Source organism: Callorhinchus milii, unplaced genomic scaffold (assembly GCF_018977255.1).
Source record: "Callorhinchus milii isolate IMCB2004 unplaced genomic scaffold, IMCB_Cmil_1.0 Scaffold4, whole genome shotgun sequence".
Lineage (NCBI taxonomy): Eukaryota > Metazoa > Chordata > Chondrichthyes > Chimaeriformes > Callorhinchidae > Callorhinchus > Callorhinchus milii.
The window spans coordinates 65,777,579-65,846,802 of record NW_024704745.1 but is presented as its reverse complement, the minus strand read 5'-3'; the positions used below and the strand labels follow the sequence as shown (position 1 = coordinate 65,846,802).

Sequence of the window (69,224 nt, the reverse complement as noted above, 5' to 3'; positions counted from 1 at the left end):
ATGCTTTACAAATGTAATTTTGTTGTTGTATTTGGGAACCACGCAAAGGACCACTTTTGTAGTCTTGCAAACATACAATAACAACAACAAGATTACATTTGTAAAGCGCCTTTCACGTTGGGAGGACGTCCAAGGCGCTGGACAGTGTCCAGCATTTCAGACCCGAGCTGGGGTTAGGTTGGGAGAAGAGAGGGGAGGGGAAGGGGGGTGGTTGATGGCATGGTCGGAGATGAGGGTCTTGAGACGGGACTTGAAGGAGGCTAAGGAGGAGGCAAAGCAGAGTGACTGGGGGATGGAATTCCAGAGGTTGGGGCTGAAGTCCCTCCCGCCAATGGTGGAGCAGGTGGGTCGGGGGACGTGGAGCAGGCCAGAGCCGGCTGAGCGGAGGGAACGCGCAGGTTGGTAGGGGGTTGGGAGGTCGCAGAGGTAGGGTGGGGCGAGGCCATGGAGGACTTTGTATATGAGGACCAGGATCTTGAATTGGATCTCTGAAGGATAGGGAGCCAATGGAGTCAGGCGAGAGTGGGGGAGATGGGGTCATGGAGTTTGGTGCGGGAGAGGACATGGGCTGCAGAGTTCAGGATCATCTGCAGCCTGTGGAGGGAGGAGTTGGAAGGCCGACAAGCAGGGCTTTTGCATAGTCGAGCCTGGAGGTGATGAAGGCATGAACAAGAGTTTCAGCGGCCTGAGGGGTGAGGTAGTGGTGGAGTTGGGTGATGTTACGGAGGTGAGGGAAGGCAGAGCGGGTCATGACTTGGATGTGGGGAAGAAGACAGTTGAGGGTCGAACAAGACACCTGGGTTCCTGACTGGCTTGGTGAGTTGTATTGTGCAACCATGGAGGTTGATGTGCTGAGGCGCTGGCGCGAGCCAATCAGGAGGGCCTTCAGTTCTGTTCACATTCAACTGTAGGAAATTTGCCCTCATCCAGGACTTGATGTCCGACAGACAGTCTGTCAGGACAGCAGTGGTCCTGGAGTTGAGGGTGGAGGCAGAAAGATAGAGTTGGGTGTCATCCGCATACATGTGGAAGTTGACCCCCATGTCTGCGGATGATGTCACCAAGGGGGAGCATGTAGATATTAAAGAGGAGAGGGCCAAGGACAGAGCCCTGGGGAACGCCAGATGTGACAGTGCGGGGGCTGGAGGAGAAACCGTTAGAAGCAACAAAGTGGAGACAAAGTGGAGACGGTGAGAGAGATAGGAATCGAACCAGACAAGGGCAGATGTGAAGATTGAGTAAAGCAGAGAGACGGCGTATGAAGATGGAGTGGTCTACAGTGTCGAAGGTCGAGGAGGACAAGGAGGCAGAGGGAGCCCTGCTCACAGATGTTCAGAATGTCATTGGTGACTTTGACCAGGGCTGTTTCTGTGCTATGGGCAGCTCGGAAGCCGGATTGGAGGGGTTCAAAGAGGGAATGGCGAAAGAGAAAGGAGCGGAGCTGGGAACTCTTTCCAGGACTTTGGAGAGAAATGGGAGGTTAGAGATAGGGCTAGGTTGCTAAGATAAACTCATAACCAAAAAAGGAAGAAAAACCTGACAAACACATTTTATTTTCTGACAACACATAAAACACTGGAGAACACAATTTCATATTTCACAAATGTTTTGAAAACACTTGCGTGTTTTTTGGTCATTCTTGAAATTCTAAGTTGCTTTTTATCTTCTAAAATGGCCTTTGTGTGCTTGATCTTTTGTTGTCTTTTGCTCTCTATCTGATTTCTCACTCACTTTGCTCATTGGGAGGACGTATGGTATAATCACAGGTATTATTTTGCAATGCATTTTTAAGCAAACGTGAAGGTTAGAAATTTATTACAAATTAGAGTGCACTCATCTCTCAGTACATTGTGTCTAAATCACTCTGAAATTGACCACAATTTGAAATCAAGCGCAATCATCAGCTGCCATTTGCAATGCAGGAGATGAGCTCTGGGGATTTGTGTTAATTATAAGGTATTTATGTACTAGTTGCAGGATGCACAGGGTAAAATGATCTGTTTACCAGTTGTTTAAATACCTCTATGCCCCACTGTCTCTGATCATCTGACAAGCAGAAACTGAATGTTCAGTTTAACAAATAATTAATTCAGAATGAATGTTACCTTTGGGACTGATGTGATTTCAACATTATAATAAATCAAACAGAGACTGACAGTAAATGATGTTTCACTGAATGCAAGATTGCAAGTCATCAAAATCAATAAGCAGGGCTGTGCAAAGCTGATCAATAAGCTGCAAATTGTAGGACTGTATAATACAAACTCTTTGAGAAGCAAATCAGCATATAAAGTACTTGTTGGGAAGGAAAATCAAAAGAGCAAAGTGCCTTTTTCTTTTGAAACTTACAGTGTTTTAAAAACAAGAATTGTTGGAAAGCTGTTATTTTGTGATTGCTCTCTGATCTAGTAACCTGACCACAAAGAAAATCTCAAATACCAGGGCCTGTTCATTTGTGACATATAACAATATTCTTTTGGGTTACATCACCTCTCAATGAGATTGAATATGCATTGCCAAATGTAATATACAGTGCTACCTCTAACGAACCTACTACTCTAACCTACTGACTTTTACACTATGAGGCTCTGCTAAGACTCCAAGTTAGCCAAGACTCACTAAAGATCTTTGATTTGAGGTCTTCTTCAAAACACTTCATAATCCTTGTAACTCACAATCTTTTTGGGAAGAACATTATATAAATGTAAATTTGTATTGTAAGGAGATTTTGGAAGAAGTGCTTAGAATCTAATTAATGCTTTGGAACCTGATTTCTACTTCACCTCTAGCATTGATTCAACAAGAAATCAGCCTGGATCAATAATTCACAGCATCAATAGGATGTAATATACCTTATCTGTTAACCACGATGTATATTAACATATTGTGGTAATAAAAATAAATACCCTAGTAAATATTAACCAGAATTTACATTATACCATGCTGATGACTTGTGGTTTGGCAGATTCATTATTGACTTTATTTGAAACCGATAGTCTTTATTTCTTTCTAAGAAATGCAAATACCAGCCCATTAAACTTGGTTTCTTGTACAAAAACATATTTGGGCATTTTTCTTCTTCAAATTTTCTGTCCTACTCCCTGATTCTTGAAGATGTTGACTGTGCTAGGTTTCCATTGACAATAACTACCCTCGCATACCTCACCCCAGGGGCCATTCTTAATCAGTGAGTCTGGACAACGAATAATAATAATAATCATTGTGTTTGATATAGCACCTTATCAATCATTGAGATCTCGAAGTACCTCACAGAAAATACTATAAAGTGAATTCACTGTATATTTTGTGGACGAAACAAATTTCTATAATTCAGATTGTGGGGGTAAAGCTATCACAGTAGAGTCTAATCTAGTCATCATTCAATGTCTATAGACTTGAAGTTTATAGTTGATGATCTTAGCTGATATTTGCCCTCTCTTGCTAGAAAGTACTGTGGCATCTTAACTATCTTAACTGAGATCAGCTATCTCAACACAAAACAGGGAGGTATTCATGGAATTTTCTTGAAACTGAGCTGGCTCCAAGGAAACATTTTTGACACATGCGGAAACCCATCACCAATTTTAAATGTATCCAAACCAAACTGGGACTTCCATCCATTCACCCACACATAAAAATTCTAATGCATGGGATGGAATGTACACTCTCTTCCTGGAGGGATGCATCCTGTTTACCTAATTCGGAAAAAATATTAGGAGCAGGTTGGCAAGAGACAAGGTTGGGGGGCTCCAGAGTGTCCGTTAGGTACTGCTGGAGTCTAACCTGCTCAAGCTGAATAGCTTGCCATCAAAAGCACTGGTAACGGGGAGCTCCTTCATTTTTTTCCTTCTGCCACTGAAATGCTGTGAAAGGCAAACAATAATAAGTAACAAGTAAAGATTCCTCTGATTTGCTCAAAGCAATCACTGGTGTTTGGGGGGGAAGCTGAGAAGGGAGAAATGGGAACGTGACCGAAAGCACGGTGGCAGCTGCAGAAGTTAAGAAAGCCGAGTAGCAAACTAAGGAACCATAAATTTGAAGAACAGATTGCATTGTGTCATATGAAGGTGTAATATAATACCAATACTCCAATGAATCATAACAGTGATTTAGGAACTACTCCAGCTTTGCTCTTACATTATTTGAACTTTGAAATTTTATTATAGTTTTGTAACTAATTCCAGTGTACAATATATGGACCCACTTCCTCCCACCAACTCCCCTCCCCCAAAAAGCACCCACTCTACCATCTCCCCATCACTGCATCAAGCTGCTTTATAAACGAGTCCAGTGTCCTAGCCTACACCACCTTTTCCTGGCATCCTGTTCCAGTTGTGTAAAGAAAAGCTTCCTGGTATTTGTCCTGAAATTGCCCTTTACAACTCTGTCCTCTTGTTCTACTGTCATGATATATCCTAAACCCCCCCCCCCCCATTGGTTATTCACTCTAGGGCTGTTTACGGGACATCGTTCAGAAAGGCTGAAGGCCTGATCGCCTATGGTGGAGCAGGTAGGGCAGGGGACATGGTGCAGGCCAGTGCCCAATGAGTGGAGGAAGTGGACAATTGATAGCATTTTAGTAGGTCCCAGAGGTAGGGAGGAACAAGACCACGGAGAGCTTTAAACGTGAGGATGAAGATCCTGAACGCGTTCCTTTGGGGGGAACCAGTGAAGCTGGGTGATGATGGGAGTGATTAGGTCACAGAGCTTAGCTCAGGAGAGCTAGAGTTCTGAATAATCTACAGCTTGTGGAGGGAAGTATTGGGAAGTCTGGGGAATATGCGTGCATACTCAAGTCTTTATGTAACAAAAGCATGGATGGGGATCTCGGCAGCCTGAGAGATAGTGGCAGAGGCGGGCAATGTTGCAGAGATGGGGAAAGGCAAAACAGGCACGGATGTGGGGTTTAAGACCGTTGACAGTGCGTCCATGAATAGTGATGCTGTCAGCACTTGAGGTGAGGAGGCACTGACGGGAACCAAGCAGGAGAGCCTACTTCTTGTCGACATTCAACTGGAGAAAATTGGTTCTCATCCGGGACTTCATGCCTGGCAGACAAGCCACTTGGACAGCAGTGGTCCCCCAGTTGAGGGTGGAGGCACAGAGATAGAATTGGGGATTTGTGGTACGCTTTCAATGAAAAAAATATAATTGTATTCAATGTTTTACTGTTCAAGAAAATCAGATGAAAGAGCCTAGTAAAATAACTTATTTAATGTGATGGCTGCCCAGCAAAAATAGGATCTTCAGTGTACTACAAAGTTTAATGTGATTTACTTTGATATTTTACAGAAACACATGAATTTAATAACCTCTGAAGATATTATGTTGTGCAGTTCTTATTTATATGCCCAGAGATAAATTGAACAGCTGTTGAAACTGAATCTGTAACACCATTTAAAAGGGAATTGGATAAATAATGCAGTGGAATGGGATTTGAGGAGAAATTCCAGTGGGGGAGTTTAGCTCTCCTTGTCTTGCTCCAGCAGAAGCCTGTTCAATTCCAAACAGGCTGGTTACATCACACCATTTCTTAAAACAAAATCTACCTTTATTAAAAATAAAAATTAAAGCAGTGGGTTTATGAAGAAATTTCTCTTCATAGATTAGCTCTGTGTGCTCTTGTATAAAAATCTAGCTACAACATTGTCTGTTCTCACTGGTATTTCAGTGATATTGTTTTCCCTTTTCTAGTGTTTTCTGAAAATTACTTCACCAAACTAGTGTAATGTAGCTTTGTTCTAAATTATGACTACTTCAAAATGTCTGTAAAAACATGTATAGTTCTGACTTTAGGTTCCCTGAATATAGAGAAGTGTCTAACACACTGTGTCAGCTGTGCAGTGTACTCAGAACTGTTCTGCCACATACATCACTGCACTTTACCTACATCCTGACACATTTGGCATTCTTTGATCACAAGATCATAAATTTGGTTTGGGTGAAGGAGGCCTTTTGGTCAATCTGCTTTGACAGGTCAGGGCATCATTTCCTGTGATTCAATGCAGCCGGCAAATGCGGTACAATGGAGGATAGGGGAGCAGTGTTACGAATTAGGAGACGATTAATATGACTAGTGCAAAGATATCTAAGTGATTTTGATAGGACACTGAATGGGACTCAGGTGGATGTGTGGAGTAGGTGATTATATAATTTAAAAGGTAAGACTTATGGAATCCTGTAGCTCAGTGGTTAGAGCACTCGCTTTGCAAGCGAGAGACCTGAGTTCAATTCCAGGCAGAGGGCGAAACCTTGGGCAAGTTTCCTTACTCCACACAGAGCCTAATAATAATCCCTCCAAAAACAATAATAAATTGGTCATTTTCAATCCACGACTGTTTGTGGGACATTGCTGTGCGCAATTGGCTGCCGCGTTCGCCCACTAATACACAGTCAATTCACTTTACAGTGTGTTCTGTGAAGCGCTTTGGGACGTCCTCCCGACGTGAAAAGTGCTATATCAAATGCAAGGATTATTATTATTATTATTATTTTACTACAGAAGGTATGGGAGGGAGTAAAGAGCGGTGGAGAGGGTGGAGTATAAATACCGGTATGAACTAGTTGGACCGAATGGCCTGTTTCCGTGCCATACATTCTATGTAAAACACTCTTCTTGAATGGTGCCATGGGATCTTAAACTTCCACTTGAACATGCTGATGGGACCTAGGTTTAATGTTTCTTATAAGTTACACTGAACCAAATGATTGAACAAAACAAATACTATATCTGCATATTAATCACAATTAATATCAGTGATATGATCATTACCAGCAACCTAGATCAGAAACTAGGTAAGAACAATACTCATACACTATTGAGAGTTGTAATAAGAGTGACCAGCTTGGATACATGCAAATAATGAAAATTTAGAAAGTGATATCCACTTCACGTGGAATATGCAAACAAGCTTAGAATTTGGAGTAATCATTCTCACAGGCGGCACTGAGCTGTACAGACAATAAAGATTTAAGTTGGAGCCTATATGTGGTCCGTGTCCTTGGCTGGGGAGAAAACTCAACACATAATTCTGCTCTCCATTGTGCCCAGTGACGCCTGGTAGGAACTGTACTGTCCGGTTTATAACAGAATTGGTCTTAGGAGTAATGTTCTTGTGGTCATACTGCTTGCTAATATTTAGTCTTGCAATAGGTTCACACTTGAACATTAACCCCTGACACAATATTTTAGCATAAACTGTTGCAGAGAAAAATGGACAAGATAAATGGAATTAAATGCCTGCTTCCTTACCAGCTTCAATTTACTGTAGTCAAAGCAAAGCGCTGTTATCAATTTCCATCGATTTTGTTTCCCAAGGAAAGTACAGCTACCCAGACAAGCTGCTTTAAGGAATCAATTTGCTAATTATTTTTAAAAAATAATTAAATAGTGAGCTCAGGAGGAATTTGGTTATACAGTATTAAATTAACATATTCAGAAAATAATTAAAACAAAACATAGTTTCTTCAATTATTCTCTCAAACTGTATCCTTGTGGTGTACACAGACAATTCCACAGGGGAAATCTGGAATAGAGAATTTATTTCAATAATTAGGAAGACCTAGTGTAATAACTAATTTTGAATGCTTTCTAAATTATAGCATCTACATCCCTCCCTTTTCCCCTGTTAAAAATAATAATCCTTGCATTTGATATAGTGCCTTATCACGTCTTCGAGACGTCTCGAAACACTTCACAGAATATACTGAAAAGTGAAGTATTTCATACACCATTTTAAAATAATGCAAACAAAAATACAGTCAATCCACTTTACAGTATATTCCGTGAAGCACTTTGAAATATCTGAACCGCCACGATAAGGCGCTACATCAAATGCAAGGATTATTATTTATTAAGACTCCTACCATCTGGATTTTTTTCAAAGAAAATGATCATATTCCACAAATTAGACTCACTTACGGGGACGAGAGCACGTATAATATTGTCCAAAAAAAAGACGAGTGGGTTTTCCTAGCTCGAATGAATTATCAGTTGAGCTCCTCACTCACTCAGAGGCTGGAGGTGAAGAGCAGAGGGGGGGAAAAAAAATCGCAAATAATAATAATAATAATCCTTGCATTTGATATAGCGCTTTTCACGTCGGGAGGACGTCCCAAAGCGCTTCACAGAACACACTGTAAAGTGAATTGACTGTATATTTGTGGGCGACCGCGGCAGCCGATTGCGCACAGCAATGTCCCACAAACAGTCGTAGATTGAAAATGACCAATTTATTATTGTTTTTGGTTTTGGAGGGATTATTATTAGGCTCTGTGTGGAGTATGGAAACTTGCCCAAGGTTTCGCCCTCTGCCTGGAATTGAACTCAGGTCTGTCACTTGCAAAGCAGTGAGTGAGTGAGTTAGTTAGTTAGTTCCTAGAGAGCGGTCACGTCGTATCGAGAGCATCAAAAGGAGGTGGTTACAGGGGGCGAGTCTCTCGCAGGTTTCTCTGCTCCTGGCTGTTCCCTGGGTCGGGCTGGACATCTGCAGCTTTCACTGAGAGTAAGTGAAGCCCCAGACGGCGCAATGTAGGATGTGCGAGCGGCGGCCACGCCTCGCTCCCACTGGCGGCCATGTTCCGCTGGCCCTGGCCACTGAAACCCACCCGCCCGCACGCCCGCCCGCACGGCAGCTTCATCACTTCACCCGCAGCGAAGACGTGTGAGAGGAGCCACTGTGTTTGGGAGCCTTCCTTCCTCACGTGACCGAAAAGAGGTCAGTTTTTTTAAAAAAAATACACACATTCAAAACAAACGCACAAAGCTGCGTTTTTATCGCAAATATAACTATTTCTTATCCCCCTTTAGTTTTTTTTTAAAAAAAATGTAGATATTTATTTTTTTTAAAAAAAAGCTCGGCTCGAATGCGAGGACTTGCCTTCCTTTGGACCTTCGGCTGATGTTTCTCTCGTCGCTGTGCTGTTGGCAGGGCCTGACAGGGTTATATCAACCCAGGCCGAGCAGGTCCTCGCTGCATTCCTGCACTCACTCACAATAACACTGCTCGTTGATCCCGAGGTGTGTTAGGAACCGTTTCGGGAATAAATCTATGTGACTTCACAGCAAACCAACGTGTCGATGGGATGGGTATTGCGCGCTCAGCGTTAGTTACTGTATTTAGTTGCCAACCGCAAGCAATTGTAATGCAACATCTCGTCTATTTCAGACCTCCTTTAAGAACAGTACAGAATAACAAACCCATTAAGACTCTGAATTGAATAGTCGGCGTTATTTTGTTCGGGATATTATTATTTTTTAAATGCTGACTGGAATGTACAATTCCAGTTTCATATTTCTATTTAATTGGAGGTAAACCGTAAGTGCAGAGTGAACAGAATCTCATTGCTGATTTGTAAAGTTGAAACTACTGTATAACTAATACATACCTTGTAAAAATACTGCTAACATTTTGCTTCACCGTTTTCAAATCGGAGGTAATCATAATCAATATTATCCCCACTTTTAACTGTCAGTTTGTTTAATGGCTGGTTTTCCACATCAAAGAACCGTCACTTTTATAAAACCTGAAACCCCAGAAATCGTAAAACTTCCAACACGTTTCCAGAGAAGAAAACAAACCCTCAGAAAAACACCATGTAATTTGTTTTCAGTGGGTGTAAGGACGATCCATTTTAAGAGCGTGAGTGGGATTTTCATTCTCTTAATTTGTGTGCAAGAACTTTAATCCCAGTACGTGTGTGTGTGTAAATATATATATTAACCGAGTAGCTTAACCTGTGCAACTAAAACAATGACTTAAAAATTAAAAAATATGATAAACATGAAATGTTTGAGATGCAATTTGATGCTTTATGATCCTCTCCCTCTCGCCTTTTCGATTATCAATAGGCGCCAAACTGCAGGCGCTTTGACTTCTCTGATAATCAAACCTGACGAGGAGCCGTTGAGCGGTTAGAAATCCCGCCTCGCGCCCGCGCCGATTGGTTTAAATATAAACCGTTAACGGTCTGCCCAGTGCAGACCAGACGCTCTTCACAGCGGCTCGTGCGGCTGTCAATCACCTTGCACCCGGGGCACGTGGGTCCCACCTCCTCGGCGCCTAGTGGTCGAGCAGGCTGTCAATCGCGGGCGGTGGCTCTCGATTGGCTACCGGAGCTGCCAGTTACTCGTGCAGGGGGCAGGGTGGCGAGGCTGGAGCGAGCGCACGGCTCGTCTGGAGAGAGAGAGAAAAAAAATCAATGGAGCTAGGCTGCAATGTTACCAGTACAAACTGCCTAGATTAATGAGAGTGGGATTGCGAGGTAACATGTAATTAACAAAGCCAAGGTCGGTCGGACACGTTCGTTGCAGTTCTTCATTGCATTTATGTAAGGCGCTTGATTCGTTGCAGAAAGCAAGCGAGGCGGGGGTTTCGAGCGGGGGGTTTTTGTTGGCTCGCCTGAGGACCGTTAAGCCGCAAGAGGAGCGAAATGCCGAAGCCGGTAAGTCAACGACGGGTTTTCAACAACTTGTTGCATTGCAATATGGACTCGAGTTAATGATATTAAGGCGCGCGCGCGCCTGTGTGTGTGTGTGTGTGTGTGCGCGCGCGCGCCCTGTCCAGCAGCTCACGATGGCGGGCGGACTCCTAATAAACTCGGTTGCCAGGAAATATTCTGGTTGTTTCCCAGTATCTACATGTTGGGTTGGGTCGGAGGGAGAGAGGGAGTGCTGTGGAATTCTGTGCTCGCAGCCTGAATTTTATTCCCTGAATTTTATTCCCTGAATTTCATTCCCTGACTTCGTTTCTCCCCTCTCCTGAGTCCAATGTAGTATTGTTAGTAACCATTTAGAAAGAGATGATGATGATAATAATAATACTAATCCTTGCATTGGATATAGCGCCTTATCACGTCGTTGACGCATCTCTAAGCGCTTCACAGAATTTGCAGTAAAGTGAATTGACTATTTTGTAAGTGGAAACTATCAACATGTTTGACTTTTTAAGTGTTTAATAAATCACTGATTTTAATATCTAGATGCCAATGTTTTAAACAGCAGACTGGTTTCAACTTCATATTTCTGCATCTATCTTTTCAAATAACTATCAAGTAGTTTTTAAACTTAAATGCTGCACTTCAGGCTGATTATCACATGTAATTTTAAAAACTAATTGGCTGTACCATTCCAATACCTTACATTTTTTACAGCATCTTCTGAAATACTGTGTGTCCTGTGTTTGTCAGCTACAACATTGAATGCAGATTGTGTTTTAAGAATATATTTTTGTTGAGAAATCTGGAGCAAAGATGAGGGCCAACAAAATTGATCGGAATAAGGAAAATGTATTTATTATATTGCCTTTATCCCAGCTAAATATCAGTTTTCACAAGAAATGTGGCTACCATTTCTGCCACTCTGGTCCAACAAGTGGGTGAATGACCAATTAATGTGGAAGTTAAATTTCTATAGCCACCTAAACCAGATAAAGTTTCTCAATTAATTGATAGCTGCGCCATTGGGCATTGCTGCTCAATAGCTACTGGAAACCAGGCATTGATTTGGAACAGACTCACCTGGGCTGGTGCTGATGTTCGGTGGACTACTTCTTGACGGTCCTGTGGGCCATGGGTTGGTCACCACTGACTTAAACTATCGGCTTGGACGTCAGTTTAATGTCTTATTTGAAAGGCGACAGCAATGAGTTGTAATGTCATTAATTGCTCTCTTACAATGTAACTGCAGCACGACTCCTTTCACTAATATATAAAACAGTTAATCTGTCCTCTAATCCTGGCATGCACATGGCCTGATTATCCTTGGAGGCTCCTTTGAGTTAAGATTGAGTGCATTTGCTATGTTATTTTTTGGGTATGGTTATGGGGGAGAAATGATTCTGTGCATATATAAACTGCTTGTCAGTGCATACATAAACTGCTTGTCAATACTATAGGCTATGTAAAACATAATTAAAAATCAAGAGACCTCAGTGAGTTTTTTTTGAAAAAAGGGGGTCGTGCCTGACAGGTGTCTGAAGCTTACAAAAACATTCGCCATGCTTCAGAATATCCTGACCAGACAGAGCGTTCCATTTGTATATGCTACTGTGTCTGGAATGGATTATGCACTCTCTCCCCAAATTAGTGTTGGGTTGCTGCTGGAGTTTAACCAATTATAACTGCATAGTTTGTCATTAAGACACTGTCTGGTAAACGTGCTGCTTGTCCAGCTTTGACCACCATTGGGCTTTAACTTACAGGGTTAACAGAATGTGATTGGGAAGAATCCCTGCTCTCAGAGACCTCCAAATCCAGCTGATGAGCTAGGTCTTCAGTGCCCTGGAGTACTGCAGACCTGCCTGACTCAGGAACTGGACCATCGAGGCTGCCACAGAGTGTTGACTTGATTGTGAAATCCCATTGCCAAGCTTGGGCTTAATCTCCAAAGAGATACTGATTTCCTTCTTCCCCACTCCTCCCCAGGAACATAGTGGGATAGTTTAAGCAGTTTTTTTTAAAAAAAATCCTTGCACAGCCCTTTACAGACTATCATGACCCAACTGTGCAGCGCCTTGGGACGTCCTCCTGACGTGAAAGGCGCTTTATGAATGGAATCTTGTTGTTGTTGTTGTATCGGTGTGAGATTATAAAAGGGAATGGTTGAAAATTCATGAGAATTTCCAAGTCTAGGTTAAAAGCAGACCATTTCTTTCATGTACAATTGGATACAATTTGTACAATTTACAAAGAATGTACAGCACAGAAGCAGCCCACTCAGCCCAATCAGTCTGTGCCGGTGTTTACACTCCATGCAAACCTTCACCTGTTCCTTACTCTCTCCCATACTCTTCTATTTCCCATTTTCCTCATGTCCAGTTTCCTGTTGAAGGCATCTACACCATCTGATTCAACCATCACTTCAAGCAGCAATCTCACAACCCTCTGCGTGAAGTAGTTCTTCCTAAATTCTCTCTTAGGAATCTCCTAGTTGCTCTTATATTTATGTTCCCTGGTTACAGACTCCTCAACTAGTGGACGCAACTTCTTTATGTTAAGCTTATCAAATCCTTTCATAATTTTAAATACTTCTATTAGGTTCTTCCTTAAACATCTCTTTTCTAGCGATTAAAGACCTACCCTAACTAGTCTGTCTTAAAGCAGTTAACTGCCAGCCTTGAAATGGGAAAATGTTAAGATATTTGGGGTCTGAAGGAGTTGTTTACGCCAAGAGTGTGAAAAAGTAGATCTATGTTCATGATCCCATGGCGCTATTTGAAAAGAGAAGGGAGTTTCTCTCCTAGTTTCCTGGCCAACGATCCCTCAAATAAAATTGGTCATTAACTCATGGCTATTTGAGGGACATAGCTGTGTGCAAACTGGTTGCTGCATTTTGCCCACAAAATAATAGTCACTCCATTTTATAGTCCTGTGAAGCACTTTGTACGTCTTGACGACGTGATAAAGCACTACATCAAATGCAAGGATTAATTAAAGATATACAATAGCTTAGGTGGCTATTTATCGTGGCTGTTTTCCTCATGGATAACAAACCCAGATATATACATCCCTAAATTAACCCTGGTTTAAGTGTATCCATATCGCACTATGGCAATGAGGGGCTAAGAGGTAGCTGAAAATTGAACTGTCAAGCCACAGATGAGATGGGAAGCATCTTCTATGTGCCCAGGCACACAAAAAAGGGAAACTTTCATGAAGTATGAAATGTAATACCACCTCTTTCAATTATTTTTCTGGAACACTTAATCTTTCTGCGAACGTTGGACATGAGATGAACAAATTTGTTGCATAAATTATCGAACAGGCACTTTGTAGGTAGGGCCTTTAATATGTTTCTCTAAATGAGGCTGAGCATCAAATTGCAATTGTTTTGTTTTATGTATTAATGTTTACAATATAGGTTGTTGCACATTGTGGTCTCTGTTAGATGTGTGTGGATTTTGAGCCGTGTTTGCTTGCATACATACAGGGCAGCCCTGTTATAACCTGAATTTGCTTAGAATGGCTGTTTTCCTGGGTGCTGGAGACCAGAGACGATTTATAGGTTGTCAAGTTGCTTTTTTTTCATGCTGCACATGTGCGATTATGTGCAGGAGTCTACACTGACATCACTGTACCACGCAGAAGGTGATGGCAGTGACTTGCCTACCTGAAGGTTAGCCGTTTTTTAACCACATGAACCAGTTAGTTGCTTGGCAACTTTTCTGCATTTGGGTATAATGTAGGACCTGAAACATTACACTTGCATGACCATGTTATAACGGAGTTGTCCTGTCAGTTCCTCAAATGTTGCATCTACAGTAAAAGTTAGATCAAGAACAAAGCTGAATTACGATGGAAGTGGAATGCGTTGTGTGTACATTTCAAGCCTGAATGAGCAAGTCTACTTTGGTCGGACTCCTATTCTTTTAATAAACAATCTTGTCACAAGATTGGTCTGGATGAAGAAGACCCTGAGGCTCATCTGACCCTCCCAGCCGCCATCATGGCACCAAGCTACTTTTTGAATGAACCTGGTGTCCTGACCTCTCCCACCTTGAGTGAGAATGAAGATGATGAAACAAATGTTCACAAAAGGAAGAAAAAATGTATGTGTAGTTCACCTCCTTTGATGAAACTTAATGTAAAGTAATATTCTATGCTTCTAGAGGAAAACCTTTGTGAATATTGCATAAGCTAGCATGCAGTCATGATAATGCAAGTGGAGAAAAAATATTGTTTAAGCAAGGCATCTTGGTGCTTCACCCCTGACTATCTGAAATTTCTTTGTGTTTTATAAAAAGTTAATTTATCTGAATGCCCAGTATCAACCAGAATTCTAGTTTTGTAGAATGGACTCATTTGTAAACCTGCTAATGTGATCTCTGCATATTAGTATCTCTTGATGGCGCTTGTGCATGCTTCAATGCCCAGATGAGTATTTTGTTTTCCATATGCCTTAGCTAAACAAGATGTAAAGATTGTTTTGGTCAGATAATTTCAGTGGTGAGAATGTGGAATTATCTGCCACAAACTAAAGTCAATCGATCCCATTAACATGGCGATTTAAGTACTGTTTAAATCCCCAGACATCATACTCGGTCTGTATGTGCTGTGGTCAGACTGCAAGACCTGTGTTGGGACTTGGAGCTTATTATCTACCGTGCACACGAGTAACGGGAGAGCGCTGCATTGCCTACATACCATCCTTTGGATGAGATGTAAAAATAAGATCCTATCTGCTCCATTCAAGTAGCAGTTATTTATCCCAAAACACTATTCAAAAGAGATTGCCTAACAATCCTCCAAATAAGTTGCTCATTCACTGTGTGGCTGTTTGTGGATCCTTGCTGTTTGCATATTAGCTTCCATATTTGCCAGCAAATATAATACAAATTGCATTTGTATAAGGCCTTTTACATCGAGAGGACATCCCAAGGAAAAATAGTCACTAGCTTAACAGCTATTAGCTGTGAAAGACATTGAAATGTAGCAAATATATTAACTGAGGATTATTTTCAGCAATCTTAAATATTTCCTTTGACAAAAGTGGTCTTGTAAAATTACATTGCTCATGGACCCTGTAATTTCCTTCATTTGTACATCCTTTTGTCAATATTACTTTTTCTTTTCCTGGAGAGTCTTTCCTTTACTTCCTTCAGATAAGAATGGAAGTTTGTCATTTTAGGAAGTATTATGTAGACTTTCTGTCGAACATAGCATTTTGTACTAATCCGCTTTGACTCTGAGCTGCATGTGGTGTGTGGATAAACATTTAGTGTTGTAATGTTCCATGGGTTTTTTCCATGATTAAATTGGGAGTGATGGCCCATTGGAGATTCGTGTTTTATAATTCTGTTTGTTTTCTCAAGTGGCTCTTGAGTGTTCTGACATGCTACAGTAATGTGATTATGCCAGTAGGATTCTTGCAGTTTCAAACCATGATTATTAATTAGTAAACCTTTTGTGTTTGCAATATGAATATACTGTTGAGAGCAGAAGAAGCAGAAAAAACAATCTTGTTCTAGATTTTTGCAGCTAATTGGAGATTTCTGCAGTATGTAAGTGACGAGTGTTAATTATGTACAGTATTGAGCAATTCCAAGTGTGTCAAAATTGCAAAGCTTTATGGATTAATTATTGTAGACAATATTAACTTGTGCTTTTTTTCTTCTTCCCTTTCCCTTACCCAAATGGCTATTCATGTGTGAACCAAGGCTGAATTTCAGCATGCTATTTAATTTCAGGAAGACATCTTAGCTGAGGCTAATCTTGCACTTGTCCAGCAACAATACTTGCAGTTTTGAGCTGAGTCTTTTGTTAGAATCCAGGAGAGGATCCCTGAATTTGCACCCTCCTTTCTCGCATCCAACATGTTAAAGGCAATTGTAGCATCCCTACTGTTGTGGTCTAGTTTGAGGTTAGCTAAACCTTCAGAGTGGACATTGAACTTGAGCCCTTGGTACGTATGGCTGTTACACTGGAGTTGAGATGTATAAAATAAGATAAATTTCTGTATTTACAGAATAAATTTCATCAATATTTTATCCAAAATAGTGCAGTTTCTCATCTTCAAGTGCTTTTGCAATGTTAAGTTTGAAATGTTTATCAATGTAGCTAATTTTAGTACATTGAATGGCAACTAAAACACATAGCTTTTTACAGTATGGTTTTCTCATTTTGAAAAGGTTAGTTTTGGAAAGGAATAAATGTGATCTAACATTAGCATGTTGGGACGTCCTCCCGATGTGAAAGGCGCTACACAAATGCTGTACTGTAACATTAAAAAAAAAGTTTTTAGATTAAGATAAAATTATATTGAGATAACCATCCTTTTTAACATCACCTTAGATTTGTGTAATGGATTCAAAATAACAAAACCAGTTCTAATACAATATCTTATTTATTGCATCATAAATAAGGTTCCCTGATGAGTTACTGGAGAAATACACAGTGTATTTGTGGACTAAGATTGTTTTGATCATAAGAATGTACAGGACTTAAAGACCATTGTGGTGCATATGAAAGTCCAAAAAGCTTATAAAAATAACAATCATACCACTGCTCTTGCCCTTTTCTCACATATCCCTATGCATTCTAGATTAAATCTACTTTGGTAATCTCTTCTATGTATTCAAAACTGCCCTTTGTATGCTTTTGTATGCCTTTCTTCTAAATTTTTATGGTTTTAACATTAAGATTGGGTTTACACCCTTTGGAATGTTTAATGCTTTAATAAGAAGTCCCATGAAAGCTTTCCCTTTGTGTTGACTTACTCACCTTTCCTGGCCTGATCTCTCCATGTAACTTGAATGCTTAATTTCAGCTTTGTCTGTATAGAACAGGTAGAGCTTGCGGATTCCAGTGGATTAAATTGTACTTTGAAGAGATGAGGAGAAGAGTAAGATTTATGTGATGTCACAGCTAAAAAAATTGACCAACCTTCATTAAATTTGTTGCACATTTTATGAGTGTGATCTGATTAGAAAAGATGTATGGTGCCTACCATCCATTTTATAACTTCAACTATTTAATTCCCAGAATGTGCAACAGTTAATTTTTTAATAACCATTCAGCTGTGTATGGCATGCATAACCAGATGCCAATTATGACTTGCTATTGAACATTGTTTAGAAAAATTGCATAGATTGTTGTTTCCTTTTTGGCTCTTACTGGACTGCATTGAATCATTCATGCAAATTTTATGTGGGAGTAATGTATTTAAAGCTATTCGAGTTAGAAAGTTCACTCTTGTCTGCTACTTTTGCTGTTAACTAAGCACAGACGTAGAAGAATCAATATCAAAGGAAATATTGAATTTTACAGAGCCTTAACCACACTAAGCAACGTCCCAGTGCTTTACAGGTGATTGCTGTCAAGTGCAGTGATTAGAATGATAAGTTGATCTGTAGGATGATTGGCCAGGCCGCCAAACAGAGACGGCCTTTTCAGGGATATTTAAAAAGTAATTATGGCCAAGGTTTAACAAATGACCCAGTAGGTTTAACATGTCATCTAAAAGTCTACCTCCTAACAATGCAGCATCTCCCAGTATAACAGTGGAGTGTTATCAAAGACTGGGCAAACAATGAGGGTCTTGAACTGAAACTTTCCAAACTGGTTAGTGTTGCACATCTTGATAAGCAGAACTGGATAAAGCATAGTTGATGGTTGCATTTTTGTCCACCCCTCTCTCCCATTGAAAATCATCCTTGTCTACCGCCCCCCGGCTCCTTCCACAGAGACATCTCTCCTCTCTTTCCTGTCCCTCTGCTCCGAGCGCCTGCTCATAATGGACGATTTCAACCTGCACCTAAACTCCCCTTGCACCACTTCTGCCGACTTCACTGCCCTCCTTCTCCCTAAACCTCACCCTTCATATAAATTCACCTACCCACAACCATGGTCATGCTCTTGACCTCGTTATCACCCATGGCCTTGACATTTCCGACTTCAGCATAGTGGACAAGGCCATCTCAGACCACTTCCTCATCTCCTTCCACATTCTTCTCTCCTCCACCAATCCCTCAGCCATCCACTTCTGCCCTTCGAAAAGGCTACCCCCTGAGACCCTCACAAAGGCCCGCGCATCACCAAACATCCTATCCCTCTGGCCTTTCACCCGCGGAGATCCTGAAGCAGCCGTCCAGTTGCTCCATGATCGCCTCTCCTCCACCTTCAACTCCATCGTCCCCCTGAAATCCAGGACCATCTCCAAACTCACCCTATCCCCCTGGCACAACAACCATCTCCGCCACCTAAAAACCCAAACCTGGCTGCTCGAGCGCAGATGGCTGAAAACTGGCCTGAGAGTCCACCGCCAACTGTGGCTTGAGCATCTCCACACCTACTGCCGTTCTTTGACACGAGTTCTACTCCAACATTATCTTGGAGCCTAAACACAACCCCAAAATCCTTTTTTCCACCACCCATTACCTCCTCTGTGCCCCCCATCAGGCCTCCTCATTCTTCATGCCACGTGCGAGGAGGTCATGGACTTCTTTCATCTAAAATTCACAACATCCACCAGGCAGCCTCATCCACCTGCCTCTTGTCACCCACCACCTCACCCTCTCTGTCCCCCTCACCCTCCCCATCATCTGCTCCTACCACCACCCCATCCTACATTCCTTCCTCCCCATCTCTCCCTCCTCCCTCTCACCCACCATCACCTCCATGAAACCCACCACCTGCTGCCTCGACCCCCTCTCCATCAACTTGCTGGTCACCCAGCTCCCCCTCCTCTGCCCACAACTAATCCCTCTCCTCTGGATCAGTCCCTGCCTCCCTCAAAACTGCTGTCATCACCCCCCTCCTCAAGAAACCTTCCCTAGATTCCTCAAACCCCAGCCACTACCGTCACATTTCTAACCTGCCCTTCCTCGCAAAAGTCGTAGAACGCATTGTTGCCAATCAACTTCGCGCACACCTCCTCCCACTGCCTCTTCGAACCCCTCCAGTCCAGCGTCCGCCCTGCCCACAGTACAGAGACTGTGCTTGTGTAAGTCACAAACGACATTTTCTCTATCTCTGACCAGGGCTCCCTCTGCCTCCTTGTCCTCCTGAACCTCTCCGCGGCATTCGACACAGTCGATCACGCCATCCTCCTCCACCGCCTTTCCTCCGTCATCCACCTCAGTGGGACCGCACTCGCCTGGTTCGAGTCCTACCTCACAAACCGCCAGCAGTACATCTGCACAAACGGCTTCTCCTCCTGCTCTCACCCGGTTACCTGCGGGGTACCCAAGGATCCATCCTTGGCCCCCTCTTTCTGATCTACATACTCCCTCTTGGGGATGTCATCCGCAGAAATGGGGTACATTTCACATGTACGCGGACGACACCCAACTCTATTTTTCCACCTCTCTTTACGACCCCGAGTCCCCTGATGTTTTGTCAGCCTGCCTGTCAGATCTCAGGGGCTGGATAAGCACAAGTTTCCTTCAACTGAACGTTGACAAGACGGAAGCCATACTCTTTGGCTCTTATCAACGTCTAAAATCTCATGGCTCTCACCTCCTCCCCCTAAAACTCTGAACCCGTACGCAACCTAGGCATCAGGTTCGACCCCCAATTATCCTTCCCCACATCCGGTCCCTCACCAACACTGCTTTCTTCCACCTGCTTCGCATCGCCCATCTCCGCCAATACCTCTCTTCGAAAGCCGCTGAAACCCTAGTCCATGCCTTTGTCACCTCTCGTCTGGACTATTCTAACATCCTCCTCGCCGGTCTCCCATCCACTACCATCCATAAAATCCAGATTATTCAAAACTCTGCCACCCACATTCTCACCCGCACCAAACTCCGCTTCCCGATCACCCCAGTCCTTGCCAGACTGCACTGGCTGCCTGTCCCAGGGAGGATTCACTTCAAGATCCTCACCCTTGTATTCAAAACCCTCCATTCCTCTGCACTTCCCAACCTCTCTGACTTCCTCTCTCCCCAAAACAGTGCCCGTTGCCTTCGTTCTTCCAGGTCTGGCCTCCTCCTTGTCCCCCGAGTCCTCCGCTCCACCCTCGGCGGCCGTGCCTTCAGCCACTATTCCCCGAGGCTCTGGAATTCCCTTCCTCACTCCCTTCGTCTTGCCCCCTCTCTTCCTATTTTCAGGTCCCTGCTGAAGACGTTTCTTTTCAACCGCGCCATTGGTCACCTTCCTTCCCCTCCCCACTGGCTCGGCCCCGGGATCCGTGACTGTGAAGCCCTCTGAGTTGCCGTCCTGCGTGGAGGGCGCTATATAAACCCAAGTTGTTGTTGCCTTTTTGTAAATGCTGTTTCCATGTAACCATGGATATGAAAGAGCTAGTAGGAGGCTGTTCAGTTTTTTTTGTCTGTTTATTCCTAGAAGAAGTCATCATTATAATTGTCTGCTCTCTCCACATACCCTCTAATACCTATCCTTTTACATGCACCGATCAACTCTGCTCTAACAGCCACCCCTGCCAAGCATTCCATACCCTTTAGGAGAAGTTCTTCCAAATCTCTCCTTTTACTCCCCTAGGTCATGGGTACAAAGTCAGTGACTTTATTAGTAATTATTTTGTAAGCAAACTGGGCAAAACATTTGCCCACCACAATAATGTCCCACAAACAATCATGACATGAATGACCGATTTAATCAGAAGAAGTGTTGGTTAGAACCCCGGGAGAAACTTTATTTTTTTCGAATAGTGCTTTGGGGTCTTTTATGTCCAGTTAAATAGGCCAAAGGGACCTCATTTCATGTGAAGAACGGCACTATCCAACAATGCAGCACATCTACATCTAATTTCTTCAGATCCCTGCAATATTTCCTTTTATGCAACTGTGCATTATATTTGACCCCACTTTAGATTTTATCTATCAGATTTTATTTTCTTGCTCCTCTTTGTCTCAAGAGCTGATGCAAATATAAGGTACACGTTGCAATAAGAAACCTGAAGATTTTCCCTAACCCAAGTGATTATTTTACTTCCATTTACATGATGGCCATCTTAAAAGGGATTATTGGACCAGCAACATTTGCAAATGTGCATGTAGAGATCAGCACCAGAATAGCTAACTATTGCTAATAATAGCGAATGAGGTGCTGTTGGATTTTGTGGTGGTGTGACCTATAATCCAAGGATTTGCTAGAAATCTATTAGCTACTATGATATTGTAAAAATGTTTCTATGTAATGAAATTTAACGAGGTGACAGATCATTCTAGCTTCATTTTAACACCACCTTTTTCAATTAACAGATATATGAGATTTTGAATTTGTGTCATAGTATAATTATTACAACTACTTATAAACCTTCTCGGGGTGCAGGCAAGAACAAAGAAACCTTGCGGGCATTTTACTAACCTTCTGCAACCATGATATTTCTCTTATGTTTTTGAGGTATTGAGTGACAGAGAATTAAACACACTGACAGCATTATACATGCAAGGTCCCATAGTAAAGTGGTTAGAGCACTCACCTAGCAAGTGACAGGACCTGGGTTTGATTCTCAGGCAAAGCAAAACCTTAGGCAAGTTTCCTTACGCCACCCACCTCTCTTTACTTAGCAGTAAGTTGTTAGTCGATTGCTTTCCAGGGGTAATAATAATTTGGTCACTCAATTCACAACCTTTAAGACACTACTGTGTGCAATTGGCTGCTGTGTTTCGCATACAAAATGGCCAATCCACTTTATAATATATTCTGTAAATCCACTTTACAATATATTTTGAAACGTCTCAATGACACAATAAGGTGTTATATCAAATGCAAGGATTATTATTACTGTTTGAAGAATAATAATCATTTTTGTCCATTTTTGACTATCTGTTGGTTGGTTAATGTGAGTTAGGGTTTATTCAATACTAAACTTAACTGGTAGTAGGATGCTCTGAGCAATGATCATACTGGTGCTGTGCATCTTAGAGCAGCTGATATATCTATGTATATAATATATATATTTTGTATAACAAACTTAGCATTGAACTAGAATTGAAGGTGGCACATTGTTACAAAACAACTCATTACACAACACCATCATGACCTGGAAAGCCCATAAATGGCTCAGCAGTAGCACTCAGAAGGTTGGGGGTTCAAGCCCCACGTCTGAACTAGGAATCCTATTGTCTAAGCTAACCCTCCGATGCAGTGTTGGGGGGGGGGGGGTATTGCTTTGTCGGAGGCACCATCCTTTTGATGAGATATTAAACTGAGTTCCTGTCTTCCTGTTCAGGTGGACACTAAAGATCTCCTGGCGCTATTTGGGAAAGGAATGGCATTTCTTCCGGTGTCCTGGCCAGCAATCCCCCAAATAAAAATTGGTCATTCACTCCATGGCTGTTTGTTAGACATTGCTATGCGTAAACTGGCTACTGTGTTTGCCCACAAAATACATGGTCAATCCAATTTACAGTATATCCTGTGAAGCACTTCCAGATGTCTCGATAATATTAGACACTATCAAATGCAAGGATTAGTATTATAATTGCTTTCAGAAGTTTACAATTTTTAGGTACTGTATTAAATGCAAGGATTAATGAGTGTCAAATGCCTTTTCCTCCTCCAACCTTTCTCACCACCCACAGACTTGGTACACTAGAACCCATTTTAATGCAATTTGTTGTCATGGAAGTTTGCTTATAGGTGTAAATCTGACATCTTATTTGCAACACCCCCCCCCACCCCCCCCCCAAAGAAATCTGTTTACGCACTGGTTCCATTGGCACTTCAAAGCTCTGGAAGCCTAAATGGTCTGCTTCTGGTTATTAGTACGGCATCCTGACTTGAACCCTACCTTATAAATGTAATTTGTTATTGATAGTTTGCTACTTGTGTCACTTCCTTCATGTTGTCTTTGTGCACAATGTGACAACCTGATGACCTAGATGTTGTTAGCAGCTTGGGACGTCTTTCCAAGGCGAAAGGTACTCTATAAATGCAACAATTTGTTGTTGTTATTCACTTTAGAGTCCTAGTGGTGGGAAGGATGAGGAAGAAATGGAGTCCTGTAGCTCAGTGGTTAGAGCACTCGCTTTGCAAGTGAGAGATCTGAGTTCAATTCCAGGCAGAGGGCGAAACCTTGGGCAAGTTTCCTTACTCCACACAGAGCCTAATAATAATCCCTCCAAAAGCCAAAAAAAAAAAGTTGGTCATTTTCAATCTACGACTGTTTGTGGGACATTGCTGTGCGCAATTGGCTGCCGCGTTCGCCCACAAATATACAGTGAATTCACTTTACAATGTGTTCTGTGAAGCGCTTTGGGACGTCCTCCCGACGTGAAAAGCGCTATATCAAATGCAAGGATTATTATTATTAATGGGTGAAAATGTGAACTGCCTTTGAATACAGACTGAAAAATCTTGCTGAGGAATATTGCGATGTGTTCTTAGAAATCTGAATTTTACTGCTTAGCAAATTTGTGACTTGACAATCCGACGAATAGAATGTAGATTTAGTTGTAGGCAACGCACATCTTTAAATGTGAAGCGAGTGCAATTTTAAAGATATTGCATAGCAAGCTGTCTGTTAGCTTGCAACCAGGGACAAGTGGTTTCTAACTGAAAATCAATATTTGCTGTATTGGTACCACATGCTAATCACATCCAACCATAGTTGTACTGCTTTGCTTCTTGTTGGCTCATAATTCATCAACACAAATTGCTTTCTGCCCCTATTACTATGATATTAAAAATGCTCTCTAGATCCTGAATTGGAAGGACAAAATCAAAGTTCACCTCTGCATGGATACATTCTTGCTAATTCACTTTACTAGAATCCTGGTATTTGCAGTAAATTATATTTTGGTTCTATGAAAAACCTGGCTGATGTACCTCTTAATTTCTTGAGTGTTTATCCTATTCCTTTCTGTGGACTATGCTTGAATGACATACTTATGAATGCTGTATTCCCTCTATACAAAAACTTGTCTTTAAGACTTTCTTGTGGTGATCTTCATTTTATGTCTGCTTCTTACTGCCTGCTGATGAGTGGAAATCTGATTCAATCATACTTCTGAGAAATTCTTAGATTTCTTAACACAAATATACAGTCAATTCACTTTACAGCATATTCTGAAGCGCTTTGAGACGTCTAGAAGATGTGAAAAGTGCTATCAACTGCAAGGATTATTATTGTCTTCCCCATTTTAGTAAAAATTGTTAACTTCAAGTAGGTTTATCATTTAGGTAAGGCAGAATAGCAGTAAAAGTGATTGAGGAATAGTAGAAAATTAAAATTGCAAGTGGTTTTCTTAAACCTCAAATGGTTATACTAGTTAAATTTCCAGTATTTAAGTTACAATTAAACACTTATGAGTGAATATATTCAGGAAATTGATTGGAAAAATCTGTATGTTAGGTAAATGTTATTGACTAATAAATATTGTAAAACTGTTAATAATGCTTCTAAGATTCTTAAATTGTTCCAAATATGACATTGCTGTTCATTAACAAAATCATTCTTTCTCCAGTTTGGAAGCGGAGTATTCTTCAGAATACAGAAGGTATCTGGTCTAAGATAAATGCAGTCTTGAATGGTTCAGGCATGCACTCTTTCCTTCTTTTGTCTCACCCCCCCCCCCCCACCTCCATCCGCACCCTTCAAAAACAAATCTGGCAATTGGGGGTTTCAGTAATGGGCATCTTGTATTGAGGTTTCCATGCTGTGCACAATAAAATAATCCTTGCATTTGATATTGCATGCATCATGTTCAAAAAGCCTGCTTCACAGGTAGTTGCTTCGATTGTAGTGTGTTTATGCTAAGCCTAACAGCCAATTTGTACAGCGCAATTCACTGCAAATAGCTGAAGGGAATGGTTTTATCTGGGGATTGTTAGCCAGGATACTAGGAGAAACTCCCCTTTCTTTTCAAATAATTTTGCTAGACCTTTAATACCCACATGAACAATGGCATCCTTCAAATGAGATGGTTTCACATCTCATCTGAAGGATAGTGCCTCTGGCAGTGAATAAAAAGCCCTTGCTCCACACTTTGGCCAATTTCATAGGGGGAGGGGAATTTTTCATCTTCTGCTGCTGTTAGTTCCAATTTATCATTTTTTTGTGTTCTTGGCTATATTAATATTGCTCAACTGCAGGATGTCTAGATAGTAAGTGACCTTAGAGCATAAATATGTCAACCTCTGACACAAAAAAAGCTTCCTGGGGGTAAGGAGGTGGGAAGATTAACTAAAGTAGCCCTCTAGATCCCGACAAGTCTGTATTTTTTTATTTGGGTGGGGGTCCATAAAATTCCAACCCAGCGAGTAACCTCACTTTTGCAGCATGTCGCTGATCACATAAAGTGACGTCAGTGTGCGCGTGTGCAGAAAGCTGGCTGGCTCCATCGCCTCCTGACATCGCTTGAGGCACAAAGCCTGGCAATGGAGCAGGCGAGCTTTCTGCTCACAGGTTTAGAATACTTAACTGTTTGGCCCACACCCTGTCATTCTATCAGTGCACCATGATGAACCATGTTATAATTGAATTCCACTGTATTAACCAAATGTTTGTAGTCTTCTTGCAAGTATTGCTGAGTATATAAATCATTAAAAGTTAGGTTGCAGTAGTAGGATGCTGAGTGTTGAATCCCCCCCCCCCCGATGAATCATGGCTGTTCTTGCATCCTACCTTTTCCTTTTTGTCCTATACATTGTCCTTGCCAAAAAAATAATCAAAGCAAGAGAAGATGCCAGCTGTATCACTCATGATTTAGTTCATGGTAGTATTTGAATCTGATCTATGAACATTTTTTCAAATAAAATGCAATTTTCAGGTTGATGAGGTCCTAAGACTCAACTGCACTTGCAACCAAACTGCCATACAAGGCAGTAACCTATTATTATAGTGTATGACTAATTATAGAATATTTTGGAACGTATGTCACAGCAAGAAACTTCATCTGTCTGCATTTGTACAGTTGGCAAACACTGACTGTTTACAATTACTGTCACTGTTCAGATTTACATCACCATTGATGATGAATCAATTTACTTAACTAAAACTGTACGATGCTCTTACCCCCAAAAGTTGTTCTCAGTTACCAGCCAGATTATTTTCCTAAAATTGATTTTCAGCGCTTCTGACAGCAAATAGAGGGACATTGTGAATGAGCTTCTCTTGTGTTTGCCTAATGGCTGCTCTTGACAAAGGTTAGAACTCGCCCTCCTGTCTGGATGATGTAATAGTTTAAAAAGGACCATTGGAACAAAATGCTGAATCCTGAACTATATAAAGTAAATTAGTTATTGGATCGAAAATGAACTAACAGCACTGTGATTATGAAATCCTTAATATGTGTCAATTTTGAAGTGTTTGACACTATCTTGCTAAATTTGTGCAAGAGTTCGATGGGATATGCATCCAAACTGATCACTGGCAAGTGAACTTTTAGCAAGAGAGATTTGGCTGAAGAATGCCCTTTGACCCTAATTGAGTTAATTTTTCCACAATACCCTTCCTGCCAACCTCCCATTACAGAATCAAGTTTTTTTTTTAATGAATAGTGTCTTTTCCTCTGCTGTTCTTGCCCAGTTATTATTTACCATCAGGGGAAAGAAAAATTTCTGTCCTGAAATTTCCCTTGTCAACTTTAAACCCATGTTTTCTTGATGTTCAAATTAAGGCAACAACAAAATTACGTTTGTATAGTGCCTTTCACATCAGGAGAACATCCCAAGGTGCTGGACAGTCATTGTTTCGGACCCATGCTGGGAATCGGGATTGGGGAGGGTGAAGGGCAGGGGGGAGAAGCAAGGTGATCGAAAGCATGGTCATTTAAGGAGGGTCTTAAAGGAGGCAAGGGAGGGGGTGAGGTGGAGGGCTGAGGGATGGAGTTCCAGAGGGAGGTGGCAGAAGGCCAGAATGGTCGGTTGGGTAAGCTGGAGACGTGAAGTAGGCCGGAACTCGCTGAACGGAGGGAGCAGGCAGAATGGTAGGGAATTAGGAGGTTGCAGGGGAGAAAGGCCACGGAGGGCTTTGAAGGTGAGGACCAGGATCTTGAGCTGTATCCTTTGTGTGATGGGAAGCCAGTGGAATCAGGCGAGGATGAGGGTGATTGGGTCACGGAGCCTGGTGTGGGAGAGGACATGAGATGCAGAGTTCTGGATGATCTGCATCCTATGGAGAGAAGAGTTGGGGAGGCTGACGAGCAAATGTTTGCACAGTCAAGTCTCGATGTTATGAGTGCATGTATGAGGGTTTTGGCGGCCTGCAGTATGAGATAGTGGTGGAGCTGGGCGATAGAGGTGGGAGAAGGCAGAGTGGGTCATGGCACGGATGTGGGGTAGAAAGGATAGTTGAGGATCAAACAAGACATTAAGATTCCAGACCAGCTTTGTAAGGTGGACTGTGCATCCGTGGATGGTGATGCTGTCAGCCGGTCTTGTTGACTTTCAACTGAGGAAAGTTAGCTCTCATCCAGTACTTGATGTCTGACAAACATTCTGTCAGGACAGCAGTGGTCCTGGAGTCCAGGGTGGAGGCAAAGAGGTACAGTTCATCCGCATTCATGTGGAAGTTGACCCAGTGTATGCGTATGATGCCACCAAGAGGAAGCATGCAAACTTTGAAAAGGAGGGGATCAAGGAAAGAGCCCTGAGGAATGCCGCATGAGACCGTTTGTGGAGATGAAGTGGAGGTGGTGTGAGAGGTAAGATCTGAACCATTCAAGGACAGAACTGTAAAGGTTGAGGTGAAAGGATAGGTGGTGGATGAGGATAGAGCAGTCAATGGTGTTGAAGGCAGCAGAGAGATCAAGGAGGCAGAGGGAGCCCTTGTTGCAGATGGACAGAATATCATTCGTTACTTTGATCAGAGCTGTTTCTGTGTTGTGGGCGGCACATGTATTTAGAGGGGAGGGAGAAAGGGGTTTGTGAAGGCAGCAAAAAACAGACAACAGATCTGATCCTATGAAGTCATCCTCCAACTGTACAGTGATTTGATTAAGCTCTACCTGACTTACTGTCTATAGTTCTGTTTTCCACAACATAAAACTATCATCCAGGCCCTGGAGACAGAAAAGGAGAGTAATGTGGCTAATTCCCAGTGATTGAGGACTGAGCCATGAGAACTGGTTAAATTAGCTACCATCTTCAATCTTCGCCTGCATAGAAGGGAATATAAAATGCCTATGTAATTGAGAAAGTTAAATCAAATCTAATTTTAAAGTGTAAAAGTTATTTGTCTAAAATGGTTTGGGGAGAAGTATTTGATCTAAAAATGCTGCTACATGCTTTTGGTCTGATTCTGGCATTAATTTTGGTATATTATGTATAATGATCAAACTCCAAACCATGTTGTGAAATGCCTTGATGGTAACAACAACAACTTGCATTTATATAGGCCCTCCATGCAGGGTAGCGTCTCAGAGCGCTTAACAGTGGCAGAGCCTGACTGAGCCAGGGGAGTGGGGGAAGGTGGTTGTAAGCACGGTCAAAGAGGAAAGATTTCTGGCGGGACATGAAAAAGGTGCGAGTGAGCAAGGCTGAGGGATTGAGGGAGCGTATTCCAGAGTTGAACTGGAGAGTACCCCACACTCTGGGAAAAGTAGTTGTTGGCTGTCATTTTAAAAGGAGCAAAGGAGGTCCAAACAAACTATTGGCACTGCATGGAATAATAATTTGTGTCAACTGGGATACAGGAATGTTCTCTCACTGGGAATACAAAATTGAGTAGACGAGAACAATTATCATTTCAAGTATACAGATCACACAAACTGGAGAGCTAGTCTGATATTCAAAGGCAGAACCTGTATTAACTAAATATTGCTGCTGTTTATCCCTCCCCTCTAAATACAGAATTCTGTTGAACTTTCATCTGGACCATTCAAAACCTATTTTTGCAATATATGTTTTAGAGTCCTGATATAAACACATTTCTGGGAATGTCCTGTGCATTTATTGAGTGTTAGCTGTGGAGTCATGGGGAAAGCTGGTGTATTTGCTCATCTGCAGTTTGAAACTGCATACATATATAATGGATTTTTTTTTGCTCAGCTAGGTTCATGATGCATGCAAAAAGCCATCATCATGCTTAAGAGTATCCAAGCCAAACAAAGTGCCACTTAAACTTTTGTTCCCTATGTAGTATTAATAGGGTTGTCCTGATATAAATGGAGTGTTTTTTATAGTCATTGGGGAGAAATTATTTTCCTTGTTCAGTGAGACTGTGTCCAGAGGGCATCAATTTTATGATGGCTATTAAATGGAGAGATTAGGGAAATTTTTGTTGTTGGGATATGGAATGCTCTACCTGGTGTGGTGGTTGAGGCAGAATCAATGTTAGCTTTCAGAAGGGAACTATATAGATATCTAAAAAGCAGTAAACTGCAGGGATATGGTGAAAAGGCAGGTAAATGGGACTGAAAGGGTTGCTGTTTAAAAGAACCAATATAGACTCAGTGGGCCAAAATGGCTGCCTTCTGAACTGTAAACTTTCATGGTTCTACCTATTGCAATTCCACTTTTGTCTGGAATGGAGAATCACTAACCCCAATGATTGGTCTTTGGTCACCCTCCTACTCCTGCCCTCCACTCCTCCTGATTCAACTATCAGCTCAGATGCAGATCCCTGACTGTCAATGGCCTTGGAACGTCCTCCTGATGTGAAAGGTGCTATACAAATCTAATTTTTTGTTATTGGTCTGCTCCTCCACGTCCTGTTGAGTGAGGATGCAGGCTGGCTGGCCTCTTCAACAATGCATTGAAGTACTGTGGACCTGCCTAGCACAGGAGCCATACTACTGATGCTGTCAAGAGGATCAGCTGTTTAACAATATTCTATTGCTAGGCACATCACCTGCAACCAGGAGATAGTCTAAAATACTTTACCAATTAAGTAACTTTGTACCTTTTGCAAAGGAATGTACAAAAATGTAAAAGTGCAATGACTCAGTCCTAAAACAGCAATGTATTTGCATTCAAGCTGTGCAATGATTTATTTCATATTCCAGATTCACTGAATACCCAGCTGTTACATAAAACTACAAATCTGTTTGATCTATTGATGACATTGGAAAGATTTGCTGGGGCAGCAAGTTTTCATCCAGAAACTTGACATGAAAGATGAACATTTTAAGTGCTTAAATGATTTAGATCTCGGGAATTTACCCTTTTAATCAATCTTAGTGACTTGACATTAAAGAAGTCTTGTCAATGATTATATGGAAGAATTTTTAAGGTGCCTTTTGTGTTGAGGCCATGTTATGTAATCCTATGGGTGGGGGGGTGGGGAAGCTGAGGGAAAGGAGCTGAATTTGCTCCAAGGTCATTTGCTTGGCAGCAAAATATTGCAATCTAGTGAATCCTCTGACTGTTTTGGTAGTCTGATTTGTGAGTTGGACAAGTCTGCAAAGCTCCAGACACTGCTGATGACAGATCAGCCAGCCTGGCTCATCAGGGGGGCATGGAAGGTAAAATTGGGAGAAGGTATTATTCCTACCCTGCACCTGTTAACCCTGCAAACCAAAGCCCTATCGGTAGGACAATCCTAGCAGGACAAGCAGCGGGAATCCTTGGTAGCTCTTGCTCTGAATGACAAATGGTTTTAGCTGCTTAGACTTCAGCAGCATTCTGATACACACTGGGGGTCCCCCAGGCTTTCCTCGCCAAACTGTGCGTATTAAGCTCTGGAATGGGTAAGCAGGGTGCTGCCTCCCGGGAGAGATTGGCATTCCGTTCTACAAGCAGGGAAATTTCCATATGTAAGTGGCAATTATATGTAGAACCCCATCTGGTTTAGATGCTCTTAACCATTAATAGGTTTCCATTTGTGTCAGACACCGGCTGACCCCCCAAAAAGACAATTGTGTAGATGTAGAAATGTTCCAGGACTGACGAGGTGAATGCTTAAAGGAATCTTGACGATGTGATAAGTTGTGTCAAATGCAAGGATTATTGTTCCTACTAGAAGCTGTGGGTTTGGGGATTTATTGTCTAAATTTTGTTTGTGGGTTTGATTGGATTGTAAAGGGAGGGGAGGTGGGGTGGAAGAGAAATTATTTTTTGAGGTGGAGCTCTGCTACAATTTCTCCACCTGGGCTGTATCCCACAGCAGTTTCCTCCACATCATGTTTGGGGAGGGAGAGGGAGCAATATTGCATGAAGCTATTGCTGGTATTGGCATTATAATAATAAGAGGTGGTGCTCAAGTAGTAGCAAGAGTGGTGCCCTGCTGACATTGAGATGCCATTCTTGCTGCCACGTGGATTCCTGTTAGCTGTTCTGTGTGTGCTTGCTGTGCTGCATCATGTTTCATAAGGCTGACTTTACAGATGTGTTGTGGTGTATGTTCATTGACGTTTGGCACCTCCTCAACCTGGGGTTGGAGCAAAGACAGAGAATGAAAACATGAATCTATGCCACTTCCTTAGCTTTCGCCTATTATTTGTTTAAACTTAAGACCTGGTTTCATGCAAACCAAAAAGTGAACAATGAGATATTCTGTAATGGCTTTAATTGAAAATGCATGTGGATGGCAAGAAGATCTTCCCCAAGAAGATGTACAGGTTTACTGACAGACTTGTTTATTAATTGGAACACATCCTGAGACATTAAATCAATACACTGTTCTATTTGTTCACAAATGCATAACACGATCTCTCGCTGCTAGTCACATAGTCAGTCACTTGATGTAGTGCTGTATATTAGAGGATCAAATACTCTTGTGACTCTGAACTAATTAATTTCCAAAATACAATGCTAAATATCATTCTGCACAGCGTTGAATTACAAATATCAAACTTTTGGTGCTGAAAAGCCCTCAAGATTTGCTATAATATCTTGTTTTGTGGTACTCTTTAATACTTACTATTAAGTACTCTACTGAATGCTCATGTTCTGCTTGTATCTGTTCAAATGGAACTGGGTCTAAGCACCCTGGGTGCTGCTGGTGCTGAGAGCCTGTTCTGTTTACATGAAGAGGGTATTCAAATCGCTGGTAACATGGAAATCAACTGCAGTCATCCATCTGCAAAATTTCAATAGTCTTCAGGTGTATTCTGTAATGGGCTGTCAAAGCCCAAACCTCTTTGCTGGGCTCATTACACAGCTCGTCTGTTGTTGGAAATATGATAGTAGTGGGGTTCACCTTGTTATCTGTCACAGAACTGGTTGAAAACCCACCTCAGTTTTTATTAGCTTGTATTTAACTATTGCATTTATTTTATTTCCCTTTTGACAGATCAATGTGCGGGTTACGACCATGGATGCAGAGCTAGAGTTTGCCATCCAGCCAAATACAACTGGCAAGCAGCTCTTTGATCAGGTAAACTTACCTTTTTCATTGCCTGTATGTAGCTCAAACTTCCATGTTCCATAATCTTTAACGTTTAAGAGGATTAAGTGTTTCTTTGGTTGGCATTTCATTAAAGGTAGAAGTTTAAAAGCCCTTAAACAGTTTGCATTTTTTTCCTGAAAATATTTTTTGTTCAGAGAATGAAAGCTATCAGCACTTGAGTTGTGGTTTCCAAAATGTATTTTTTTTGTGAAACAATTTCATTGTATGTGGTGGAATCCCAATTATCTTAAGAAGGTGTTCTGGGCAAGACTTAACTACCTATCGCCTGTCCTTAGTTTTTGGAGCCTATGAATGGTCTGATTAGAATCTATTCAGGTAGTTGAGTTGTTGAGTTTGCTGAATCAAGATTTGTGATTTGAACTTATGCAAATTTGCCCATTGTGTTCAAATTGCATTAAAAATGACCTGTTCCTGTTTTCCAAATGATGTGGTGTTGGAGTCTCTTGAGGGATCTGATTAGAATCTATAATCATCTACTTGAAAAGGGTGAAACTGGCCAACAATATTTGGAGTTGATTTTCCTGAGCATGCAAGTTTTTTTTAATATCAGATACATGATGTTGAAATGCAGTGGAACCCTGGTTTGTATAAAGGCAGTAATTGGAGTATATAAAATCCCATCTGGCCTTTATAATGGGGCATGATGCCAGTCAGCATTTCTGTATTCTCCCACAGCTAAGGGAATACTATAGGCCTTGGGTGAATATTGATGTATTCCCATGTGCTCCCTGTGATTTTAAAAAGTGGCTAACATCCTGGTCGTGTCACCATCATTGATGCATCCTGTGTGCCAGGGAGGTGAAGTGCTGAAGGGGATACATTTTTCGGGGGTAAATGAATGTTTGGATACCCAACTGTTTGATGGGTGAACCAGTGTTTTAACTAAGTGCTTTGTAACTCGGTTCCATTGTATTACAGTAATCTGCTCTAAATTTGGAGTAGTTTAAGGTAATCCTGCAGCATTAACTCTACATTTCATTTCAATAAATTCTACTTGCCCAACTGTCACCCGGCTATCCTAGAATCGTAGAAGTTTACAGCACAGGAGGCCATTCGAACCATCGTGCGTGTGCCTACTCTTTGAAGGAGCTACCAACTAGTCCCTCTCCCCTGCCCCTACCCCATAGTCCTGCAATTTTTTCCTTTTTAAGTACCTATCTAATTCCCTTTTGAAAGTTGTTATCAAATCTGCTTCCACCACCCTTTCAGGCAGTGCATTCTAGACCAAACAACTCTCCTCGACTCCCCTCTGGTTCCTTTGCCAATTATCTTAAATCTGTGCCCTCTGGTTACTGACCCACTTGCCAGAGGAAACTGTTTCTCCCTATCTACTGTATCAAAACCCCTCAATTTTGAACACCTTTATTAAATCTCCCCATAACTTTCTATGCTCCTAGGAGAATATCTCATATGCTTTTTTTAACAGCTTTGTTAACTTGTCCTGCCATCTTCAAAGATTTGTATATGTGAACCTCCAGTTCTCTCTGTTCCTGCTCCCACTTTAAACTTGTACCATTTATCTTATATTGCCTCCTCATTTCAAAATGCATCACTTCACACTTCTCTGCATTAAATTTCGTCTGCCATGTGTCTGTCCATTTCTCCAGGGTGTCTATGTCCTCCTGCAGTCTGCTACTATCCTCTTTTCCATGTTTTGTGTCATCTGCAAACTTTAAAATTTTGTTCTCTATATCCAGGTCCAAGTCATTAATATATATCAAAAAGAGCAGTGGTCAATACCAACCCTTGGGGGACACCACTGTATACCTCCCTCCTGAAAAATGGGCCTTATCACTACCCTCTGCGTTTTGTCTCCCAGCTAATTTTGGGTCCATGCTGCTACTGTTCCCTTAATCCCATAGGGTTAAATTTTGCTAACCAGTCTATTATCAAATGCCTTTTGAAAGTCCATATACACATTAACTGCACTACTTTATCAATTCCTAATTAAGTTTTTCTATTTTCTCAATTTTAAAATCTTTGTCTTCCTTCCTCTAACCAAACATTTTGTTAAACTTTTCATTTGGATTATCATAAAACATTTGAAGTTTACTTCCTTTCCCCTGAACAGCCGCGAGTCTTATAAAGGGTCCGTTATGAGTGCTAAACATCTCTGGGGAGCTAACTTTTGTGAGGCGCTCTACATAAATGCAAGTTGTTATTGTACATAAAATTCTGAGCAGTGGTTTAACAATCTGCTCGTTAGATTATTTTAGGCTAACCTGTTTGTATGAGTAATTGGCTGTCTACTTGACTCAATTGTAGCACACTTCCCTCTGGGTCAGCGGTTGTGGGTTCAATCCCTACAATGCGACTTACATTCTAGATTGACTGACTGTCTCCACTGGATTCCTGGGTGCTGCATTGTCATCTTTCTGAATCAGATGCAAGGCCAACTGGAAATCATCTTCTCCTTTTTCTCCTTCCCCCCCCCCCCCCACAAAAAGAGTTCTACCTTTTCAGTTTGAAGTTAAAGATCTCCTAATACCCTACAGAAAGAAGAGCGTTCCTCCCAGCGTTTGCCCAGTATAGCTGGAAGAAGCTTATTGCGCACTCGTGCTAGTCTTCAATTGCAGGATTGTAACTAACTCTGCATCATACATTGAAGTGGGATTTCATTTTTAAGGCGTTCAATTGTCTTAGTTATGGGACAGTTACCTCTAAGATGCCTGTGGCCACCTTGGTTGCAACCAATGACCAGTACACAGAAAACTTTAAAATGAGTTTTCTGTTAAATGGCTTCTAGTTTTCAATATGTACAATTTGGGCTCAAAACCTTCAAAGTCTGTTAGCAGAGCAACTATGCATGGTTTCTCTACTTTAGGTGTTGTGCCATCTCCCTTTTCTTAATCAGTAATAAGCTGTCTAGCATGTTTGTTGCCAACTCCTCAGCCTCTGACTTTCAATAACTGCATTTGATAGTCAGATTCAGTCATGTTACATATTGTGGTTGATAGAATAGGAACCGAAAAAGTAAAATATGCTGGAAAGAACATCTAGTAACCCCAAAGATTCAAAATCAGCATATGCTTTTCTTGTCTTGAAATCAAAGCTGAGCTGGCTATAGTTTCTTTTTTGTTTTTTTTAGTGATTGAAATATTTTTAATATTTTAAAATTGATGCTTAATATTTTTTTCTCTTTTTAGGTTGTAAAGACTGTGGGCCTACGAGAGGTATGGTTTTTTGGCCTGCAGTACATTGATAGCAAGGGATATACCACGTGGCTGAAGTTGAACAAAAAGGTAAAAGTTGTTAATAATAGGATGGAGAAAATATGCAGATTAAACGATTGGGGCAGCTGGCTTCTTTAATTTCAAGTTTGGATCATATCCCTGAGCTGTTCTTCAAAACTGCTTGCACTTCAGGGAATTTCATCTGTTCTCAGCTGGACCCCAAATAGAGCACCACACAACAACTTGGGGGTCCATTTCAGAGTTAAGAAACCTTGGCCAACCAGACTTGCCATGCAGAAACATGCCATAGCTCCATTGATAATGCAACTCTTTTGGTAGTGTTTGGATATGAACTGTTGCCACTCTGGCACAAGGGGAAAATGAGGTATGGATATCAATATATGCAATGTTTATGATGAAAATTAGAATAGTGACTTACAACGTATTAGGCGATACAAGTCTGAGGGATAGGCTGGGAAGGTTGCAGAGATTGGAGCCGCAGGAGAGAGGACTTTGACAGAAGTATGACTTCCATCTTGTCAACGTTCAACTGCAGAAAGTTTGCACTCATCCAGGCCTTGATGTCTAACAAGTAAGCTTGGGTGGTCGGGGTTGGTAGTTTGAGGAGGTGCAGAGGTAGGGTGGGACAAGACCGTGGAGGAAATTAAAAGTGACAACGAGGATCTTGAACTCTGTCCGCCGGGAGATGGGTTACCAATGATATCTTAAAAGGAGTGCATGGTATGGGGAAATGGCACTGAAAGGATTGTTATTTAAAAGAACCAACACCAACATGATGGTCTGAATGGCTGCTCTCTGTGCTGTCAATTTCTATGGTTCTACTATAGGTCATTTTTGTGGGAGCCTATGCAGTTGAAGGTGCAATTTAAGCATGTTTTGTGGAACAAACACGAATGCAGTGCTGAATTGACCTCTGGGTGAAATGTCCATTGCAAGCTGAGAATCTGCAGAAGACTAGAGCTTAATTTACTAACACTCTATTTAACTAATTAGGAATCTGCTAATTAAGAATCTGCTGAATGAGAACAGAATAATAGTAAAAGTTGCTAATGTATGTCAGATTCTGTGTTAAAAATCATCACTCCTATCCTTAATAATAAAAAAATCCTCCCTGGACCCATCCCTGCTCTCAAATTACTGCCCCATCTCCAACCTCCCTTTCCAAGGTCCTGGAATGAGTCATTGCCTCCCAGCTTCACTCCTTTCTCTTCCGCCACTTCCTTCACAATTCCCCCCCCACCACCCAAATTGGGTTTCCGTGCTGCCCACAGCACAGAAATAGCTTTGGTCAAAGTGACAAGTGACATTTTGTCCATCTGTGACCAGGGCTCCCTCTGCTTCCTTGACCTTGACCTTTCTGCTGCCTTTGATACCATTGACCACTTTATCCTCCTCCTCCTCTCACCTCACCCTTCATGATTCTGTCCTTGGTTGATTCAGATCCTATCTCTCACATCGTCTCCACTTCATCTCCACAAACGGTTTCTCCTCTAGCCCCCGCACCGTCTCATGCAGTGTTCCTCAGGGCTCTGACCTTGGTTTCCCCCCCCCCCCTCCTCAATGTCCATATGCTCCCCTCTTGGTGACATCATCCGCAGACATGGGGTCAACTTCCACATGTGTGCGGGTGACACCCAACTCCATCTCTCTGCACCCCTCCACCCCGATCCCACCCCCAGCTTGGGTCCGAAACACTGATTGTCCAGCGCCTTGAGATGTCCTCCCGACATGAAAGATGCTATACAGATGTAATTTGATTGTTTAAAACAAACAATTTTATCAAAATCAAAGCCAAATTTGAGGCAGTTTGATTCCTATTTATGATAATAAAATATCACACATTAGGTTCTCCGCAACAAAGTGCACATTTCCAGCCATAGTGAAACTTGTTGGGCACAGGGACACGCACACAAATTGAGCCATGGTGAAATGCACAGACACACACACACACACACACAAACATATACACACACACTGATCTGGTTTGACACACTGACACACAGACACATACTCACACACATTGAACCATGCTGACGCACACAAACACATAGACATACACAGACTGAGCCAGTTTAACACACACACGCACTGAACTAGGCTGACACACTCAGACATACCCAGACACACACTCAGACACACACCCACACATACACTGAGCCAGGCTGACACACAGACACAGTGACACCTCTATATAGTCTGATATTAAAAGTGAAAACCTGTATATAGACAAACACACAATCACTACACTTTACACACACGTAGAGACAGATACATGCTGGGTTGAAACACACATGCTGGGCTGAAACTCACACCCAAACACGCACTCAGACATAAACCCACACACGCATTGAGCCGGGCTGACACACACAAACACACAGAGACACAGACATACACACTGAGATGGGCTGACAAACACAGACAGATACAGACACATATACAAACAAAGACTTGCACACACAGACACGGGTGGAGTCCTGTAGCTCAGTGGTTAGAGTATTCGCTTTGCATGCAAGAGACCTGGGTTCAATTCCCAGCAGGGTGAAGCCTTGGGCAGGTTTCCTTACTCCACATGCTTGATAATAATCCCTCAAGGAAAAAATAAATAAATTGGTCACTTCAAACCACGACTGTTTATGGGACACTGCTGTGCTCAATTGGCTGCCGCATTTTGCCCGCACAAAAAAAATAGTCAATTCACTTTATAGTCTATTGTGTGAAGTACTTTGAAGCGTCTAGAAGACGTGAAAAGCTCTGTATCAAATGCAAGGATTATTATTGTTGTGAGTAAATCTATAATTTAGGCTCCTACATTTTCACTGTTCTACTTTTAAAACTAAAATGACAAGTTTTATTTTAAAATGAGCATTTTTTTAAAAAAGTGTTAAAGCAATGCAGAATCTAGAGATTTTTAATGTTTTTAAGATGTCTAAAGGAGGCTTATTGTTCTCATTGAAATAAGTTTTCTCTTTGCTGCTGCATTATAAATAAGGTTTCACCAACAGTGGTGCTTTTGAATGGCTTTATGTAGGAGTAGTATGAGATTGAAGACCAGAACAATTAATATTCACTGATTACTCTATAATAAAATGTATAGGATATTTTTCCATTTTGTATGACTCTTTTAAATGTAGCTTACCATGGAATACGCAAGTAATCTATCTCGCTTATTCATGAGGGCGATTCCAGAAACCATTGGATAACCTGATCTATCTGGCAACATGGTGTTGTTTGTAGTATTCTAGGAAGCCTAATTTTATAAATGTTATGCTTTGTCTTTTGATTATCCAGTTTGAGAGTCTTATTTTTCTGCAACTTGTATGTGTCTTAGGTAACTCAGCAAGATGTCAGAAAAGAGAATCCTCTCCAGTTTAAGTTTCGAGCAAAGTTCTTTCCAGAAGATGTGTCTGAGGAGCTAATCCAGGAGATAACACAACGTCTATTCTTCTTGCAAGTGAAAGAGGGCATTCTTAATGATGAAATCTACTGTCCACCAGAAACTGCAGTGCTCCTTGCTTCATATGCTGTTCAAGCCAAATATGCGGACTTCAACAAAGAGGTCCACAAGTCAGGTTATCTGGCTGGTGACAGACTTCTTCCTCAGCGGTAAGCAGATAATGGTGTTCTACACAAAGATGAAATAATGTTTGATAAAGTGCCACATGAGACTCTTACACAAACTGACATCGCTTTGAAATCGAAGGTAAATGTGGATATCGATCTGAAATTGACTGAAGGAAAGGATTCAGAGTGGCTGGAGAAGCTATTAACAAGGTGCCTCAGGGGTCTGTATTGGGACCTCTCTCATTCCTTGTATACATTGACTTTGATTTACCCGACTCAATGCAAGGTAATTATTTTGCAGATGTACCATGCAGTTGGAGGGAACTGGAATTTAGAGGTAGCAAAGGTCTTAGAAAGAGAGCTTGATGGGGTATGCGGATGGACTCCTGACTATTGAACTTGGGTTGTCTGATAAATGCAAGGTAGGAAGTATGTGTACAACAACAAATTACATTTGTAAAGTGCCTTTCTCGTTGGGAGGACATGTACTCCATGGATGGGATAGAATTTACTAAGGGTGAAGCTGAAAGAGACGGACGGGGGTGGGGGGTTGTTAGTTGACTTATTCGCCACGTCAGAACCATGTTGGGCATCATAAAATAAGGCAAATGGGTTGCTGTTATTTTGCCAAAGTCATTCTCAAGCTGACTGCTCTAGTCAGGCAGCATTTAGAGGACTCCATTCAGTTCTGATCACACCGTAAGCAAGATGCCCAGGCATTGCAGAGGAGAGCAATGAGCATATTCCTGAATGTTACTGGAATGAGCTGTGAACAATGATTAGGCAAGTTAGGGATCTTTAACCTTGAAAACCGATGTAATAATGAATTCCTGTTTATCAAATAGTGGTTAAATTGATGGAGTGGTCCAAAACTGACCAAGCATGTTGATTGATCTGATTTTAGTGCCAATTTAGATGGCTGTATAAGGTTCTGCAGAGGCAACTGTGGTGCCTCCTTATGTTACACTGCTAGCAAAATCAGTGCAGCTGTCAACGGCAGCACTGCTGTGTAAACACAAGTATATTATGGATTTGCAAACCTGTATGCATCGTGTATGCTTTTTAAAGCTGTTTTTGTTTCCATCCCTAGAGCTACGCTTTAAAAAAAAATCTGTAAACATCTGTCCTGGTAGCATCTGGGAGTTCAAAAATATCTATGATGTTGGAAAATTGGACTGTGCAAAATAGACTTCCAATATAGATTTGAGCATAGATTGATTAATTTCATGAATGGATGAAACTTTCAATAAGATTATTTTTTGTTTAATGAGGTATTAGGAGTTTATTTTTGTCAAATGCTCTGGTTATGTTCTGCATTTACTTTCCATTTTAGCTTGCAATACTTTTTGGCTGCAACCTGAACACTTTGGGCAGTGCTGTCACCTTTTTTTAAAAAAAACTGACCTTGCTGCCTCTGGAGAGGGTTCTATGTCTAATCTCTGGAGACAGCTTACCTACCTATTTGCCAGCAGAGGTAATGGCAATTCAGCAGAGCAGGCTTAGTGTCTGCCTAATGATGGAAAGTCTGCAGCCAGTCAATTTTAGCTTGTTTTCGTATTGTAAGTTCCAAGAATTGCACCTGTTAATTGAAGGAGGCACATTCCAAATGCAAGCAGCCTCTGGTGATCAGAATTCTCTCTTTGAACAGTCTCCAATCTTGTTAGATAAATGCTACATGAACTGCTGATGACTTACAGTTCTTCAACAGTTTTGAGGCAGCTGATGCGAGAAATTCTAGGTACCTGTAGATCGTAACCAATTTCTGGACAGAAAAGTTATCAAATTTTAATATCCATGAACAAAAATACATGGGCCACCCATTTTTGTCAATCTTATGCTAGACAATACATTACCTACCTGACCCACCAGAGGAATTAATCACCTAGCTTTAACAGTTGGACAATGCTAAAGAGCTTATTAGGACAGGCTTTTTTTTCCACAGCTATTGAAAGGATCTTTGCATAGGTTTATTGATCCAAATCCACTGACATTTAACAAACTTGGCTGAGTTTCAGGATTGTACTTTTTTATAATGGGTTTGTGATATTGACTATGAGAGCATCAGATCGTAAATTATAGGCATTGAATTAGTCTGTCGGAAGCTTGTGATCAATTGTGTTTAGCGGATACACTACAGAAAGTGATGGTAGATGCAATTCCATTACTGCATTTGTTTTTTTTAATTTATTGGCAGCCAAGCACTAAAATAGTTTAATAGATTTTACAAACAGTCAGCCTATTCCAATTCATGTATTAAATGTGTTTGTGGAGAGTATTAAGTTAGCATCAGCTAAGACTTGGGGACCCCAGAATGGCTTTGGGATACTGCTGAAATTTAACCACCTAAGCCACAGCCTACCATTGTTTCAATGCTAAATGCCAGCTAGCATCACCCTACTTGCTAAGGATTTGGCTTGTATGGTTAACAGAGCGGATCAGCAGGAAGATGCCTTCTCCCAGTGACTAGTTTAACATTCCAAGACCTGCTGACTCGTCAGCAGGTTGTGGACCAGATTCCGGAGACTGTCATAGAATTGACTTGATTCTATTATTCCATTACCAACACGGTCACCTTGGACACCCTGCTTGAACTCCTCCATCTCTCCCTCTTTTGTTACCTCCCTCTCCCCCTCAAAGGACAGTTCCTGGTATTGTATCACCCCTGGCAATATAGACCAATATATTCTTATTGCTATTGAGCAAAATACAGTGAATTCATATTTCAGTATATTCTGTAAATCACTTTGAGACTTCAATGATGTGATATGGTGCTATATCAAATATTATTATTAATGGACACATATTTGGTTTTGAAGAATTTGTTTTACTATAGTAACCCTTGATACCTTATTTTGCTAGTGTCCTGGAACAGCACAAGTTAACAAAAGAACAGTGGGAGGACAGGATACAGACTTGGCATGAAGAACACAGAGGGATGCTGAGGTAAGGTTTTTGAAAGTATTTTGAGTTGGGACTAGATTGTTTTTATTGTGTACCTTATTGAACTGAACCACGTTCTTCAAATTCTTAAAGCATGCCTCTTATTGAATGGTGTTGATCCAGATGTGTGTAGTTGAAAGAGAAGAGAAATATGTATTTGCTTTCAGGAGATAACTTAAATCTAAATACTATATGAGCAATGGGGTACGAGAAATTTTGGAAAGATTGACTTGCAAGAACTGATCCTTTTTGAAAATATTTGCTATAGCTAAGATTCGTTAACTTGTGTATGCAGATGTGATGTGTGCTCTGCAGTCTGACCTTGAATAGAACCACAATAATTACAGTTGGTTAAGACGTGTCAAACCAATAGTGATTTAACATTTGTTTCCATTTTAAAATCAGCATCAGACCATATTGTATTTGGGCCATGTCTTCATTTTTACAGACTATACTTAAGGACTAGAAGTGTGTTTATTCCATCACTGGTAAATGCCTGTTTCTTTGAGTCGATCGTTAAAACATTTTTTCAGCTGAATTTCTTGCACAAAGATCTTGGATTGACATCTGCAAGTTTTGGAATAACTTTTTAAGAGGATAGTCAAGAATAAATCCTGTTTTTTCCATGAAATTTACCCTGGGCTTTGGGTTAAAAACACCCTGTTTTTTTAATTACCCCCAATATGCCATATTGTTGTAGGAACCATTACCTTTTTTCATATTTCTATTGTAGAGAAGATTCGATGATGGAGTACCTTAAGATTGCCCAAGATTTGGAAATGTATGGTGTCAATTACTTTGAAATCAAGAACAAGAAGGGAACAGAATTGTGGTTGGGTGTTGATGCACTTGGACTAAACATCTATGAACACGATGACAAGTAAGAATAATAATCACAATACTTCTAGGTTTAGCTGCTGGATTTTTATGGAGATGTAGGCTTGTGCTCTTACTGTAGGACAGAGAGAAATTGTGCCCACCCTAAAGAAGCTTAAATTCTCGTGCTTCCCTAATGGCTCAATGGATAAATGTACCAATTGGTGTTCTGAGGCATCCAGATGGAAGCTGAACCTGGGACATTCCCTGATCTTAGTCAGTTGGTCTGTCAGAACAACTATGGGGTTGATACAAATTGATCTTTAGGCTAGTGGAATAATCAACCAAGGTTACCAAAACTAGAGGGACCTAGGGATTAACAGACTGACAAATATAAAGTTGGGTAGGCAGGTGAACAAAACTGAAGAAAGTTAATGGAGGCTAGATATTATAGATGGGGATGCAGAATATAAAACCAAAGAGGTGATGCATAACCTCAGTAAATTATTAGGTAGACCGTAGTTGGGAGTATTGTATCTAGTTATGGTCAACAACAAATTGCATTTATATAGCACCTATCGTGTAGGATATTGCATCAGAGATGAGATGGAAAAATTGGATTGAAGTTTACTCTTAAGATTTTAACAATTCAATTCACTTTAATCATTCTGAGATTTTTGTGATTTTAGAATAAGTATTTATCATTGGATGTGCTTCCTTGGTAATTCTCAAACTGCACAGCAATGGAAGTTGAGTTTATTTGATGGTTCAGTTTCCAGAAATTTGCCCAAGTTAATAAAGTCAGTTGTTTCATTGAGGTAAATTTAAAAATTCTCAACTATAGTGCTTGTACTTGCAATAAAAGTTACTGTATTTGTTGGTATAAGCTATAAAAAATAGATGTTGGGCAAGGAATTCACTTATTCCTGTTTTCATTGCTGTGATGCAGAAATATCTTTGTTTTATATAGCATTTATCTGGACATTGAAATAAGACTGCAGTACATTTAGGATAAATCCCCTCCATACATTTATTACATGTAACAATAGTCTTTTGAAATTAGCATGGTGTTGGTGCAACTTTTAATCCTTTTTCTCTCTCCCCCACCCCCCGTTACCCCAACTAGGTTAACACCAAAAATTGGCTTTCCTTGGAGTGAAATACGGAACATTTCGTTTAATGACAAAAAATTTGTCATAAAACCCATAGACAAAAAAGCTCCAGTAAGTATTTTTTTTCTTGTGTGCCTATCCTAGTTATTTTAGATTATACAGTTGTTGGAAATGATTTTGCTGCATGTTCAACAGCATTAAAAATTGTACAACACGCTCCAATGAGCTGCTTTAAACAGAGTGCTTTTAGTAAGGTTGTGCACAGCTCTTGGAAGATGGCATGAAATATGTAAAGGAAAGAGCAAGTCGTTTATAATGAATAGTTCGATGTGCTGCAAGTTTAAAATATTTGTAGCATTGTGTACTTTGTACATGGGGCTAAAGACGAATACAGAGAAACCCTGTTACAGCTTGTATACACTTTTTGTTACCGCTTCCCCACCTCAGTTTAACATGGCCTGTACATGGGAGATGACCTGGAAGTTAGCATTTTTTCCACATTTAATACAGCCTCAGATATTAGACCCACATTATAATGGAATTGCTGTATAATTTCTTAGTTGAACCAAGCATCAATACAAAATATAATAAATTCCTGGGTATTCTCCCTAAGGTGGTGCGATAGTAAAGGCTTTAACACATAAAACCACATAGGTAACCATTTATTGTTGGAAAGCTGGAAACCTGTTAATTCTGAAAAAGGATGAATTGGTGGCATGACCGATGTAATATTTGGTTCAGACCTAATTTAGAATCTTGAATGTATTTTCAATGCTACAAAGACTTGTTCTGAAAAGGTTATTGCCCAAGGAAATAATCCCCATATGTACATATGTGATGAGGAGGTAGTTGATGGTCCATAAAATCCTAACTTGCCTTAATGATGCTGCAATAGCCAACTAGTCGACATCATAGCCAACCACACAGTTGGGCAGCTTGCTTCCTGCATGAAGACATTAGCACACTTTTTTTAAATATAAAAAATTAGCAATGCAGAAAATTAAGGTGATGACCTAGAAATTAACCAGTTTTAGCACGTTTGCCGGCCAGCTCATGCACGTGCAGTGAAAGAGGTTCACTCACTTTTTGTTTTAAATCACTGAGTAGGAATGTGTGGGCAGGAGGGTGGTGGCATTGCTCTCACATTTCATGTTGAATTAGCTGTGCCCCAAGAAGCTTGCAGTGAGTTCCTAGTACCTATTCACCTATAGAGAGCTCAAACCACATTTGCCAGATGTTGAATGACCAACCAGCAACTATCCTCCTTGGGAAGAAGAGGTAGGTGGTGTCTCCTTGGAGCTTAACTGTTTCCAAGGTGACTTACTTGGCAACAGAACGTCGGGACCGAGTCAGTCTTCTATATCGGTCTGGATTGTCCAGTTCCTGAGCTGGTACTTCAGGATACTAATGACAGATGAGCCAGCCTGGCTCATTGGCAGGACTTGAAGAGACAGGGATTCTTCCCAATCTTGTTAACCATGCAAGCCAAAGCTCTAATGGGTAGGTGATCCCAGCTGGATAAACTGGAAGCTTTCCAGAATGTATCGGCAACCACAAACTCCAATTTTAACTGGTTATAAACTTCAGGGGCATGCCCGATGCTCATTCTTCGGTTTCCAAGCCATGGTTCTTGCCAGCTTGTGGCTAATGCTGTGTGGAATTGAGTAAGTGGGGTATATCCCTAGATGGAGTGTGCATTCCATTACAGACATGGAAATTTTTGTGCACATGTAGAATTCTTGTCTGTTTGCGATGAGCAATGAATACTGATGCTATTCACATCTCAATGCAATATTTTTTGAAAAGTTTTATTCAGTATCTCTTGTGTGCTTATTTTTCTCCTTTTAATTCTTAAGCTTTCTACTAGGCTTTATGCATTCTTAATAAAAAAAAGGTGATCAGTTCCTTTTCAATATTCTTGCATGTTCTGGGTAACTATTAAAATTCTTGTGATTTATATAAGATTTTTGCTAGAACACATTTGGTTGCACAACTTTTTAAAAATTCAAATAGTCGTACATTTCAAAGAATAGACTAAGGTGTGTTGACTAACAGATTTCTTCCTGAATTCAATGTATTGGTATAACATCCTTTGGATTTGAACCTCATTTGGATGTTGATTAACATGCACCTTAATGTGTGTGAGCCTTTTCTTAATTATCACTTTCAATCAGTTGGCTAAGATGCTCTTCGTAATCCCATTTTGTCACTTTCCGCATCTCTTGTGTTTCTCCTCTCCCCCCTCCTCCATGATAAAATTTGTATTTGATTGCTAATGGCAAGTATTTCTGCTGGACTATTTGTGCAGTAATTGCCTATCAATCATCTGAATTCTATGTAGTACTATAGAAACCTGGAAGGTTTGATTTCTCAGCTACTCTCCTAAAGTTGTTTAATATTCAAGAGTTGATTTTTTTTTTGGGGGGGGGGGTTATATAATGTCAAGAAACTGGCTTGTAGATTTTCAATGGAAGGAGAAGTGAGAAAGCAGAATAGGGATGGCCTTAGACCTTCAGCACGTTCTCTTCCAATCTCCATAGAATCAGCTCTAAACTAGCTTGTTTCGTGGGCTTAGATTTGCATATTGTTTAATGCAATGACTCAGCTTTAGAAAGTGTAACCATATACAAACTGCTGTTTTTATATTAAATCTTTTTTCAGGGTTTTATTCAGAAAATTGTATACACATGCACCAACTTGTCATACAAAATATATTTGCATTTGGTTAAACACTTGCGAGACCTTGGAAAAGTTTCGTACCTGTTTGCCCCTCTGCAGTTGTCAATGATGCATACTTAATAGATACATAAATCTTCATCAGTCTTTGGAGTATATCCACAAAAATAAAATGATTCTATCAGAAGTTACACAACTACTATACTATTGCACTATACCAGCTTCTCTTGCTCTGACTCTAATCCTCCATTGTCAATTTCATTAGTCAGACAAAAAATCCCGTTGTGGGCCTGTGCGAAGCCAGATTTCTAGGGTGTGACTTTCCAAGCACACTGCAAAAAAAATTATATCCTTACTAACCATGTGCAAAAGTTTGCATGTGCATTTTTTGTATCTCACAGCCCTGCTTCTGCATTGGAGTCTGATGCAGATAAGTGAGGTTGGATAATTGGAGTTTTGCTGTATTGGAAGTGATTTCTTACATATTCAAAACCATAGAAAATTATGGCCTACAATGTCTGGAATGGGTCTTTTAAAAAGCAATCCTTTTAGTCCCCTCTGCAAACATTTTACTGAGTGGATGATTTTATTTTCTTCTTACCCCACCCCCATTGTTTATATTTTTATGCATTTTTTTAGGTTGTGTATTATTTGTTTTTTTCTTCTCATGGCCAATGCAGTAAAGAGCACTTATAGTTATGAAGAAATTCAGTGGAGTGAGGTTGACTTGGTATTCCAGTGATTTTAAGCATGGTGTAAACTTATAAGTTGTCTGAATATTTTTGCTATTCAATATGTGAAATTGATAGTTGCAACTTTTTTAAAAAATCTCTATGTAGGATTTTGTCTTCTACGCTCCACGTCTGCGAATCAACAAACGCATCTTAGCACTGTGTATGGGAAATCATGAACTCTACATGCGACGAAGGAAGCCTGATACGATTGAAGTACAACAGATGAAAGCTCAGGCCAGAGAGGAGAAACACCAGAAACAGTTAGAAAGGTGAATAAAGAAAGCTGTTGGCTGCTGAAGAAATTGATAAAGAAACAAAATGTACTGTAGTATCGAGGGCTATACTAACAGACATTATTCCCACTGACTCCAAATGGATTTTAGAATCATCTACTTAGTGTTTTTGGAGCCCGATTCATGTTTATTTTTGAGGTTTTGGAATTCTATGTCACAAATTGAAAATCTTGTGAAAACCCTTTATTTTAACCGCAGTAATTTGATGATCTTTACAAATTTAAGTAGAATATCATTAACAGTGATTGTGTGTTTTTTAGTTGAGTAGAAAGTTTCCTATTGAATGTTATTTTTAATGCATTGTTAATTGGGTGGCACTACTTCTTTTTCTTATTCTAGTTTCTTTACTCTTATATTTTCTCTCTCTCTCCCTTCCGACCACCCCAAAGAGAGAACATCTTAGTGCTTTACAAGTGGGAGCTTGAGTTGTGGTAGGGTGCAGAGGAGAGAGAGCAAGAGAGTTGGGTAGTAGAAGATGCAGTCTATAATTTTGAAAGTGTACACGGAAGGGGCTGAGGAAGGTGGATTTCAGAAAAATTCCAAAATAAAGTGTGTGAAAGCTTGCCAGCCCATATTGGGAGCGGTCAGGGCTATGACAAAACAGAAGGAGTGGCCAAGGGAATAAGATTGCAGGATTGCTGGGGAGGCTGACAAGCAAGGAATTGGGAAAAGTCAAGTCTGGAGAATGGCAAAAGGAGTGGAGGAGGGTTTTGGCTTTATCTAGCAATTGTTCTCAATTTTTCCTTATTGTACACCTGCTAGAGAATGAATCGAAATGAAACTTGGTTAGGAGAGAATGAGCGATGCATCTTTCACTTGGTTAGTCGATTACTACGAGATGACTTATTAGCAGCTGTTCAGTGCACAGTCTTCAATGACAGGTTTGTCCTTGAGCATCAAGCAGGCAAGTCCAGAGCTGCCCCATGGCTCAATTTTGTATGTCTTTAGTGGAACTGATGATGGCTAATTGTTTGAAATTCTGCATGTAAGCAACAGTATTTGGGTGAGAAATCCACAAGAATAGGAGGTTAAAAGCCTTGCAGCTAGGATTTTGGAATTGATTTTTTTTTACATTCATGTTAAGATGCAACTGCAATGTTTCTGGTTATAAATATGGTTTCATTGCCAGTAGTGGAGTGCTCTGTGACTTGGTCTTGCAGAGGACTGAGAGTCTCTATATCAGTGGTGTAGCGATTATATTCTATGGAGTAAACCACTTTTAGTCTACTGGTTTTGATAGTTTGGGATTCTACTGAGTTCAGTGGGAGCAAGAAATAAGGCTGTTTTTTTCCCTCTTTCTCTCTGCTGACTGGCAAACAAGGTTAGAACATTCAATTGCTGATTTGAGGTATGCTTTCATGGAACACTTGTGCTGAAGTGTATTGGCTTTCTGGTCTTTCCTCTTTAATTTCCACTTGCCGAGAGCAATTATTATCTGGGTGAATGTAAAGAAATTATGCCAGTATACAGTACCAATGTTTTATTGTGTAGTGAAGTCTAGATTGGAGTTCAGCTAAATGATCCCAACCCTGCAAGCCCAAAGCACTGAAAGTTTAGGTTGCTCCTAGCTGGACAAACAGCAGGAAGCTTGACTGACAGCACTTGCAAAGGCAAGCTATGTAGTTTTAGATGGTTTGACTCCAGCAGTCCTCTCGTGCATATTTGCCAACCTGTGCCTAATACTTTCCAGCATTGGGTAAGCAGGACTCCATCAAAGACAAAGGCAAACAGGCAGAACTCTGTCTGCTTTGGATACTCTTAGTATGTTTGTATATGTATATTAAACTTCTAGCTGACTAAGAGAAATTATTTTCTCCTCTCTCTCTCCCCCACCCCTTTCTGGTAATGTTTTAGCTTTGCAAAAGGTTTGACCTTTTAGTCATTCTGATTGTATAACTGAGTATGTTAACTGTTGGTTCTCCTGTAATTTTGTTCAATGAGTTTGCTTGTGACTCTGCCACTCTATAGTGATCCTAGTTTTGATATGGAGATAAATGCTGCTTTTTTTCCAAAGGGCACAACTGGAAAATGAGAAAAAGAAACGAGAAGTGGCAGAAAAGGAGAAGGAAAGGATAGAGCGGGAGAAGGAGGAGTTGATGGAGAGGCTTAGACAAATTGAAGAACAGACGTTAAAAGCCCAAAAAGGTAATGGTATCAGTACATTTTCTTTGCACAAGAGCAGAGCCCAATGATCTGAACCATGTGGTGGTTCAGTTTATTGGAGGAAAGTTATTGTAAGAGCTGTAATGTAATTTTCCATTCAAATTGCCAAAGGTGCTGCCTTTTAGATAGGAAACTAAATGGGACTCGGGTGCATGTATGACTTGGGGGATAATACGATTTATAAAAATAAGACTTGTGCAAGTTTTACTGTATTTATCTGTTATCCATTTTTATCCTATTGTTTTCCCAAATTAACTGTGGTGATGTAAAGAGATTTCTGCTATGTTGGCTAAATTGCTTTCACAAGTAAACCTGTATATCAAGCTCTGCAGCAATTAACTTTAGGAATGGCAAATTCTTAATGTGTTCTGGTCCACAATTAGAGGGCTCACTCTTTAAAAATTTAAGCCACATAATTACTATCAGTCAACTTTTGTAATCCAGTTTGTATCGGATTATGGCTAGCTTCTCTTGCTTTTCTCCTTCTCCAACATGGCTCAACTTTCCCGTGCGAGTGAACCTGAGTCAGTCATAGACAGTGAACTATGGATCGCTACACAGTGGTGAATTAGTTGATTACCAACAGGGAAGCGGGGCGATCGAATTATCAGTCCACAACCCGTGTGTACAAAACTGGGCTCCGGCGATGGGGAAACTATCATTCACGGTTTCTGCTTGTACATTGTTCTCCACATACCCTTCATAACTTTTTTTTTTAAAAATCTTCCCGTAGAGTTAGAAGAGCAAACACGTAAAGCACTGGAACTTGATCAGGAAAGAAAAAAAGCAAAGGAAGAAGCGGAGAGACTGGAAAAAGAGCGTTGCAGTGCAGAAGAAGCAAAAGCTACCCTAGCCAAACAGGCTGCGGATCAAATGAAGACCCAAGAGCAATTGGTATGTCAATGTAACTTTGCTTCACATCTTTCACATACATAAGTAAATCTAGATGATGAACCTCATCACGCCAACATCTCAAAGTGCTTCATATGATTTATTGTAAAGTTCAGTGACTATTTTGTAGCCAATTTTCACACAGAAATATCCCATAAACAGTCATGAAGTAAATGGCCAATATTATCTGGGGGAATTGTTGGCCAGTACATTAGGAGAAACTTCCCTTCTCTTTCAAGTTGTGCCATGGAAACTTTAATGCCCACCTGAACAAACATACTCGATCTCAATTTAATGTCTTATCTGAAAGACTGCACTTCCAGCAATGCCATTCTCCAACAGCACTGCACTAGACTGTCAGCCTAGGCAATGAGCTAATAGTCATGACAAGCGTTAAAACTTCTGATTCAGAGATTAAAGTGCTGCACGACTCACACCCTGATGATGACGATGATAATGCGTTTGTTATAGCACTTATCACATCTTCGAGGTGTCTCAAAGCACTTCACAGAATATACTGTAAAATTAATTGACTATATATTTGTGGGCGAAACACAGCAACCAATTGCGCACAGCAGTGTCCCACAGTGTTGTAGATTGAAGTGACCAATTTATTTTTGTTTTTCTTGAGGGATTATTATCAGGCATGTGGAGTAAGGAAACTCGCCCAAGGTTTCACCCTGCTGGGAATTGAGCCCAGGCCTCTCACTTGCGAGGCGAGTGCTCTAACCACTGAGCTACAGCACTGCTTAATGTAGACTATTTGCACTTTCCTGGGAGCTCTGTTCAGAGACATTTCTCTTCATATCTATCGCACTGTGTAATTCTCCAGGTAAATGTATTTTTTGGAAGCATCTTGCCCACTAATTGTGCCACTGACTCTAGATCAGTCAGTTCGCAAGGGCTTGGGGCAAGAAGTTTCAAGGTTCCAATCAATGCATCCACTAAAGCTGCACCCTTTCAATGTAGATTCAAATATCTCTCTGCCTCCACCTTCAATTTCAGGACCACTGTTTTTCTGATAGATTTTGTCTGTCAGAGATAAAGTTCTGGATAAGATTCCAGTTGAATGTCGACAAGGCAGGAGCTCTCCTGTTTTGCTCCGGTCAGTGCCTTCTCACCACAAGTTCTGACAGTATCAATCTGCATGGATGCACACACCACCTCACCAAGCCATTGCAGACCTTGTTCAGTGTCTTGTTCACTCAACTATCCTTTAAACTTTTAAAATACTGGATACTTGGCTTTATAAATAGGGGCATAGAATACAAAAGTCAGGAAGTTCTGATGAGCCTTTATAAAACATGGTTACTGTGTTCAGTTCTGGGCATCACACTTTAGGAAAGATGTCAAGGCATTGGAAAGTGCGCAACTGAGATTTATCAGGATGGTACCAGGAATGAGGGACTTCAGTTATCAGTAGAGGCTAGAGAAGCCAGGATTATTCTCCTTGGAGCAGAGAAGGTTAAGCGGAGACTTAATAGAAGTTTTCAAAATTATGAGGGGATTCAATAGGGTGAACAAGGAGAAACTATTTCCACTGGCGGGTGCGTCAATAACCTAAGGACACCGATTTAAAGTAGTTGTTAAAAGAAACTGAGGAGAAATTTTTTCACACAGCGAGTTGTTTAGATCTGGAATGCATTGCCTGAATTGGTGGAAGCTGATTTGATAACAATTTTTAAGAGCAAAGTAGATAATTATTTGGGGAAGTCAAGTTTGCAGGGCTATGGGGAGGGAGTGGGATTGATTTGGATAGCTCTTTTCAAATAGCTGGAATAGACACGATGGCCAAATGGTGTCCTTCCTGTATGATTCTATGAAACTCCACATCGGTGCTCTGATCGGTTTAGCTTTCCCCCACTTCCGCAACATTGTCTGCCTCTGCCACTATGTCTCCCTTCAGGCCACCGAGACCCTCGTCTATGCATTTATGATTCCAGGCTTGACTACACCAGCTCTCTTTGCTCGCCAGACTTCCCAACTCTTCCCTCCACAAGCTACAGCCCATCTGGAACTCTGCAGCTTGTGTCTTCTCCTGGACTAGGCTCCGAAAGCCTATCACCTCCTTTCTCGCTCAGCTCCATTGGCTCCCCATGCTCACTTCTGGATCCCTCCATGGTCTTGGCCTGCTCTACCTTTGTGACCTTCTACCAATGGAATCACTACCTCTTTCATTGAAACACTGGCCTGCTTCTTGTTTTTCCCTCGCCTACCAGCAGTCGGCCTTTCTGCACCCACTCTCTGGAACTCCATTCTAGAATCCCTTCACCTCGCACCTTTCCTCACCTCCTTCAAGGTCCTTTTGAGACCTTCCTCCTTGACTGCACCTTTGGTCATCTTCTGTTACCCAGTCCCCACATCTCTGGAATCCAACCCTCAGTTTGGATGCATACTTTGATTGACCATCTGTCAATCTTGAAGCTATAAATGTGTCCTTAAGAGTGTGTATAATCCAATTAACTGAAATCGTTGAAAAATGCCTGTCTAGTCATTGCTTAACAGGCTGCAGAAAGTGTTTCTATTTATCTTACTAATTGTTGATGCTAAAATTAAAATATACAATTAATGTTAATCATTCATTTTTCTCTAATTGAGAAATTATTGAGAACTGCTGAATTTCAAATAGATTTGTGTTAGACTACTGTACAACCATTAGATGTCATCAGAGCACTTGTTTACAAAGCAATGTGCTCCAGTTGGTGATATTGTGTCCTTTTACTGATGCATCTTCGGTGATTACTTGGACTTTTGCAGGAGGTTCTACTTATTCCTTCATATCAAAAAATGTTCTTCAAATGGTATTGAGATGCTTAGTCTTTACCCCAGCTTTGTTCATTAAATCTAAAGAGAATCTAGCTGTAGAATCCAGAAGTTTGGCCAACAGTTTGTTGCATCTTTACCATACTTATTTTAACAAAACTTTCTAAATTAAACTATTAAAAGCATACCAAGTTCCTACATAATGAACAGTCAATAACTGTATGAAAACAACAACTATCAACAGGAGTTTTGTTTTAGTGTCGGAGTTGGGATTGAAGATGAAGGAAAGGTCTGGATTGTTTCTGAATTATTGGGGTTATCTGAGTTGCAGATTGCCCCTATAGAAAATTGCAGATACTGCTGTACTAAAGCAATGAATGTTGCTGCTAGAATGTAATCAAATTAAATTTCTCACTAAGGAATTGTTCACCAAATGATGACTAGATAAGGTTCATTTTGTGCCATGAAAGAAAAATTTGCCCTTATTTCTGTTGACTGATGAAGATTTTGTTTCTTTAAGGCTGCTGAGCTTGCTGAATTTACTGCCAAAATTGCACTTTTGGAGGATGCCAAGAAGAAGAAGGAAGATGAAGCCACGGAGTGGCAACAAAAAGTAATGTTTTGTTGTGAAACTAGTTTTAATAACTGTTTATTATCTCATTGAGCTGTTGACAGTGAAGTGGTGAATTTAGTATTTTTTTGGTCAGCAGGGTGTCTGACACACCCATCACCATGTTTAAGAGTATCCAAACTAAACTGAGAATTACATGCATCCCACCTCGGCTGGGAAATCCCAGCGATAGATTGTTGGAATGGAACGTGCACTTTCTCCCTGGTTACCTAATTCCGGAAAGTATTAGGTTCAGGTTGGCAATAGCCAGCACTCGGAGACCCCAGAGTGCATTTTTGGTTATTGCTGGAGTCTTAACAGCTAAAACCGCATAACTTGCCATTGATCATAAACTTGTGTGTATGGTGATGGGGGTATGCAGATACTGCTGTACTGAAGTAATGAATGCTGATGCTAGAATTTAAGTAAGTTAACCTTCCTGCTATGGAATTGTGCACCAAGCAAAAGGTAGAAGATAATTCATTTCTGAAGAGCTGAGTTTGGATATGTTAAACCCTAGAAGTTGTTGATGAAATGCTATTTCTACGCCATGGGACGTCCTCCTGACATGAAGGGCACTATAAAAATGCATTTTGTTGTTCTTGAATTCTAATGGTCAATCTGGGAGGGGAAATAAAAAAGCATAATTCTTTATCTAATTTTAGGCTGTGGCAGCTCAAGATGATTTGGAGAAAACCAAAGAGGAGTTGAAGACTGTGATGACTGCTCCTCCTCCCCCACCTCCACCAGTTATTCCACAAGCAGAGAATGAACATGATGACGAGCAAGATGAGAATAATGCAGAAGCCAGTGCTGAACTCTCATCAGAAGGGGTGGCAAACCATCGCAGTGAAGAGGAACGCATCACTGAAACACAGAAGAATGAGCGTGTAAAGAAACAACTGCAGGTGAGATTTGCTTGTGTGTATACATAGCCTATACGTACTTCAGATGTGAAGTCATTAGAGGGGTAAGGTACAAGAAGATACACACATCAGTTCACCAGTAAACATAGACCTGCAATGAAGCAGCATTAGCTTTTTTAGGCAGTATTTTACAAATTTTGACTTTGCTATTATGGTTTTCTATAATGAAGCTTACTTTTTGAAATTTTCTCTAAATAGAAATATATTTTGATAAGAATTATTTCTTGATGCTTTTTGTTATGATCAAAGTTCCTCTTAGAGCTAATCCCTTTAGAAATTTAAAATCACATGGAATTTTTGAAGTTTATTTTATATACATTTAGTATAAATGTGATTTTGTAATGTATTTGGTGTACCCAATTGCACTTTTGCTTTTCTTTCCATTAGCACTTGCCTTTCTGTTCCTGGTTTAGGTTCCTTTTGATGGGGTGTAGCTCCATAGGTGCAGCTGGTTGACCCCCGTCCAAGTAGACGTTGTTCATGTGTGAGCCTTGGCGGAGAGTGTCAGCAGCTCATTTGACTAAATCACAGCTGCCCTAGCCTTTCCCTACCCACTGCCCCATGTGTGTTCAGTTGGGACCCTCCCTGTTTGCTCCCCTCCTGCCTAACCCTGGGAAGATGAGGGCAATTTAGGCATTTCCCCTACCTCCATTCAACCCTGACTAAGCCCAGCAAACTTACCAAGATCTCATAGTCTGTGAGCTGCAGCGTGATTTGCAACACCGGGGCTTCCCCCCACACCCCATAGAAAAATCTCTTTGCTTAAAAGACAGTTTTTACAGGTTTAGGGAACTGTAGAAAATATGCTTCCAAGTTTTAAAATGTAATTTATTCTGTTGTAATCCATTTTGTTGGCAGCATATGTAATTGGTATTTTTCAGTGTGTCAGGTTTTTCACTTCTTATTGAAATCAAGAATATTGTTGCATTGAGACTGATCATAAAGTCACGCTTGTCTCAACAGGCACTGAGTTCTGAATTGGCCTATGCCCGTGATGAAACTAAGAAAACTGTGAACGATGTCCTTCATGCTGAGAATGTTAAGGCAGGCCGTGATAAGTACAAGACCCTAAGACAGATACGACAAGGCAACACAAAACAGCGTATTGATGAGTTTGAAGCTATGTGAGAGTGCGTTATTTCATGTTTTTTATGCAGCTGAACCACCAGCAGAGGAGCAAGCAGCCTGTGCAGATCATAACAGTAGTTTCACCTTGCCAAAGTATTGTATTGGTTAGACTTGCATGAATTAATTTGCAGTGAGGTTGAATGTAAATTGAGGCATTTGGTAATTATTCTTTAGCATACTTTTCAGTCCATTAACACCAGAACCTAGCTGGAACTAGCAAACGTACTGACGAGTATAACCAGCCTATTTCAAGTAAAATAAATGTTACAAGTTTAGCTTAGTTTCAGTAGCTTGTCATTAAAATAATAGGGTGTATAAAGTTTAATATAGAATAACTGATACATTGTGAGAACTGAAGCAAACTGCCTTAAATTGAAGAGACTACAATATTCAGGTCTAAATTTCAGTAGCTGAGTTGTAACATTATGTGAATACAATACTATGTCGGATTAAATCTTATTGTAGCTTTTGAATTTTAAATGGACTTTAGTAAGTTTGGTGTTTCATGTCTCATCATCATAGATGGTTTTCTTTGCCTACCTGTTCCACAAAGGCTTGGTCAACAGATGGCAGTCCAGCCAGAAACTAACATAGGAGCTGCTATCTACACAACACACAGAGCATAATGTTTTCACATTGAGTTTCCTGTGTTTGTATAAATAATATTGGCACAAGATGGGTATTGATGAACCTTTTTGAAATATCAGGCCTTTCTGTCAGGGGAGCATATGAAAACATCAGTCCCAAGGAGGGGACAGTATACTACCTCAAAATTATACACATGATGATTGGCCAGTCAAACACCCTCAAAGTAATGTACATCTTGTACAAGATAGTGTTAGGTTTTGATCTTGCATTGTTTTGCTTTGGCGCCTTTTTCTAAAATTGACTTGCTACTCGATCTAAATAGTAGCAAGTATTGATCAGACCGTTCAACGTTGTACGTGTAAAATGTTGGCACAGAGGTTTTTGTACTCCATTAACATTGGTGGTTTTGTTCTGCTTGTAGACATGTGAGAATTTCCATGTGAGAGACAACTTTGGGTGAATGATGCGACTTAAGATACAGGAATGTTGGGACGACCTGTGTTATTAAGATCTAATGATTGGCAATTTGCAGTAGGAAAGATCATGCACATTTTGTCTTGAAACATAATATCTGTTAATTTGCCACATTAGATAATCCGATTAATCATAGTGATCTACAGTCATTGAAGGATACCATAATGAACTGGAAATTTAGATTTGATGCCCTTGCTTCCTCTAGTTGGTTCAGCTAACTTCCAATTGGTATTATGCACTCATAAATCAGCATTTATTATCTGTAATGATGGTTTATTGTAATTGCCATTTATAGTTGAGGATTTAACATGCACAGTAGGCTAAAGATAATGATGGGCAATTCTTTTGTGCTCTTTGTGGCTATTATTGCAGATAAGATTTTGATTTACATCATGAATAAACATTTCTTTTGTAATTACAGGTGAGATTTTTATTCATTATCTGCTGAGGGATGGCTGGCAATTCTTGAAGACTGGTGTCAATGTTGTGTACACGTTTCAGAAAAGGCTTTGGGAGCTAGTATTTATACTTGCAAGGTGATAGCATATTGTTTTGATGCACTGCAAACCTTGCAAATTAGAGCATGTAAGTTACTACTTATAATCATTTTCCCATAGCAAGTAAAATACTGTGCTTCCAATTTTTTCTCTCCTCTGAAATGTGTGCACTAACATTAGGACATTGGTGTATTGGTATCAGTGTTGGATAATACAACCAGTTATTGTGTTTGCAGTTTAATATAACTATATGAGCTAGATACAAGAATGTTCATTTATATAATTATGAAAATATTTTCTGATCATGAGGAAAACTTTCTGAAGTACATTGACTTCTACGATGATGTAGCTAAAATGCAACCACTAGCAGTATAGAAGACCTATTGATATAAATATAATGCATTGGAACTTTACAAATGCTTCTCCCCTGCACCATGTACTGTGTTGTATAATTGAGCATAATTCTTTTGAACAATGTTCATTGGTTAACAATAAAGAACAGGAAAAAAAGTTGGTCTACTTTTCTTTTAGAAATGTGCACTTTCTTTCTCTCCCCTCCCCCTTCTCTTTGTCCTCATGAATGGTTCTCATTGAAGCTTGTACTGTATATGATGTGCTGTAGGGACCTACCAGTACAGCTGTAACCACTGAGGATTTCACAGTCATCTGTCTGTGTACCTTATCTACATTCTTTAAAAAGTTTGTCATGTTCTATTTAATTTTGCCCACAAATATACAGTCAATTCACTACAGTATATTTGAAGAGCTTTGAAATTTCTTAAAGGTGTCATAAAGCACTACATCAAATGCAAGGATTATTATTTTCATGAAAAGGAACTGGTAAACTTTCCTTAGAGTAGATGTCTGAGTTGGCCTGGAATGTATTAATATTTTTAATGTGATTATTCAGTTTACTTGGTGTCCTTTGAGCTGCACTGTTGGGTTAATATATGAATGGCTTGGCCTAGTTAGCAACACAGCTGCAGTTTTGTGTGGCTTTTGTCTGCAGGTGAAATGCTTTGTGTATTGAGCTATTTGAAACCACAAGAAGTACTTAATGTTCTAACACAGATGGGGGGGGATGAATTTCAGCTTTCATATTTTCTTTAATAAAAAGTTTGATTTGTTTTGCCACTGTCTAGGTTAGTGGCTTAGTTTCAAATTCTGTCAGCTAATTCTTTATTCTGTCTAAGATTTTTAAAATAAGACATTGATACCATTGATCACTCTATCCTCCTCCACCGCCTCTCTCTCACCTTAACCTTCATGGTTCTATCCTTGAGTGGTTCAGATCCTACCTCTCACACCGTCTCTACTTCATCTCCACAAACTGCTTCTCCTCCAGACCCCGCACCGTCTTGTGCAGGTTTCTGAGGGTTCTGTCCTTGGTCCCTTCCTCTTCAATATCTATCTGCTCCCTCTTGGTGATATTCACAGGTATGGGGTCAACTTCCACATGTATGCAGATGACACCCAACTCTTATCTCTCTGCCTCCACCCTCGACTCCAAGACCACTGCTGTCCTGACAGAATGTCTGTCAGACATCAAGTCCTGGATGAGAGCCAACTTTTTACAGTTGAATGTCAACAGGAGCAAGGCTTTCCTGATTGGTTCCCGTCCTCATCTCAGGCACTGACACCATCATCATCCAAGGATGCACACTCCACCTCCCTTAGCCATTCTGGAAACTTGGGAGTCTTGTTTAACCCTCAACTGTCCTTTCTACCCCACATTTGTGCCATGACCCTCTGCCTTACCCCACCTCCACAACATTACGTGGCTCCACCACGGCCTCACCCCTCGGGCTGCCGAAACCCTCATACATTCTTTCATCACATCTAGGCTTAACTGCACCATCTCCCTGCTTGTCAGCATTTCCAACTCTTCCCTCCACAAGCTGCAGATCATCCAGAACTCTGCGGCTTGTGTCCTCTTCTGCAACAGGTTCTGTGACCACATCACACCCACACTACCCTGGTTCCCCATCCCCCAGAGAATAGAGTTCAAAATCCTCACCTTCAAGGCCCTCCATGGCCTTGTCTGTTCCTACCTCTGACCTGCTGACCCCATATCAACCTGTCTGCTCCCTCCATGCAGCAGGCTCTGGCCTGCTCCACCATCAGTGGCTGGACCTTTAGCCTTTCTGACGCCACCCAATGGAACTCCATCCCACATTCCTTTCACCTTGCTCCCTCCTTCAAGGCATGTCTCAAAACCCTCCTCTTCAACCGAGCCTTCGGCCACCCTCCTACCCTCCCCTTCACCCTCTCCAATCCCGACCCCCAGCTTGGTTCCAAATTCCTGACCGTCCAGCGCCTTGGGACGTCCTCCCGATGTGAAAGGCACTATCAAATGTAATTTTGTATTGATATTGTAACTGTTTAGGTTTTGGAGCATTGCAATCAACTGGAATTGAAGCTTAAAAGCATGACCCTAACAGTTAGGATGATCCTAACTGGACAGGCAGCAGGAAAGTTTGCCAGACAATGCTTTTAATGACAAACTGTGCAGTTTTAGCCGGTTAGACTCCAGCAGTACCATAGTGCACAATCTGGGTTCCCAAGTTCATGCACCTAATATTCTCTTAACTGTTAAGCAGGATGTATCCCTCCAGGGGGAAGAGTGTGTATTCTATTCCAATACCGAATTTCCATGTGTAGCTGAGATGCACAGAATTCTTGTTTGGATATTCTTAAGCGTTAAGCATGGGCTTCCACATGTCAAACACCTGGCTGACCAAAAGAAAAACCCTACTAGCAAATATTAAATGAACCTGGGATTTTCTAAACTAGTATGCTTGTATATTTAAGAATGGAGAATGGATTGTATTAATGTTTATAGGGTATTTTTTAAGTCAGAATCTTTTCACAATTTCCTGTGATTTTTATAAATGAAAATGACAAATTAGTCCCATAAACAGTGATTTATTTTTTAAAAAAAGGCTAAACCTCTGAAGGAAAGAGGGGAGAGTGGAAATAATTAAATGTAGAAGGCTCCGGCATGTGATGCCCTTGGGTAAAGAATCCGGAAACAAACTGCTAAAACCAGTTATAGTATAATTTGAATTGTCTCCTAATAATCTGTGTTACTGAGCTCTGAGGTACCGAGCTTTGAGATGCCACCCCTCATGAAGGGTGCTTATATAAATGCTTGTTGCTTATAAAACTATCAGAAATGGATGGCACAGGAAAAGGCCAGTTGGCTCATTGTCTGCGCCTGTTCCTTTTAAGAGCAATTATTTCAGTTTCACTTCTCTGGCCTTTCTCCACTCCTCTGGAGTTGACTCCTTTTTAGGTATTTATTTTATTCCTTTTTGAAAGCCATTATGGATTTTGCTTCAACCACTGCTCTCACAGGACATTATGTATCCTAACTTGTGTGAAAAAATTCCTCATTGGCTGGTTTACAAATTCTTAAATTTATGCCCTCCGGTCACTGATTCACCAACCAGTGGTACTAATTTCTCCCTCTTGACTATCAGATCATCCCTCAACCTATAAAAAATACTTCTAAATCTGTTTCTGCCATGCCCACATCCAATATAATGAGGAAGAAATTGCACAAATAATTTTGTTCAACATTTTGTACTGTTCAATCCACAGTTAAAAAGACTATTCAATTTCTGAGGGGAGTGGGGGTGAAGAAAACCTGACCTTTTAAAGTGATTGTTTAAAAACAAATTCTAAGATTTTCATCTGAAGAATGTATTTCTATCTGACATTGACTGTGATCCAGAACGTACTATTTGGTTATTCAAGATGTGAATCCATTTTAAATTTAGGAGAAAGATAAATATGTGATGTAAAAGATGAGCACACTTTATAACGAGCTGTGCATCACAAGATTATTCGTTCTGCTTTGTCTTGCCACATAAAGAATGTAGAAGTGTGTGATCATAAATGAGGAAAATTGCTGTTTGGACATTGCCAGCGTTTTGGGACATCCTCCTGACCTGAAAGGCGCTATATGTATGTAATGTTGTTGTTAATTTCTCTTTGCTCGCTCTTTTGGTCCCCTTCACTCTCCCTCCGCCTGAAAAGAAGATTTCAAAGTATTGTCCCCCAACACGAGCTTTGTTTTCTTCAATCCTAAATAACATGATCCACTCTCCCATTGCCTCAAAATTTTTTTTTCTAATGCACTAAGTTTAAATCTGCATATGGACTGGTATTATAGTACCAAATTGCTTAATCATTCTACACATGGAGAAAAAATGTATCAGGTGACATTGCTTGGAAAGTAACCCCTTTCCAGTTTTCAATGCACATATGGGCGAAAGCACCTTTCATCTGCACTTCACTTTTGACGGTGTGTGAATTTATTTTGACTAAGAATGAAGAAATGAATTGCTTTTGACATTATGGAAATACTACATTTCAACTGACTGGTAATTTGTGTGTAAAGTAATCTTAGCCAATTTTCTTCTCTTTGGGGAAGTGTGCTTTTGTGCGTGGTTTTAACTTGCAATGTGGAAGCTCACGTACTTGTAATAAATTATATGCAAGATCTACTTATATTTTATCTCTCCCACATTCCCTTCAGATGCTATGCTCTCTCTCTTTCCCCCCCATTCAGAGGCCACGTTGTCATTCTCCCTCCAGAGGCTATATTGTGTGTGTTGTATATTGTTATTGTTTCTGTCTCTCCCCTTTAGAAGCTATATTGTATGTTTCTATTTATCTTTCACATGTTACAGTGTATAGCTCTCCTCATGTGGGGGTTACTTTGTATTTCCCTCAAAGGCTACATTGTATCTCTCTTCTAAGACCACATTGTATTTCATTTGCAGGTTACATTGTATCTTCATCTTATAGTATCTTCACATGTTACAGTGAATCTCCTGTGTTTTTTTTAATGGAATCCTGTAGCTCGGTGGTTAAGATCACTCTTAACATGGGTTAATTCCCGGCGGGGCGAAACGTTGGGCAAGTGTCCTTACTCCACACGCCTCGGTTTATCTAGCAGTAAGTAGGAACCTGGTTGTTAGTCGATTGGCAGATTGTTTTTCTGGGGGTAATGATCCCTTCAAAAAAAAATAATAATTTGGTCACTTCAATCCATGACTGTTTGTGGGAAACTGCTGTGTGCAATTGGCTGCCACGTTTTGCCCACCAAATATACAGTTAATTCACTTTACAATATATTCTGTGAAGCGCTTTGAGAAGTCGAGATCAAATGCAAGGATTATTATTTTCGCAGAATGTCTGTCCCTTGGTTTTGATTCTCCCGGCACAAGTGCCTCAGGTTTCCTGCAACATCAGCCACCTTGGTCTAATGCCAGAGAGACTAGTTTTCTCTGGTCCTTTGCTACTTCTGCCTTCTGTGTACAGGCTTGAGTCTCCTGCTGTATTGAATTTAGCCCTAAGGCTCCATACTATCAACCTCTCCCCACTGCATTTAACAACTTGATATCGTTTTCAAATTACTAATCCTTTTTCAACTCCTTTTCATTTGGTAAATGGAATGTATTCAAATAATATGTATGTTGCTTTGAGAATTGGCCACTGTCCTGATTCTGATAAATGGAATAGATATTGTCATAATTATAAAAGATACTGTCTATGCATAAAATGTTTAGAGGTGTGGAAATAACTGAGCTGGTGACTATTGCTTTTGGGTCAAACAAATTTAAATCTAACATTTTATGACCAAGTTGGCATGAGGGAGGTGTTCTAGCTCGTTGTTTTTTCTCCAAATATTGTACAGGCGTATTACTCAATGCATTAAATTTAAATCTGCATACGAACAGTCATTAAAACATCAAATTGCTTAACCATTTTCTACATGGAGAAAAATTGTATCAGGCATCATTGCTTGGAAAGTAACTCCTTCGCTTTTCCAGTGTTCATTGCATATATACGATGTGTCATGGAATTGATGTTCATATGAATACAGGCTGACAAAAACCTTGCTTCAGCATCTCACTTGCAAGGCTGCATCTTTGACAATGCAGCACTCCCTGGTACCACTTAATGGATATTCTGCATGCATATGGATGAATCATAATGTATAATCATCCTTTATTAAAACACCAAAGTACTCTTGACTTTTGCATTGGTAATCTTGTCAAAACAGTGAAAACTAAAAATTGTACTTGTGTTCTTACCCCACCACCTCATTTAGCATTTTATTTGTAAAACTCTCAGATGTTGTAACTATATCTAAACTTTACAATTTGCAATTCTTCATAACACAATGGTAAATGAAACAAGAGTGATCATATTGATCTTTTATATGGCATTCAATGGTAATGTTTTTTTCTTTAGTTTAGATTCAGGAGACTGGGTTGATTAAGCTCCATTTACACTAGGGATGCAATTTACATGAGATCGATTCAAAATTCCTTTCATTTTCAATGACTTCAAAATGTTTCCAGAGCATGTAATGGTTTAATCACTCCACACTTCAGTCATATCATCCATGAATTGAAAACACTGGGTTCAAAAAGTGATTTGAAAATGAGCCTGACTGCTGCATTATATTTAATTGTTCAGTATTCCCATAATGTAAGCCTGAATGTAATAAACTAAACTCAGTCTGAATATTTGATTCATCCAGGTCCTTTAAGCAAGCAGACAACCAGCCTTCATCTGATATGCATATACTTTTATTTGCTGGAAATCTTTGTTGCAAATTGTATAAAACTTCTACAACAACAAAATTGCATTTGTAAAGTGCCTTTCAGTGCGGGAGGACTTCCCAAGGTGCTGGACAGACATAGTCTGGAACCTGCTGAGCGGAGGGAGTGAGCAGGACGGAGGGAGGTTAGGAGGTCGCAGAGGTAGAGGGGAGCAAGACTGGAGGGCTTTGAAGGTGAGGACCAGGATCTTGGAACATTATCCTCTGTGTGATGGAAAGTCAGTGGAGTTGGGCAAGGATGAGGTGATAAGGTCATGGAGCCTGGTGCGGGAGAGGACACGGGCTGCAGAGTTCTGGATGATCTACAGCCTATAGAGGGAGGAGTTGGGGAGGCCGACAAGCAATGAGTTTGCATAGTCGAGCCTCAATGTAATGAAAGAATGTATGAGGGTTTCGGCGGCCTGCGGTGTGAGACTGGCGGAGAATGGGGAAGGCAGAGCGGGTCATGGCGCAGATGTGGGGTAGAAAGGATAGTTGAGAGTGAAACAAGACCCCAACGTTCTGGACTGGCTTAGCAAGGTGGAGTGTTCTACCGCTCCAGTTCTCTAGTTCTTCTAACACTACAACAAAAGTGAAGATGGCTACAATATACAATTTAACACACCATGCACGAGTGAGGTAAAACGAGGGGTAAGACTTAGTTTTCATAAAATAAGTTTGTCCACTTGTAACAGACTAAGTGTGATGCCTCAAGACATTTTAATCAAGCTACTTCTTTCCTGTGGCTTGCGTTCAATTCCTTTAAATATTTCATGCTCACTGTAGTGGCTAATGTTCTAGAAGAATGAGATACTAATATTGCTGCAGTTGCACAATGGTACAACAGCTTTATTACGTTACAGGATGGTGGTAGCTATGTGGAGGGAACAGCTAGGGAAGTAGAATTGGAGCAGGTCATGAAGGGATTTAAACGCAAAAATTAGGATTTGGAATTCAATTCTCTGGGGGATATGGAGCCAAGAGCAATAGTGGTTAGCACATTTGTCTCACAAGAGGACAAAAGTTAAATTCCAGGGTGCAGCAAAACCTTAGGCATGTTTCCTTACTCCATGTGTCTCGGTTTACCTACGAGTAAGTAGGAACCCAGTTGCTAACCAATTGATGGATTGCTTTCTGGGGGTAATAATCTCCAAAAAAATTTGGTCATTCAGTACATGACTGTTTGTGGGACACTACTGTGTGCTACTGGCTGCCATGTTTCAGCCACAAAATATAGTCAACTCACTTTACGGTACATTATGTGAAGTGCTTCGAGATGTCTGAATGATATGATGAGGGTTATATCAAATACAAGGTTATTATGATGAAAGTGATAGGCTGTTAGGCTGGATGTTCTGCAGCTTGTGTAGGTAGGGAGGAGCTGGGGAAGTCTGGTGAGCAGGATTTTGGAAAAATCAAGTCTGGATGTGATGGAAGGTGTGAAAAATACAAACTTGTTCCTGGTATGGCTAGTAGAATTTGTCAAAAGACTTGCATTTTATTTGGATAAAAGAAACCCAATATTTTCCAATTTAATACAGCATATTTAAAGTTACATAAACAAACTGTACAGGTGAACAGGTGCTTTTGTGTTACATTCCTACTGTAGCATCAATGACTCATGAGACATTGCAGTCCTAAATCAATGACTACTATTTTTCTTTCAAATCTGTTATGACTTTTCCCAAGAGTAAAACATGTAAGCCACATGTCCTTTTGTCTGTGTATGAATAGTTGAAATCATTTTAAAATCCAAGTATTGCATGTGGTTGTCAAATTACTCGATATTTGTCATGCTTCATAAAGCCCTAAACTCTTAACCAACTTAGCAACATGAATAATTAAATGGCACTCCTTGCACATAGCATAATAGTGCATCATGCAGAAAATGATCAACAGCAACCTGATGACCTGGAAGGTGGCCTTTTTTAAATGCTGTTAATAATAGTTGTGGGGGGGGGGGGAGTTGAGCTGATGGAGCCAGATACCATAGGCCCTTAAATTGATGAAGAATGTCTCGCTTGTTGTACATTTCATAGACTATGCAAATGACTCCTGCATGAATTAAAAATTTAGTACTACCAGAGATCCTTGCCATCAAATATGCAATCATAATAATGAGCACTTTTGTTGAGTATGGAGACAGCCTCACATTTTATGTGAAATAAGAAAGCCTTCTTTCCTATCATTCAACATAAATCTCAAACACGAGAACTGACACAAATAAGGAACAATTGATGTGATGGAATAAAAATGGTCTTTGTCCCTGAAAACTACAAATATGAAAGATTAAATAAAACGAAACTATAAACTTATACAACTAATTTGGCAAACTTTGGGGGCAAAGCAAAGGCATTGCAAAATGGAGGTCAGAGGTCAATAAAAAGCCTTGATTGCAATAGTAGTGATTACTATTAAAACCTAGAGTTTATTTTATATATATATATCCATGTTGGAAACAATTACATGAAAGGAATGCATATAATTCTTAGAATTTTATTTCCAGATGATTGTTCCCTATGAAGTTGACAGATAATCCTGCTTGCGTGAGGAGACATGAATGAAGTAGAATCTCTTATCTAGAGCAATGTACCACATACTGAATAAGTTAAGAAAATATAAATTAAGAAAACAAAGAAAATTATAATGGTTGGGAGAAATTCTGGTAGGAAAAATAACTGGAAAAATGATTGAATAGTGCAATCTCTTTGGATCCAAACATGTGAAGAGGGCGACAACATAAATCAAAATATCAGATATAAAATGGGCAGTTTTTAATCAGGCACTCCTAATTTGTAAGGAAGGAGTACATTTTGTCCTTTATGACCTGGTCATAAGTTCCGCATGGAATAATTGGTAATATTCTACCTGGTATATAATGAGGTAACAATTAGACCACTGAAACTGACTAATTGATCCAAATTAGTTTCACAGGATTTCATCATCAGGTCATTACACCACCAGGGGTTGATCAAATAAACCTTCCATCAATTACAGCAAGAACCAAAAGGATTTGCTGTTCTTCAATATATTGGACAGAGGTTGCGTCCAGTGACAACCATGTTATGTTACTTGACATTAATGGAGCTAGAGTATTAACATTCGTACAATGTAAGTGATGGTGCACATCCACACATTTAAGTGAGTTACATAAAATTATTAATTATTTAAAATGGTATAAATATAAATGCTCACAAACTCTGCCAATCATGTTTTGTTAATATTGCATGAACTCTACTTATATTCTTAATATAACCTAATTTTAAGAATCACACTGGCCAGCAAGTTAATGAAGCTTAGAAATCATGAGCTGTACTTGACAGAGACGAATATGGATCTACATGACTTTTAATTCAATCCAATTTGTTTCACAACATTGATGATAAAACATTGTGAAAATGAAATGACAAACAGTAATTATTGCAGACGTTATAATTAGTTACACTAACAGTTTCAGACAGGCCATACATACTAAATACATCAAGACAGCATCAGTGCAAGTGGCATTCAAATGTCCTATCAAAAATTACTTTTTCTATTAAAGTGTTTGACACTTGGTAAGGGTTTACAAAATAGCAATAATTAATACAATAGGAATCTTGAGAGATTTGAGAAAAAAATGAACTATTCCACTTACTGCAATAAGCATACTTTCTGATTTAATACAGGCTTTGTGTTATATTTTCAGCCCATACATATGTGTTTTTTTCAGACAGTATTTAAAAATCTTAATCTATAGGGAATTATGCTGAACACAATGTGAATGTTGACTTTAGGGAAAACTCAGAACAATTCATCTTACATACTGCTCTGAATTAAAATACACAATACCTGATATAAGCATAGAAAGGTTTGAATCAGTGCAATCTAATATCTCCATATTTGAAGATGATCAATTCATGGCAAGATCTCCTCCACTGTCTGTAGATACAATTGAACAACAATACTGGCTTTGTATAAAGAGTCATTATATTTTAACCTAAGACATTTTCAGCTCACAGCTTCTGTTGACACTAATGCACATCAGTGTCAGCAATACAATATTGAAGATGCATTCTACCAGTTCCACCCCCTCAACACATTTGGCTGTTAATAAACGTAGATCAAACACTTTTGAGAATACTGTAAATTGGGAAACTCATCAAATTAATTTTCCTATATTAATGTTGATCAAATTCACAACACACAGCAGATAGTCTGTTTTAAAAATTACTGCTTTATTGCACAGATCTTAAGGTAGTAATAAACCAGAAATATAATCCACATGGTACTGCTATTCATCACTCACAGTAATAAATCAGTCATACAGCACTACAGTCCTCAAAGTCCGATGTTGTCTTCCATGCAGCATTTGTACCTTTCTGATGCACAACTTACATTCTGCCAAAGAATTGTGAAATCTACTGTTTACTAAGATTCTGGTGACGTTTGTGCTCCTGTAAAAGCTATAACTTTTGTTTTTACAGCCCTCTTGAAACTCCAATTATGGTCCTAGTATTGGTAACAAAAGCTCCAGCCCACAGTCTATTTCCAGATTCACACAA

General features: G+C 40.3%; 1 protein-coding gene across 2 annotated transcripts; it reads left to right on the top strand.

Annotated features, from left to right (window-relative positions):
• The first annotated feature begins 10,108 nt into the window (after positions 1–10,108).
• LOC103186512 (radixin) lies at positions 10,109–57,982 on the top strand. Of its 2 annotated transcripts, XM_007905609.2 has the most exons (15): positions 10,109–10,263; positions 10,353–10,443; positions 24,870–24,902; positions 32,579–32,662; positions 35,842–35,937; positions 39,218–39,492; positions 42,310–42,393; positions 43,124–43,270; positions 44,333–44,429; positions 47,834–47,997; positions 50,036–50,166; positions 50,918–51,078; positions 54,359–54,451; positions 55,114–55,356; positions 56,338–57,982. In XM_007905609.2, the coding sequence occupies exons 2-15, from the start codon at positions 10,432–10,434 to the stop codon at positions 56,500–56,502; spliced, it is 1,785 nt and encodes a 594-aa protein (XP_007903800.1). In that variant the 5' UTR covers positions 10,109–10,263; positions 10,353–10,431; the 3' UTR covers positions 56,503–57,982. The 2 variants fall into 2 exon arrangements, with proteins under 2 accessions (XP_007903800.1, XP_007903803.1); XM_007905612.2 differs by lacking the exon at positions 24,870–24,902.
• Positions 57,983–69,224: the final 11,242 nt, after the last annotated feature.

Bases quoted from the DNA above. Each gene is read 5' to 3' on its own strand.
- LOC103186512 (XM_007905609.2), top strand. The intron at 24,903-32,578 runs GTATCTGGTCTA...CCCTTTTGACAG, and splicing joins TATTCTTCAGAATACAGAAG to ATCAATGTGCGGGTTACGAC. The intron at 43,271-44,332 runs GTAAGAATAATA...TACCCCAACTAG, and splicing joins ATCTATGAACACGATGACAA to GTTAACACCAAAAATTGGCT.